Genomic DNA, 72,089 nt, shown 5'->3' with positions numbered 1-72,089 from the left:
GTTATTTTATTTTACTTATATATATTGGGCGGTGGTCAACACGCGATTAAAATTAATACGTCTAATATAAAATATCCTTTCAATAAAATGTTTTATACCATTGAATAAAAGTATAACACAATCTGACGTCTTATTTAACCAAAAAATACTTCAACAATGTACCAGACCAAAACGGAAGGTTAATCTTTGACTTTTGATAACACGTACCGTTAGTTGAATGCTATGACTGAATGTTAAAATGGTGATACAATTAAACGTTAAAGCCACACACTTTGCCTCTGATCTTGAAATGAAATACATGTATATTAATACATAAAGATGCAATTTAAAAGTGTGCAAAATTGTCATTAAATGTATAGCCTAGTTAGCAAGTAATTTACTATTTTTAAAACGGTACCGCTTTTAAAACCGAAAGTAGGATTTCTATACGTATATGTCCGTTTCGACAAACGCGATTATTTTTAAGTTTTAAGGCGCAAAAAGACGGATTACTACCTTGAAACCACCAGATATATTCGAATTGGCATAGATATTTTTTTCTTATTCATACTTAATTTTACTATGCCAAATAAGTTGTGTGGCTTTAACACGTTAAGAACCCAACGTACGTTGACGCAATGTATTCTTTACTAAGACAAGGTTATTAATATATGAAACAGTGCATAACTTAGTTATCTTTAAATACATAAATTACCATTAATGATTTAAATTGACAACAGCTGATCCATTAATACTCATGATAAAACTCTCGTAAATACTTATTAGGACAACTTTACTAGGTGCGTAAAGTTGGCACACCGCTCAGTAATCGACATCAGCTCAGCAAATTACGAATGCTGATCTGGCACAGAACCTGGCTCGACATTCCAGATCAGTATTCATGTTATAAGTATTACGGCGAATGCTAAGTAAGCTCAGAACTCCAGCGCGACATTCTAGGTCAGCATTCGTTTCAAAAGCGTTAAGTATTACGGCGAATGCTGAGCCAGCTCAGCACTGCAGCGCGACATTCTAGATCAGCATTCGTTTTGAAAGTGTTACTGCGAATGCCAAGCCAGATCAGCACTCCAGCGCGACATTCTAGATCAGCATTCGTTCTAAAAGTATTACGGCGAATGCTGAGCCAGCACAGCACTTCAAATGCGACATTCTAGATCAGCATTCGTTTTAAAAGTGTTAAGGCGAAAGCTGAGCCAGCTCAGCACTCAAGCGCGGCATTCTAGATCAGCATTCGTTTCAACAGCGTTGCGGCGAATGCTGAGCCAGCTCAGCACTCCAGCGCAACATTCCAGATCATCATTCGTTTTAAAAGTATTACGGCAAATGCTGAGCCAGCTAAGCACTCGTGCGCGACATTCTAGATCAGCATTCGTTATAAAGGCGTTAAGTTGAATGCTGAGCCAGCTCAGCACACCAGCGCGACACTCCAGATCAGCATTCGTCTTATAAGAGTTATGGCGAATGCCAAGCGAGATCAGCACTCCAGCGCGACATTCAAGATCAGCATTCGTTCCAAAAGTGTTAAGGCGAATGCTGAGCCAGCTCAGCACTCCAGTGCGACATTCCAGATCAGCATTCGTTTGAAAAGTATCACGGCGAATGCCAAGCCAGCTCAGAACTCCAGCGCGACATTCCAGATCTGCATTCGTTTGAAAAGTATCACGGCGAATGCCAAGCGAGATCAGCACTCCAGCGCGACATTCAAGATCAGCATTCGTTTCAAAAGTGTTAAGGCGAATGCTGAGCCAGCTCAGCACTCCAGTGCGACATTCCAGATCAGCATTCGTTTTCAAAGTATTACAGCCTTGCGCGACATTCCAGATCAACATTCGTCTTATAAGAGTTATGGCAAATGTCGAACCAGCTCAGCATTCTATCGCGACATTATAGATCAGCATTCGTTTTAAAAGTGTTGCGGCGAATGCTGAGCCAGCTCATCACTCCAGTGCGACATTCCAGATCAGCATTCGTTTCAAAAGCATTAAAGCGAATGCTGAGCCAGCTCAGCACCCCAGTGCGACATTCCAGATCAGCATTGGTTTGAAAAGTATTGCGGCGAATACTGAGCAAGCTTAGCACTTCAAATGCGACATTCATTCTAAATAACCATTCGTTTTAAAAGTATTACGGCGAACGCTGAGCCAGCTCAGCACTCCAGCGCAACATTCTAGATCAGCATTTGTTTTAAAGTATTACGGCGAACGCTGAGCCAGCTTAGCACTCCCGCGCGACATTCAAATCAGCATTCGTTTTAAAAGTGTTACTGCGAATGCTGAGCCAGCTCAGCACCCCAGCGCGACATTCTAGATCTACATTCGTTTAAAAGGCGTTAAGTTGAATCCTGAGCCAGCTCAACACTCCAGCGCGACATTCCAGATCAGCATTCGTTTTCAAAGTGTTAAAAAGCTTATGGCGAATGCATCAGTCGTCTGATAAATGTTACGGCGAATGCTTCGCCAGCTCAGCACTCAAGCGCGGCATGTTAATGATGATTATGATTATGATGATTATCATGATGATGATTATCATAATGGTTTATAATGATAATATTGATAATGATCGTGGTAATGCAGATATTGATAATGATAATAATGATAATTATTATAAGGTTGGTGATGATAATATTGATGGTAATGAAGATAATGCTAGAGATAATGATGATAATAATTATGATGATTATAATGATGATGATAACGATAATGATGATAATACTAATAATGATTATGATGATAATGTTTATGGTAATGCCGATGTTGATTATGATTATGATAATAATGATAACGGTGAAAATGGCAATGCTTGTGAATATTATGATGATAATGACGATGGTATTGAAGATAATGATATTCATTATAATGATAATGATGATAATGATAATGATGAGTATGAAAATGATTATTATAATAATGATGATGATAATAGAGATAATGTTGATGATAATGAAAATGCCGATGATGATGATAATGATGATAATAATAATGATTATAATGATAATGATGATGATACTAATGATAATGTTGATTATAATGGTGGTAATTATGTCGATAATGATATGGTGATGATAATAATGTTAATGTTGTTAATGGTAATGCTGTTGATGTTAATGATGATGATGATAATGATGATAATAATAATAATTATTATGATGATCATGCCGATTTTGATATGATAATAGTAATGATAATGACGATGATAAATAATTGTTAATGATGATAATGATGCTTATGATACTGATAATGATGATGATACTGATGATGATAATGATATGCATTGTGATGCTTGATAGTCCGTCTTTATACGACGGCAAACAGCATTAAATTATTTGAATACCTGTCGAAGATCTGGTGAAGAGCTGTTCATTATAATTTGAATGGAAACTGTTTTGTAACAGTTACGTCCAATGCTGAACAAGCTCATCAACCTAGCGCGCCATGTACATATCAACATTGGTTTTATAACAGCCACATCAGCTCTGCACTGCAGAATGAAATCAACATTTGGCAATATGTACTTGTCAGGCATTACACGCCGGGACAAAATATTGTTTTAGGAATTTTCTGATCTGAGTTATTTTGAATTTTATCCCGCGGATCAACGTTAAAGTGAGATTGTACGATTTGTGCATGCGTTAAATTGTAATATACTGATAAAAATATGCTAAAATAACAAAAAATAGGCTAGAACAATTATACATTGAAGACGAATGTCATAAAATGCAGCAAATACAAATTAGCGCCCCGAGCCGATTGTGAAGAAGATATTTCGTACATATTTTCCTACAATCACCGAAGCATTCGTTTTTTTATTAGGACAGGAGCTAGTGTTTGTGTGTCGTATGAGTAGATATCGTTGTAGGAAATTATCAAAGCGCTGAAGGCACTGAAGTTGTTTGCTATTGCATCATTTAAGACGCAACTCATTTTTCAAAATTAATCGCAAGGATGAAATGAACACACGCCATTCAAATTTATAAACAGTGTGTCATAACGCACGGGTCGAGATTTTGTGGACTTTTTATCATTCTTTTTTATTTCATACAGATAACTTAGACAAATTAACAACAACATGGCCCTTTTTGGACGTTCTGAAAGCATAGAAAGTATGATGAAAATGGTAATGAGAACTAAATATAAAGACAATTTGCAATCACCATCATATTATATGAATATTGTTGGAATATCGAATACCTATCTCACTAAGAATATAATTTCATGATAAAAATTCCCTATACAAAACTTTTTATTTTTGACACCATATATACAAATTCAAAATATACAAGATAATTGATGAAAATAAAAACAAAATAAATCTGCGAGCAATACTTTTTATTCACGAATTAGGTAGTCATAAAGACAGCCCTGTTGACCCGTACTTTGTTGGTTATGCATTACTTGTTACCGTAGCAGTTCACATGGTGTCAACAACTCTGATCTAAACATAGGTATAGAGCACTAATGCGCTTTTTCGCGTAGCTGTTTTACCCAGCTTTTCATTTTAAATGACTTTTACATAATGCCAGCAGACACGCATGAATATTTTCGAATATTTCATAGGCTGATTCGAGATAGAACCTCTGAACTTTGGCTACATCACTGTGTCTGTGCTCTGCGCAAAGGATGTAGCACTGTTCAGTGTAAGGAGTTCCGGACTACTCTCTGTTTGTTCAAACAACACAAATTGTGGCCAAGTTACAATTAAGCGTTAAAATCCATCTCGCAGAATTTCTGGGTCAGTACTCGTTCATAAAGTCGTCCGGGGAATATATAATTGACTATCGATAAACATAGTTTTGCTTTCAAGATGAGAAAACAAACATTACCGAAATAGTATAGTGTCACGATAAGAGGAAAATCGTTTAATTATCCAACCACAATTTTTTTTTGGCCGTACTCGGTCAGCACGTCTGGAAATCGTTCCTAAATGCCTGGATGGGCTGCCCTTATTTACAAGTTTGCTATTTTGAATTCAATTTGGTTCGAAAAGAAGTGTGCTAAAATGTGCCATTTACAATTCGCAATGAGATTTTTAATGACCCTCGTCATGCGAAAATGGGTCTTATTCCATATGCGCCTATCATATTTATAGCCCTCTCAGCCTGCGCATCTCTCAGTCTGGTCAGGAAATACATAATGAGACCATAACACATTGAGTGATTTTATAGCGAGCAGTTTTGCCTCCGACAAAACTGCGCAAATGCACAGGTTCGGTTTAAGATACGCCGGTCGAACGCATATGACCCATTTTCGCATGACGCGGCTATGCAAGTGTGATTTAAATGTGTCGAAAGAAAACTGCGTTTAAATCAAATAATAACATACGATATATTTCGATAGTGAAGAAATATACTCATAATAAGATATGTGAGGACACATAGTTTTATCTACTTACCCTAATGTGTGGTTTGACAATGATAACACACATTTCATGCGGTGAATATGCGACTTACAAGTGGAAAAAACTCCAATAGTTAAACTTTTGTTTTCAATCGATTTATTTAAAAACGTAAATTGCACATTTTATTTCAAATTCAGCTTTACGCCGACTACCTTTTTAAAAGATATATTTAGTTGTTTTTTTAAATCTTCGGTTTCAACGATTATAAAGCATTTTTGAGGTTGTCTATAGTATACCTGTAGTAATTGGTGAACTCATGTTCAACGTTTTATAAATTGAGAACTGTGAATATAAACAAGCTTAACCTTCTACTATTGCGTTGTTAGCACCCGTAAATACAAGAGATCGACGCTATCTGTTGAGAAGAAAATAACGTTTCCCAGAAATATCACATTTAACCCCGCTGTAGAAGCATGAACGAGGTTACGAAACAGCAGATAATTCTTGTTATTGGCGTCGCACTGGAGAGCGGCGACTAGTATGTAATGCGTGTTTTTCGCTTATGGGAGGAGAAGTTATTTTACGGATCAATGTATATATTTTTGTTTTAAATATATCTTGCATAGTGGTGATTTTTGTGTGTAAATTAGTGTAAATAAGTACTGCATTTGTGCCTATTACATTTATTACAACATTTTTTGCCAATAATACAAAGCTAATTGTTTTAAATAATAACTGATCACAGGGGAAATATCACAGGGACTGGGCAAATACGCGAAACTTTCTGGTTTTGTATAAAAACAAAACATAATAAAAAATATATCTATTTTGTGGTTTTCTAACAATAGCGCAGACTTTTGCTGTTTGAGTTTTAGTTAACACGTATTTTCTTCAATTTTACAAGACGACAGCGATAACACGGTTTATTCCTTTATTGATAACCGTTACACTACAGTCACTTATTAAGGCAGTAGGTGCCTAATGAGATCGGGAATAGTCGGTCGATATCGCCGTATTCGGAAAGCGTTTTGGCTATGAGCGATTTCTACGGTAAATCCCGGAAATTATACTAAATACACGAAATAAATTTGTATTTTTTATTTAAGAGTTAAATTTGCTTATCTCTTTAAGATTTAATAACTATACAATACAAATATAAGTTAAATTAATTCGTTTCATAAAATATTTGTGTTCATGACGTCACGGTTGTTGACATTTACTTAGGAAAATGAAAGTGCGAAATAAAAGCGAGCGATTTGCAAAATCAAAAAGAAGCAAACACAAATCGAAAACGTTGTGTTCGATAACAATTATTTATTTACCGAGCTCTGCGATGGCGAATTGTGTGAAAATGACTCACGTAAAAGCTAATCGCATTTGCTAAATGGCGTGAAAAGAGTAAGCAGAAGTGGGTGGGGGGATTGAAGAAGATTGATTGATTCGTTGAGCTGGAGGTTTTGCTAAACAGATAACAGTGTGGTCAGTTTTGTAATCTGTGTCCCATTCCTTTGAGAATATATAACATTGTTGGCAAACTATAAAATGGCCTCAGTGGTTATTTGTACGTTGTTTGTGAAAACCCTGACGGTAGAAAAGTCAACCGTGTTGCTTATGCAAAGCAGCACCATCTCAAGATCAGGGGAATGCCATGTTTTGACGTAAATACCAAGCTTGGAACGGGTGTGCATGTCTTCATTTTTCATCCTGCCATTTCTATCAATGTTTAATCATTGTACAATTGCCATTGATCTTTGGACTTCTTACACATTTTCAGACCCCTTAAAATTCTAAGTGCCATTTCCAGTGAATATTTGTTTATCGTGTAATATTTAAGGAAACATTCCGGTGTCCATCATATTCAGTTTTCAAATTTAGTTTCGCATTTGTGTTGTTAAATCCAATTGATTGCTCATTCATGTTATTTAATAATGTAATGATGATACGAATAGATTCTATGAAAATACATTGTGACGTCATTATTAAGTAACTACGGCCTTATTCCGTTTTCATGTTCTTATCATTTTCAATTCTCTTTTCAGCAATGAAAGTAAGTTTGGGCAGGCCGGTGAAGGTAAATAACTTCAAAACCACTCTAAACATAATGCTTATTGCAAATAGAAATCTTAAGAAGATGGAGGTTCGTGCTTGGGAGGCCATCAAGAAATTCTCAACTGCGTCGTCTAACAAGGCTGCCATTGATGCTTATGAGAAAGAAATCGAGTTAGTGTAAAAACTAACTTTTAATACAATGTTATTGACTATTCTGGTGCCAAATTTTAGTATTTTTTCTCATCAACTCTCTTCTTATTTCCTATTCCAGATGAACATGAAACATATTAATAATAATTGTATTATTAAAGGCACTGTGTTCATAGTTTGGTAATTTTTTTTTTTTTAAGATTTTGGGTTAGAACCCCAGGGCAGGCACATTATTAAAAATATGTGTGATTGTTATTATACATATTAAAAGCTATTCCAAATATTACAATTTTTTAAATAAATTGATTACTTTTAGAAATAAATCTTATGAAGGAGCATTGGTTTATTAAAATTCTGAGCTATTCATATAAATGGTGAATTCTTTTCACAAGCGATAATTTGAGTTCAACGACTTGTCAATATGTAATGTGCTTGTTGTGCTGACTATTGATTTTTCTCATAATCAACGATCATATAAGGCGTCAGAATGAAACTTACAGGAGAATTATATAATTCATGAAATAAGCATTGTGTGAATTTAATCTTGTATTTCAGTTCGAGGTACAGTAATGCCTGATATTAATCAGATTGCTGCTGTGTATTTGAAGACGGGTTTTAAGTTCTCGACATATGTGAAGACAACAGTGCTAATTTCTTCCGAAGCTCAGAAAATGATTGGCATCTCTGTTGATGATCATGGCATAATGCGTGTAAATGGTGGAAGTGTTGATAGTGTATCAATTAAAACTTCTCTACATGATTGTATGATGTGGCTTGCAAAGTTTCCCAGAGCCATTTTTGTTGGTCATAATGGGCGCAGGTTTGATTTTCCTGTTTTGGTTAGTGCATTGCTGAACACACACTGTTTTGAAACGTTTTGTAATTGTGTAAGCAGTGTTGTTGACTCTTTGCCGGTTTTCAAAAATCGTATCCTGGACAGTCACACAAACAGGAAGATCTAGTGAACGTGTTCTCCAGGCAACCTGCAACGCCCACAGTGCTCCTGATGATGTTGAGGCACTGGGATCTTTGCTTGAAGCATGTAAAATTACTGACAATATGGCCCACATTTGTACTGTTACTGCAATCCATAATTCAGTTTGTTTAAGTCATGAAAAGCCTTAAAGGCAAAGAACATTAGATTGTTAGACGTGCTGCTGCATAGAGAAACTCTAAAGCGACCAACAGCTGAAAACATTGCGGGATATGGACTGGCCTTGTGTCATTTGAAAGCCATATTTTCTAGTTCCGGAGAGGATGACTTAAGGGATACTTTCATTGCTAAAAACAATGAGGGACTATCAAAAGTCACAAACGTAAAAAAATATTTTATCTGAAGTGGTCCCTAAAATCGGTCAGTTTTTCAGTGACGAAAAGTGACGGAACGAGATAATATGTCTTTCAAATGACACGCGGACAGTCAAAATCATGCAATGGCTTTATACTGATACTAAATTATGTACATCTAGTTGTCACTAATCTGGCTGTTTTTATTAAAATATAAGTTGTATATTATTGTGCTACATGTTTAAAGAAACATGATAACTTATACATCTTTATGCTACGTGATATTGGGACAACTTTGACATTTTGTGGTGAACTGCGCCTGTATTCATATGTTGCCTTTTGACTTTAGGTGACCTTAAGATTGTATTATAAGCTCGGCTGTTTTCGGAGAAAACTCCGAGGAATTGTCATAGCCTCTTCGTCGTCCGCCGTCCGACGTCCGCCGTCGTGCTAAAACCTTTACATTTGCTCTAAAATTAAAGTGCTTCCACCTACAACTTTGAAACTTCATATGTACATGCACCTTGATGAGTTCTACACGCCCCACCCATATTTGGGTCACTAGGTCAAAGGTCAAGGTCACTGTGACCTCTTATATAAAACTTTAACTTTGCCTACAACATCATAGTGCTTCCACCTACAACTTTGAAACCTCATTTGTACATGCACCTTGAGTTCTACACGCCACACCCATTTTTGGTCACTAGGTCAAAGGTCAAGGTCACTGTGACCTCTTCTATAAAACTTTAACTTTGCATCTAACATCATAGTTCTTCCACCTACAACTTTGAAACTTCATATGTACATGCAACTTGATGAGTTTTACACGCCACTCCCAATTTTGGGTCACTAGGTCAAAGGTCAATGTCACTTTGACCTCTAATATAAAACTTTAACTTTGCCTCTAACATCATAGTGCTTTCACCTACAACTTTGAAACTTCATATGTACATGCACCTTGATGAGTTCTACACGCCACACCCATTGTTTGGTCACTAGGTCAAAGGTCAAGGTCAGTGTTACCTCTAATATAAAACTTTAACTTTGCCTCTAACATCACAGTACTTCCACCTACAACTTTGAAACTTCATATGTAGATGCACCTTGATTAGTTCTACACGCCACACCCATTTTGGGTCACTAGGTCAAAGGTGAAGGTCACGTGACCTCTAAACAATTAATTCTGACAAGCTTTCGCAGCCGAACGTGGCACCCGTTATGCGGTGCTCTTGATAATGTATTATTATATCAATATTAATTCAAAGTTAGCTAAATTTCTTCACATGTCATGGTTTATAACTGTAGCTTTTAATAAGCAACTAGAAACCCCCCCAAAAGAAGTGATATACACATTTATACTTAAATTCATTGCGTGAAAATGAATTGGGGTAGGCATACTCAAAGTAAAATTTCTTGAGATAGGAATGGTAAAACTTCCTGAAATTCATTCGGTGTGTAGAAAATATGTTGTGTTAAATAAATATGCACAATATATGCATTTCATTACACTACAAGTGACATAAAACGTAATTAAAGTTACTTGTCACTGAACCATTTGTTGTCGTTTTTGCCATTTTATCCAGATAAGTGCATATATTATTGGACATCAAATGCACAATTCTCTTTCAATGACACTTTTTTAAATTCTGTATCTACTAACAAAATCCAATCGAGTATGTTTATTACGTTAATTGTCAAAATATATGTATATCCCATTACAAAAAACTATATATTTTGAATATAGGGTGAATCATAGAAAACGCCAAACCGAGTCAATGGGTAGGTGTATTCAACAAGTAAAAAAAGTTAACCGGCTGGTAAAAAGTTTTAAAATTTTGCAATTAATTTTGATATACAATTTACAATGTGGAAATAATAACAAAGAATGATTCTGGAAAAGTACCCATAAGGCTCCCACTACCTTAATTTCTTAGTTAGAAGGTGATTTTGCAAGCGGTTTCGTAGTGTAGTGGTTACACGCTCGCTTCACATGTGAGAGGCCCAAGGTTCGAGCCCAAGTAGAATCAAATTATTTTATTTGTGTTCTGTTAACTTTTTGTTTTGATGTAGGAATTTTAGTTTAAAGAAATATGCTGTTTTATTGTAACCATTTTTTTAATGTCTATGAAATATATGCGTGAGAGGGTGTGTATGTGTGTGTGTCGGGGGGGGGGGGGGTTCGTAAACACATTAAAACTTTTACAATGTTTTCATATCAATGAGTACTCAACCCCTATCGTAAATGAGCAACGTAAGGATAAGTTCAGAATCATCTCCCCTTGAAGTTGAGAAAAGTATGAAATTACGCTTACAAGATGAAGCAGATTTTTTAAAACCTACACAGTTCTGTTCCATTAATGAAAACTGCACACGGATGCCAGTAAAAAAAGGAAACCAATGTAAATAAAATGAACTATGAAATATTTGGGGGTTACAACACAAAATCATGGATAATGGTTATTTGGGGGTTATAACACAACATCATAGATAATGGTTATTTGGGGGTTATAACACACAATCATAGATAATGGTTATACCAGTATCATTTTCTATTTTGTTAAAAATAATCGGCCAATATATTAATATTTACAGTAGAAAAACATCGTTCAATATAACTTCATTGAGTGCCTTTTACACTGAAATTCCCGACACCCTTTGATGTTTTGCATCAATACTTATCTTGTCTTTTATTATTTAATGCCCCGGATCGAAAGGTCGGGGGTATATTGTTTTTGGCCTGTCTGTCTGTCATTCAATGTTTGTGTGTGTCCCAAAAATTTAACCTTGGTTAAAGTTTGATAACTTTTGCAATATTGAAGATAGCAACTTCATATTTGGCATGCATGTGTTTGTGACAAACACATCTCTTGTTTATATTCGTTTTTAGCGAATATGAAGCATTTTTGTTGTTGACTACTGGTCCCCGAAGTTATTGTTGAACTTATTTTCAACGTTTTATAAATTATGAATACAGTCTACTTTATAAACAAGCGTAACATTATACTATCGCGTTGTTTTCCCGAATCTATTGATTCCCCAGATTATGAATGAACTGTACTTCACTACGCCATTAAGACGCAGCAGATAACGGACTATTGAAATCATTCATAAACAATCTCCTCCGCGACACGTATAATACAAACATTGTTTATTGATTCTTTTCTATTTAAGCTCCGTTACAAAATATTCCATTTAACACGATATTCACATAATGTTTCCATTTGTGAATGTATATAGTTGAAGAACTCTTGCATAAATGATACAACTCTTTCTCGCGCGGATACGGCAGATGCGGCAGATGTTGCGGGTAGTAGGCTTTCCGTAGATAACAGATTCAGAACTGAATTGAAATTTTCGGCAATGACATTAGCTACGCGAACAAGTAAAAATGATCCGTAAAACTAAATTTAGATTAACATCGTACATGCATGATATACATGCTGGCAAATTCGACTGTACAAACATTTTCGATTTCAGAATAAAATATCTGGCTTATTTCGCATGTTTGGACACATGTTCTTCTTAATTTTTATTTTTATTTATATTGAAATATATGTTTAATAAGTTTTTTGTTTACACATTTTATATAAATTCATAAATATTTGACAAAATCGTACAATCTCACTCCAACAGAAATAAGGTCGCGGTGGCCTAATGGATATGGTGATCGCCTAGCGACCGGGAGGTCACGGATTCATTTCCCACTGTGGGAGCGATCTTGAGATTTCCCCTAGTATTGGTTTTATTCCCAGAAAAAAAAGCAATTCAGTTAACAAAATGAAACTAGGTGGGCGCGAAATCGCGAGCACCCAAACATTTAGGTAAAATAAGGCATTCGTGATTGTGTGATAAACATTTTTAATATATATTTGTTTTAGAGTTTTTAATGAAAAACATACTTTTTACGGCGAACGATTTTTGTATCAACTAGTTAATTCCTGGATCATACTGAAATTGTGGTAACGGTGTTAACACATTTTTTTTCACGTACATAAGAACTCCAACCAATTGAAGAAGCAACACTTTATTAAAAACTGCACCTGACAATCTACGATTGGTTTTCGCCGATTGTAAGCTCAATATAAACATGTTCTCCCCGATACTCGTTTCTAATATTCGACTTTCGATAGGAGTTTTCTTCCGATATCGTCATCGTACAATCGCTCGAACAGGATTTAGAAAATTGATACAATTGTCTTTGGACGCTATCTCAAGTTAGCGTGAAATTGGTAATTATATGTTCCTTTTATCAGATGGTCAAGACGGATCTTTGTTCAATTTCATCCGTTTTCAATGCCCCAAATAGCACATCTAAATCAGATAAATCAGATATTTGTCAATGCACAATCAAGGACGTTAAGTTCATAACTATACTTAATCCTGTTTATGTAATAATGTGTTTCTAAAGTGAAATAAAAGTGTTGATTAAATTTAAACTTGAAATAAACGGATATATCTTTGATTTATACGATGAGATACAATGTTGGAACAAGGCGTGTTATAAGTTGCGACACCGGTATATCATTATGTTGTCAGAGATAACAATATATATATATATATATATATATATATATATATATATATATATATATATATATATATATATATATATATATATATATATAAATATTTGGGAATGTGGAGCACGGAAGGTCTACTATCTAAATAACCGTAGCAGATATAGGTTATTTAACTGATAAAACATGCGTTGGTATATGTTAGCATTATGCACGGTACATATTATAAATAATTATTGGCGCACATACATTATGGGTCATGGTGTGCGCATAATCTAGTTTTCGAGGAGTGTCGTTCATACGAACCGAATATCATGACTCCGAGAAGACACTTTACCAATCATCATTGTTTTGTTGTTGTTGTATATATAGGACCAATATTACATCAATGTTAATATCAACGTCGCTTGCATGTGCAAAAACGTAGTTTGTTCCAAATTCCGGAACAAATTTACATGAACCTTGCCTATTTGTACTAGGTATCAACATATAAAAATACTTCAATCACTACATTAAAGTAAGATCCTTAAAATTATAGATTCATTTGAATAACTTCCCCTTGGGAAGTTAAGTCATTAAATCGTAAACCGCGACAATAATATAACTGCAAAAAGACACATATGCTTCTTGAATCCGTGTTTATATACCCGTTCTTGCGCTAGGTCTATAAGTAATGTGTTTTGGTGTTTTGTTTTCTCGCAAGGTAGAATTTCTTGATAGGGATGTCATTTTAAACCGGAAATACCATTGTACACTATGATAGTAGGAAATGATGGCGCAGGAAACCGTGATGTAGTAACCAAGCAGTAAATTGCAGTATTGTCATTAATTTGTCTGGAATATCGCGCTAGAGTGCTGAGCTGGCTCAGAATTCTCCATAACTCTTATAAGACGAATGCTGATCTGGAATGTCGCGCTGGGGTGTTGAGCTGACTCAGCATTTGCCGTAACACTTTTAAAACGAATGCTGATATGAAATGTCACACTGTAGTGCTGAGCTGGCTCTGCATTCGCCTTTACGTTTTTGAAACGAATGTTGATCTAGAATGTCGCGCTGCAGTGCTTAACTGGCTCATCATTCGCCGCTACACTTTTAAAACGAATGATGAACTAGTGTCGCGCTAGAGTGCTGAGCTGGCTTAGCATTCGCAGTAACACTTCTTAACGAATGCTGATCTGGAATGTCGCGCTTGGTTGCTGAGCTTGCTCAGCGTTCGCAGTAACACTTTGAAAACGAATGCTGATCTAGAATGTCGCGCTGCAGTGCTGAGCTGGCTCAGGATTCGCCGTAACACTTTCAACATGAATACTAATCTGAAATGTCGAGCCAGGTGCTGTCCCAGATACGCATTCGTGACTTGCTGAGCTGATGTCGATTACTGAGCGGTGTGCCAACTTCACTCCCATAATTTAGTAACGTGCAATTTTGATAACGGACTGTATTGGTGGAACAACATGGTCAGTGATGATGTTGATTGGAAGTTACACAGTGGTACAACGCCGACAGACAACACAGGGCCTCCCCCTGACCGCACGTTTGGTAACATGACAGGTTGTCAAATGGTCAGTATTAACGTAATAAAAAATTATGCCTTAAAATGGTTATTTCAAAATAGTGTTCATAAGTGGTCTATAGTTTATATACTAGTTACAAATAGTTTGTACCGGGAATATTTATCGAATAAAAATGGAAGAACAAAAGCTAAAACCTTACAATTTGAAATGAGGTTAAAAACGTTACAAATAAAATGATGGTTGGTGCAGACTGTTCATCTTATAATTCCAAAAAGAAAAAAAAGGGCTTAATAACGTTCACCGGACTGACGTTAACTTTTTAAATGTTAGTTTCGAAAAGTACATTTTCTAGACTGTATTAGCTTCACGTCATTCATTATTTAGAAGGGGCATTTAAAGATTTATAGGTTACACACTCTACTTCAGTCTTTGTTCCCTTCTGAATTACATGTTATGAATACCAAATCCGAGAAAACAATGAACATAAACTACTGGTTCTTTGAGCAACAGTGCTTTTTTTTGTAGCAGGAGGGTACATGTACATAGAGACGCGTACATGTACATAAAGACGAGCACTCCTATGAAGTAAGGTGATAAGGCGTGGTTAATGAGTACAATGATCAAACCGACCGCCAAGTGCTTGACCTTCTGGTTCAACATGTACGGTGAAATTGTAGGCAGACTCAAAGCTAACGTCTCACAGCACGAAGATGTTCTGGAATCAAAAGTGTGGCAAATTATCGGTAACCATGGGCCCGACTAGAAACAGACCCGTGTTACCTTGAATTCAAGCATGGGGTTTTATGTGAGTAGTTTATGAGAAGGTTGTTTTTACTATAAAATACTTTTTTATACAAACTTTATACATTTTTTACCTAAATTTTATTTAAATATTCTGTTTTTTTTAGGGTGTTCCTATAAGCTGTATTTTTGTCTGATGTATTTGTTTGGTCATCGAGCCCGAATAAAGTCAGTAGTAGTCAAGTGCAAAATAAAATGACTTGAATAAAATTACAATTGAAATTAATTTCTACAAGCTCAGATTCAAGTATGTATACTTCCAGATATTTTTTGAGGCAACAGTTGGAGATGGTGACCGAGGCGAAATTGCGATTGACGATATTGTTATCAGTGGTGCAAAACTATGTGCTTCAGTAAAAATTGTTGATTGAACAGGACAAAGTTTTGACTGAGAGACTTTTGTGGTTATTTTGTGCTTATCATTTTAAAGCAAATTAAATGATTTATTTCCACAACGCGATGTGCGTGTTGCAAATAAATGCTTACGGATATATCAGCTGTGTTTTTGTTATTGATTTAGACAATGCTAGAAAATATGTAAAATAAATTACTCAAAATAAGTAATGGAATTACACTATGTAAATAGCATGTACTCGACATGGTTTATATTGATTTACGTGCCACCTACACAGCATGAAATGTTTCAATATGACGTGCCACCTATAACGCTTGAAATGTTGCAATATGACTTACCACCTACAAAGCTTAAAATGTTGCAATATGACTTACCACCTACAAAGCTTTAAATGTTGCAATATGACGTGCCACCTACAAAGCTTCAAATGTTGCGATATGACGTGCCACCTACAAAGCTTTAAATGTTGCAATATTACGTGCCACATACAAAGCTTGAAATGTTGCAATATGACGACACAAATTGGAGTTTCATAAATACACATATTTGTACGACAAGGAAGTAATGTTATCTGAGGTGTATACAGAAAAACCCATATAAGGTCATAGACATAAGATCAAATACAGGGCACTTTAATATAAAATATGAACGTGTACACGTACACTTCTTGTCTTATAAGTCATGTATTGTTTTATCATCTACGTTAACACAATTATCTATTGAATTACACTTCTCACCAGATATTTGCACATATTAAAGAGACTTTTACACTATTTTTCATGTATTGAAGTTTGTCATTAAATGCTTTATATTGATTAATGTAAACATTGTATCTAAAAAAAACTATTACAAAATAATTAAATACAAAAAGAAGTAACCCTCAACTGGGTTCGAACCACTGAACCATGGAGTATAAGTCTAATGCTTAGACCACTCGGCCATCAGTGCTCATACAACAAGTGATGAATTTTATACTTTATACACAAAATATAACGACAACAACAGAACCGCCCAAATTCATAATGGTTTCGCGTTGCAACGCTTTATAATTTTCAGGTTTATAAATCGTCAAAAGATGACTATAATGGCTATTTTAGAGCATGCTAAATGTTCGGTATTACTGTTGCCTCACAAAAAATTACAACGAAAATTTGCGAATCTGTAACATTTTTTTTTTCAATTTACCAAAACGCGAAAAGATCCCTTTAACATAAATATTTGTCCAGTTATTAAATGGCATGTATATTATCATCACTTCTGTACTCACATGTACATTGTCAATTAATTGGAAAAAATAAATTCCTGGTACAATTATCGCCATGTTTAACAAATGTAAGTATGGCCTCACCCTCTGGCATTGAATTTCAAATCGGCAAAATTGTTTAAATGATTAGTAAGCTCGATCATTGCATTAACATACGATGGTAATAACGCAAGAAGAGAACTCAAATTAAATGTGATACCGTTCGAAAAAGATGAGTGCTATTTTCAACTTTGTTTGAAGCCAAAACGCACTGATTCAGCCTGTAGTTTCTAATCTTAAACATGACATTGATTTAATAGAACATACCACAATGCGGGGAATCACGTGGTCAGATTTGAGAAAAAATGGCCGCCGATGCATCGATGCGATGGAGAAATTGCGTCTTCAAGCGGGTACATCTACCTTATTACTTAGTTGTTTTTAATCGGATGACGCCTATCATAGGGCCTGCCGGAAGCGTTTTCAGCGAGTATCAACCGTTTTCCTCTGGTTGGTCTAAGTGGGGAGATAACTCATGGATTATTTCGCGATTTCCTGAACCGTCAATTGACATTGAACACGGACAGACAATAATATCACTGTTTTCACACTAATTAGCACTTTTAAAGTACCAGTTGTTCATGTGGACGCATTTTGACAAAAAAATGGATAACTCGATTGCTCATGGCGATATTTTCAATTTAAAGTTGAGTTTCGATTGGTTTTGACGATTGATATTGAGCACGCACATAGCCCTTATACACGGACAACTTCTTGAACAAACTGATATTTAGCACGAACACGTCACGGAATACCGTTTTCTCCGCCCAATAAGTCTAAAACAACCTCGCATTGGCATGTTCTGGTACATGTAGCGATACATATCGAATGTAAAGGCACTGTACATGTTAGTTTCGTATACGAAATTGGCTATCTGGATCATTAAAATTGTATTTTCAATATGAATTTTATTGCTAGCCTGTGACAAATGGCGCACAACGTATTTGAATGGTGATTTCGAGCTTCAGTGACTAGCAAAATATAAATTGTGACCAGTGGAACAATGGATTATTGTAAGAATGCTCAGTTTTGACGACAGGGAAGTTTTAACCTACAACAGTGATTGCATAAACAGTGAATTTTGAAGTTATATGCAGGATAGTGAAATTTACACCTGGATTATATTTACAGGAGTGAATTTTTTCTAATGGATTATAGTACATGATTGTACATACAGTGGGAATTTAAATTTTCAAAGTGCTTGACACAGTGATATTTCAAAAGTGGACATCCAACTGATCATGGATATAAACGTTATATGAAAAGTTTCCAACGTTTCATTTCGTCAGCCGGAGAGGAGTCGATTAACTCGTCAGACGCATAGGTGGTTCAATATTTCATCTGCATCGAAAGTCCATTCCGAAACAAATACGATATACATGCCTGCTTTACTGCAAACTATGATGACCGCTGAAAATAGAAAAAATAGGTTTCGCAAAAACAAATGTAGGTGAGACTTGGTCATTGACAGGGGTGCATACATATAGTAGGGCTTTGGGTGGAAAGAAAGACTGAAAGTGCCAGATGCCTATATGTTAGAAAACACTAAAAGCTATTTAATTAGGTCAATACCAAGGGTAAGGGAAGAAGGGCAGCACAGATCAATATAGGCTTTAGGTGTGGCTAGTACTTCCATGTGATACACCAGTTCGCGCAGGATACTGAACGCATGCAATATTATTGCGCATACTCCTATTTCGATGCAAAAAACAAACAACAAAGGTATGAATTGACATGAAGCCCCTAAATGTGTACAGCATGGTTGACATTAGGAAACACTTGGTAACTGAAAATGCAGACAATATGGCAAAAAATGCCTCTGTGGTCAATGTTGAAGGGGACAGTTGTTACAACAATCCGATTTTCAAGTAAAACGCGACACGCTATTAAGCCGAAACCATTGCTGGTACCTTCATGTGTGAAAATAATACTAAAACATACACATTTTGGGGGGAACATAAACTTTGCATAGCTGCTGCTTCAGTGCTTAGAAATAAGGGAAAACCACTTAAGTGCCCCAAAAGAAGGGGGCATTGTTCGGCAAATGGTTTTGAAAGTGAACAAGAAGGGGATGAAGGGAAATGTAATAAGTAGCTAGGTAACCAGATATCTCATTTCAGAATATGAAAATAGCAAAGTTCACCTATGAATGTGGCAGCAGAGCTTTCCAATAAGCAGCCCTTAGAGCCACAAAGTAGGCCATCTAAAGGATCTCAGGCAATAAGGCAACTCCCTGAAGAGAGAAATCAACACAGTTCCATTCTCTTAGGACATGTTTCTGTGGCATACAAAGTCAAATGTTAGTAAGCGGCCTGCGCTATCTGTGAAAACTAGATGAATGGTCGAGTTTAAAGTTGCTCAAATAAATATCAGGGTAAAATTTAGGCTTTGAAAAGGGTAATGCCAGAGGTCATAACAACAATTGTATTGTGCTTCAGGGGATACTGTGAAGTTAGTGGGCTAAGTACAGTTATGTCTGTTAAGGCAAAAAATGGCAAGCAAAACTTTATTCCAGCAAATGTTAATGTTAAAACGGTGGCCGGTGACCAAGAAGTACTCCAAAAGTGTATTGAAATGGTGTTAGATCTTTGCTCTCAAAGAACAATTTTCTGACCACAGCACAGAAATGTGAAGCTGTTAATAGATCCTATTAAGCTGTGAACCCCAGAAATATGACTTGTTCACGTACCTGTGAGGTTCGAATACATGCGCAGGTGCACAAACTGAACCTCGGCTATACGGACGCTGTGCTTGCAAAGACCAGCAAGCTTAAAGCTAGCCTGACACCGGAAAAAGAGAATTGAACATTAGCGTATGAGGAAAGCAGCATCCGTAACAGAAAACGGTTGTCAAAAATCGACAAAGCACATGATTTACGAGCCAGTACAAGGAATCGACGATACAAACTGCATATGAAAATGCACTTTTGCAGAGTAATTAGTGATCCAAACAATTATTAAAACGGCATCCAACATTTTAAGCATCATAAATATGATTTAAGAGAATGTATTGTTAAATTCTTCCCTGCTCATTGACTGCTGACTGTTGCGCGACAGATTTTACGATTTCCGTCCTCACAGCGCCTGAACTAATAATAATTATGCAATAAACATAATGAAGCATGTTAAAATTAGAACATATATAATTATGTTTACATGAGCTTAGTGCATATAGGCTTTATGTTGAATAAATATGTATATAATATTGCTTGTTTTATTGATTAATGTATTTGACTGTTTAGTCAGGATCCAGGCCATGCCCGTTGCATTTTTGTAATAAGTCGCACGTCTTTTGATCCATATTGGCAGACAGTTGCTCAATGGTCAACTGACTCGAATTAATGCACACACTATTACCACACAGGTGACTGACCAAATCATTCGGGCACAGTTCTACCCGAAGATAACACACAAGGGCTGTTATGTGCACCAAGTATGACCTCCCCTTTTTAGACTGTTTTTTTTTACCGAATAAACAGTCGGGATCCAGACAACGTCCGTTGTATTTTTCTAATTGGAAGCACGTCTTTCATTGACATTGGTGGACAGTTGCTCAATCGGCAAATGACTCACAGGTGACACATAAGGGCTATTCTTTGCACAAAGTATGACCGCCCCTTTTCAACAGATGGCATTTAAACCCATATTCTTCCGTAATTAGGCCGGGGCCCTTGGTCGTACAACCTGTCCACACTAAACAGTCAAGATCTGAGCTTTTTTGGCACTTTTTATTTTATATATCGTGTAAGTGTTCCCCAAAACTATGTTTGTCTGCTATTTTTACTTTTACAGACGACACACTTATTTACCCCTAAGTGAGTTTAGGTCACAATATACTAAATATTTTCCTTATATAATTCATTTTAAAAGCGAAAACTTTCAGCAAAAATAAATGCAACAGTTTGCATATACAGACCCCAAAACCATCCTTGTTCTTTGTGCTGGAAGAGAATTCTAAACTGAATTGATTTTAACAACCAAAAAGGTATGCCATGTACAAATCAAGAATGAATTTTCAGAAATCATAATGGACTGTGTTCTCACCTTTTTTTATCGGCTACTCTCCAGAAAAGAGATATCCTCAAAACCGTACTGTTTCATAATGTTGTCTCAAATGACATTGATTTAATAGTACATACCAATGCCTTACCTAATAGTTAAAAGAAATGATACAAAAGACCACAAACACAAGTGTTTAAACCAAAACAACATATCTTCAATCGATGCACTTTGATTGTTTTAGGGAGTACAGCCCTACATGAATATTTTGTTTAGTATAATGTTACCTTAAGGAGTAGTACAAGCCCAATTTCCATGCAGAGTTGTCGTTCCTTGCTCTCAAATACATGTGAATGTATAAATGTAATGTAACTGTCGTGCAAGAGATTAATACAAGCCAAGTGGGCGACTATTACACACGAGATATATATGGCGGAGGATTCCGGAGATAGTCGATGTATCAGAGTGACTAATTTGGGTATGTCTTTCTCAAAATGGCGTTGAATAATACGCATTGAAATTGGTTTGTTTGAGACTTTCTTTTGAAGAAATATTAAACCAGTTGTGACGATGGTATCTACAATTGAAAGATCATATAATCAGGTAAGAATTTTATTGAATTTGACAATTGTTGGTTTACGATTCTTTGGGAAAATATTGTATATTTAAATGCCAATTTCAACTATGTCCACACAATTTTGATATATTTTTTGAATATTACAAACTTGAAAACGAAGAGGTACGCGCAAGCAGGAAGGGTAAAACGTAGAAACATTCTGTATTGTACATTTTAGAAAAAAAAAAGAAGAACAATATGGTAATTATTTCTACCAAATATGTTTTTTACTTGTATATGTTTGTGTCCATTAGTGTTTCATTTTCCTTCATTTTTTATGATTCATTTTCATCGTCATCATTATTTTTGTATCACCTTTACCATCCATAATCCATTATTTCATTTGTGGTAATAAGTATTTACAGTTTATCTTAGCGTTTTATGTACTTACATGTTTAACATATCAATATATATTATAGCGGTTATTGAAATGTCTGAAAATAACAATTTATTGATTTAGCGAGTATCGAAAAAACAGTGATTTTATCCGGATATTAAATGCTTTGTTACGAAAACTATGTTGTTCGTTACGCAGCCGAATTCAAAAATAAAAAAGGACCTAGAAGTTAAATATTTATGTTTCATAAATTACTTTAATAATTTTGACCTCCACCCTGTCATAATAGTGTAGTTTCTGAGTGTCTCAGGTATGCGCCTTATTACCCATGGTCCTCTTGTTTTCGCGTTGCATTTACTAGTATTACTCATTTCACGTAGTACTCTATTAGTGACATTTACAATAATCTTCACGAAACTTGGTCAGATAATATGTTCTATTGATATCTCGGCTTAATTCCCACAAATGCAGCGGTTCAAAGAAATAACTTGACCGTCGTGAAAGGGGGGGTGGGGCGCAGTTGTTTTCTAATATGGCTATAGTGAAACCTTGTAAAAGCAATAATTGCCACATTAAGGCTTAAAATTGAATGAATATGAATGAATATTACTGTCTTCCCTTTCATTCAAACACGGGCCCTCTGAAATTAAAAGTAAGTACCATAACACCTATCCATGCTGACCATCGAGTTATAAAATCTATGTAAGTGCTACACGTAGTTTCCAAATAATCGAGAAACCGCCTTATTAACGCTTTATTATTTCGAAAGATCATTATCCATTAATTAACCAATATGTTAAAAACATTCAGTAATACGTGTTATTTTGCTTGTTTAAACGTAATGTATATATTCCTTTTAGCTAACACGAGCAAAGAGTTATCTTGGTGAGCTTTTGTGAATGCCCTTTGTTCTTCGTGCATCGTCCATTTATGGTCGTGCGTCGCAAACAGCTACCTTGTTACCACTCTAGATTCTATAGTCCAATCTTCATGAAACTTGGTCAGACTATTTGCACCTTAGCTGAATTCGAAACTGGGTCACGTGAGGTCAAAACGTAGGTCGCTAGGTCATATTCAAGAAAAAGTTTGTTAACACTCAAGAAGTCACATTTATACTCGAATTTTTATAAAACATGGTCACTTGTCAGAACAATTGTCTTTATGATATCTCAGCTTAGCTCGAAAATGGTTCTGGTCCACTGACAATCATAGTTGGAATCTATGGCAATTTTGACTATCAACTTGTCCCTTTCACATCGATTTTATGCGATAATGTATGCAGAGTGTATTCAGAGGGAAAATAAAACGCAAATAGAATGCTGTGCATTTAACGCATTCAGACAATTCATACTTTCTTCTCTTGGTTTGCGTATAGTACGGACGGCTGCATACGTGTTGAGAATTGTATTTACCTAAAGAGCACATATCAGATCCTAATATGGCAGGCGACGCTTGACGAGATGAGTTCAATAAGCAGAAGGAAAGAAGGAAAAGGCGAGTCTGCTTTATCGTATTCAATTTGCCACTTAATGAAAAAATGTTGATGATAGATATGTATTTAACATTACCAATACGAAATATTTCTGAATACATTCTAAAACAATAATAATAAGTCTATAAACATAAAAATAAAGTGAGACCAGGTTGTTTGTCTTAAAGGGACATTTTCACAGATTTTGGCATGTATTGAAGTTTTTCATTAAAAGCTTTATATTGATAAATGCAAACATTGGATCTAAAAAAAACTCCAGTAAAAAAACAAGAATAACATTAAAGAAAGAATAAAACATCAGCTGGGCTCGAACCTCTGACCAGTGAAAATCCATAGCTTAGACTTCTCGGCCATCTGTGCTTATACTAAAAATGCTGTATTTTATACTTTATATAAGCAATGCTCGTAGTATCACAACATATAACTAGAAGTGGCGCGGCAGAGGCCGACGCGTATTCCCACGCCGCATAGATGTTATATTGAAAGTCAATTTTGGGTGGGCAAGGCCTATGTTGGAGGGGTCCCGGTATGGGTAATGTGGACATGGATGGTCGAGATAGACCGTGTTGTCATAAAAGATGGTCAGTAATAATGTGAAGTCAATTGGTGAATAAACGAAGAAGTTATGTTAAAACAAAATTTTGCTTGGGCGTGGTCTATGTGGGCGGGGACCCCAGGGTTGGTAAGGGTGCCATGCATAGTTGAGATTGACCGTATTGTCATAAGAGAAGTTCAGTATCAATTAGAAGTGAATCGGTTTAGAAATGAAGAAGTTATAGTAAAAGGCAATTTTGAGTGGGTGTGGCCGATGTGGGCGGGGCCCTGGGGTGGGTAATTTGGACATTGATTGTCGAGATAGACCGTGTTGTCATAAGAGATGTTCAGTATTAATTTGAAGTCAATTGGGGAATAAATGAAGAATTTATGTTAAAACAAAATTTTGAGTGGGCGAGGTCTATGTGGACTGGGCGCCCCAGGGTTGGTAATGGGGTCATGCATAGTTGAGATTGACCGTATTGTCATAAGAGATGTTCAGTATCAATTTGAGGTAAATCGGTGTAGAAATGAAGAAGTTAATGTAAAATAACCTTAAAAAATGAATGAAAATCTCTGACCCGGTCCCATCCCAACTCCCATAACGTTTTACCCAGTGGTCAGATCAAAATTCCAAATAGTGCACTGTCGCACATAAGCTCATAGCTACCATGTGTTTAATCCCCTAATCGGAGCGTGGGAATAATACATGACAAATAAGAATAAAAGTTCTGACAGTACTGTGTGACGATGCTTTTGAAGAGGATGGATACATAAGCATCACTTTAAGTTTATCTATATCACCAAAATTGTGTATGTGGGTACGAAAATATTAAATACGAAAAACTTATTTGAGTACGAAAAGTTTGGGTACGAAACAATAATGCCAAAAAAAATTGGGTACGAAGACAAATTTGTGTACGAAAAATAATTGGGTAAGAAGAAAAAATTGAGAAATACGAAAAAAATGTGGGTAGAACAAACAATTGGAGTACCAAAATAATTGGTTAAGAAAAATTATTTGGGTACGAAAAAAAATTGGGTACGAACAAAAATTTGGGTACGAACACAAATTTAGGTACGAAAAAACTTTGGTACGAAAAAAAATAAGTTTGGACCAAAAAGAAATTGGGTTCGAAAAAATGTGGCCTCGAAAAAAATGTGGGTACGAACAAATCTGGATATGAAAAAAATTGGGTACGAAAAACAATTTGGGTACGACAAACAATTTGGGTTCGAAAAAAAAATAATTGGGTAACAAAAAATTTTGGTACGAAAATTTTTTGGGTGTACGGGGAAATTGAGGCATTAAAAAAAATTTGGGTTGGAAAAAAAATTAATTGGGTACGAAAAAAAATTTTGGAACGAAAAAAATGTTCGGGATACGGGGAAGAAGTACTCGTGGACCTATCGATAAATTTGAAAGAGAACGTAAACCAAGCATCCTTTACATTAATCAATGGCCCTGCGGTGGGTAATGTGGATATGGATGGTCGAAATAGACCGTGTTATCAAAAGAGATGTTCAGTATTAATGTGAAGTCAATTGGTGAATAAATGAAGAAGTTATGTTAAAACAAAATTTTGGGTGGAAGGTGTCGGCCACTATCTCCTCCTACACTATTAGCTTTAGAACCTTGAAACTTACACACATGATAGCTATGAGCATGTGTGCGACGGTGCACTATTTGGAATTTTGATCTGACCCCTGGATCAAAAGTTATTATAATGTGCGTCGCATGTTGTTAGTAAAATGTGTTTTTTTAAACACATTTTACCCATTTATTTACCCAAAACTTATGACCCAGGGGTCAGATCAAAATTCCAAATAGTGATAGTGCACGGTAGCACATATGCTCATATCTACCATGTGTGTAAATTTTAAGACTCTAGTGCTAATAGTGTAGGAAGAGATAGTGGCCAGGACAGACGGACAGACAGCGGAGATCAATACAATATCCCCACCCTTTTAAAAGCCTGTGGATAATAACAACAAAAACAACAACATAACTCTCCAAATTATTCAATCGTTTCGCGTTGCAACGGTTTTTAATTTTCAGGGTTTTAAATCGTCAAAAGATTCATATAATAGATATTTTAGAGCATGGTAAATGTTCAGTATTACTCTCCCTCACAAATATCAAGAGTACAACGAAAATTTCCGAGTCTTAAACATTTGTTGTCATGTTGTCCATTTACCAAAACGTGAAAAGGCCCCTTTAAGATTCAGCAAAATAAAAACATAACTCGTGCATTTATTACCCGAATATATGACAGCGGTTACCGCGTCGTGGGATTGACATAAATAAAAGCATATTTGACACTTGTGCCACCGTACGTCCGTGAAGTAATGTGAGTTTGCATTGATTGTAGAGATCTAATAAGATATAAAATGAAATTTAATTGATCATTTGAAACATAATTATTGCGATTTGTATCGGTGGTATGACGTACTTACAAGCTATGACGCACATATATTGAGTCAGTTTTGGAATTTAAGTGTTGCCAGCAACATGAACACACATTCGTGTTGTACAACAAGTTGTACAACAACACTTTGTTCCTAACAAAGCAAATATAACATCCCAAAAAGGACAAGCACTTTATTTATCCAGATGGATTATCTTGTGGATATAATTGTAAGACTTAAAATGTATGTATTTAAACATTCACATTATTATTGATAGTAAATTGTTTAAATGCAATCGGCGAAATAAAATTTCATTTTTTACAAAGATGTTTTATAATTCTTAATCATGAAAGTTGATTGTTTGTACTATTAAATTGATGATTCGCTCAAAAAACTGTTGAACTCATCTCTATCTATATCGAGTGAATGGGAATGTTTTTAACGACCTTCCTGAAATAAATGTGTAGACACTAGCTCTATTTGGCTGGTGTGTTGTATTTTTTTTGTACGTCAAATTATGATTGCATTATTTAAAATTAAATTATGAAAACAATAACCTTTAAAAAATGTACGCGACAGCAATTTCATTTCAGTACATGTTTATTTCGCTTTTCTTTAGCCATGTGTTAATATTTGCTGATTAAAGTCCCTTCGTACGCGTCTAAAAACGTGTTTTTATAAGGGTGCGAAGTTGTTGCTGTCTAGTCCAGGCCACTTAAAGAAATTACCTAAAACAAAAGAAATGAAACAACGTTCATCGCATAGATATATGCAATATAACCTTGTATTAAAATTCGCCATCATGCCTCCGTGCGGTTTTTCAGATATCTGCGATATACCGTCCGGTTTTAACTATAATTTTGTTTGGTATGTTTTAGCTTCCATAGCCTATTATTTCCTGACAATGTTTATACCGGAAGTTGCAACTATTCTAGAACAAAATGCCGAGACTCGTAACTTTCGACGCTGTTTGGTCTTAAAAGGTGAGTTATATTTTATTTAAACCTAAAATGATACAAAGGCATATTCATGAATAAAGGACAAATGCATTCCTCTATATAAAAACCCGATTTATCTGTGTCTGTGCTTTAAATAGATTGAAATTGACCGCTGGAAAACATGTCATGACGTCATAGTCTTTGTAAATATTGTTTACCAATTTTGGTTATTTCTGTGTTCTTTATAGTGATAATCATGTATAAAAGATATTTAAAATCATGTATAACAAATATTAAGAATCACGTTTGATAAAAAATAACAAAAAATAACTCATTTTCAAAGGGAGACGTGCGCTCGACAAAAAAAAACTACGGAAGACCATTCGTGTCAAAATTCAATTTACGAGTTTTTCATTTTAAAGTTCGTTTTAGCCAATGTTTAATGTATTGGTGTGCATTTTTGTTTGGTTTTTCATAAATTATTCAGATAGATCTATAATCTATATAATGAATCTGATGCAAATCATGAATAATGTCATAACATGGATCTAGTTCTACATGTGCTATATTAATTAGATGTTTTGAAAGCAGCACGCACAAAGTGCTTATAAAAAACACAGCTAGTAATTGTATCTATTAGTTTACTATATGTCTAGTTAGTAAAAGAAAGATGTCATGTAAAAATTGTGTAATATCCCAAATAGTTTATCTTACAGAGTAATTTATCCGTATTAATCTATGAAAACAGGAACTTCGTATCAGTGTTTTAATTACTTTCATTTAATTACCAGGGTCATACCATGAGCTGCTGTATATTCTGCACAAAGGAGCTTGGCGATGGCCAACCCACCACACAGCTCAGAGAAAAGGGGTGTGTAACGATTAACACACTCGCAAGTTCCCTGGGTTTGAGCGTCATTGTAACAACTGGACAACGTGTTCACAAAGACTGCCGTCGTGATTTCTGTCGACCGAGGGAAGCAAGGCAATTAGGAAACCGTGGTGCAGGCTTTTCAGACGTCTTCGGTCAAATGGCGGTTTCAACTTTGGTCAGCATTGCTTTTTTGTGGCAAAGCTGCCAAACTTAAGGGCAGCAAAAGAGGACATGATGTGTATCCTGTGCGAACGTTTGATTTTCAAGCAACAATCAGGGAAGTGTGTGAAGGTAGAAAGGATGAGTGGGGTTATCAGGTGTTGGCAAGACTGGAATTTGCACAAGATTTGCATGCAGCAGATGCAATATATCATCAGACATGCAATGTCAATTTTAGAACTGCACGACAATTACCTTCTAGTAAACAGACTGTCCCGGAAGCTACAGTAAAATCTCCAAGAGGCAGACCAGAAAATCTAGAGCAAAATGCTGCATTTGTATCTGTTATGCATTTCTATGAAGAAAATGACAATGAACAGACCAGTGTTCATGACTTAGTTTTAAAAATGGAAGAATTGATTCCAGGATGTGCGTACAGTGCCGTGTACATAAAGAAAAGGTTGAAGGAACAGTATAAAGATCGAGTGGTAATTACTGAACTAAATGGTGTTTCCAATATTGTAACATTCAAAGAAACCGCCTCGTCAATATTGAATGACTTTTACAACCAACCGAAGAATATGGACACAGCAGAACAGAAGGCGTCAATCATCAAAGCAGCAGCAAAGCTCATACAAAGTGAGATTAAAGAAATGCCTGTTAATAAAGACACATACTCGTCCCCAGTTGCACTTTCTTCCCTGAAAGACCAGACAGATTTCTTACCTGGCTCGTTAAGCGCATTTCTGTCCACACTTTTTCCGAAAAACACTAATGGTGTCAAGAAGGCGTCAATATGACAAGCTATAATACAAACTGCCAGGCCGCATATGTTGCTTTCGCCTCTGCAACTAGGACTTGCTGTGCAACTCCACAATCAATTTTCTTCACGATTTCGTATTGATGTACTAAATATAATGGGATTTTGTTCAAGTTACAAAGAAGTGATGAGATTTGAAACCAGCGCTTCTGCTACAAATGGAGTGCACATTCCAGGAGTGACGTCGTCATCTTCCTTGCAGTTCGTGGCCGATAATGTAGACCACAATATATGTACTTTGGACGGGTATGGCACTTTCCATGGCATGGGTGTTATTGCAGCAGTTACCCCAGGTGTCACAGAAGACGTCAGCATACCTCGAATAAAGGTTTCCAATGCCGATATAGTCTCAGCAGGACGGATCAATGTACACTTCTACCTGCCTAAACAAGAGCGCTCAAGTGTTATACTGAAAGATTTGAAATCCAGGAATGTTCAAAACCCAACAGCGTATCTAGATGTCGTCGTAATAGTCGCCAGGCCACTGAAGTTGTCAAACTCTGGTTGGTCGGAATTTATGCAATCTGTTGACATTGGACAGTTTCCAGGAAAGTCAGCTGTGACATTTCTTCCAATGATTGACCTTAATCCAAGTGACATGTCATGTGTTTACTCTACACTGAAATTTGTGTGTGAACAAGAGGTTATTTGTAATAGCACACCGATCGTGACATTTGACCAGCCACTGTACTGGAAAGCAGCAACAATAGTACAAAACGAAAACGCTGACAGCCCACTGAGGAGGATCGTTCTCAGATTAGGTGGATTTCATATGCAAATGAGCTTTCTTGGAACCATAGAAAGTCTCATGCATGCGACTGGGCTTCAGGACGTCTTAGAAACCATCTACACACCGAATGCGGTAGACGACATGATAAGTGGGAAAGCAGTGTCAAGAGCAGTACGTGGGCATCTCCTTGTCGATGCAGCACTGTGTGCGATGGTTACCGCTGAAATTTACGGAACTACACCGCAACAAACGGCTACATGTGAGCGCACTGACAATGACCAGGCTAATTCGATACAAACTACTTATCCACAAAACGAACCGCCGCCAGACGTTCCGTTTGAAACAGACGAGCATCGTGTTCAAGAGAACGAGCTTGACGTAGGGATACGTAATGATGATGCAAATGACCTGGATACGACTTCTGCCATATGCGATCAAGTACTTAGAAAGCAGATATCACCTGAAAGTGTGCTGACACACCCAGTTATAGAAAAGGTCAAAAGCATATTCGACAGAAAACTGCAAGAGCTAAAGTAGTACCCCACATCATGTTTGTGGGTACAATATATGGAAATGATCGACATACTCCGAAGATTCATCAAAGCAGAGAGAACGGGATATTGGGAATTGCATCTACAAACAGTGAAGGAAATGCTTCCCTATCTGGCAGCGACGGGTCACAACTTGTATCTTAAGTCAGCCTATCTGTATCTTCAAGAGATGGATGATCTACAAGATGCTCACCCCGACGTGCATGATAAGTTTGTACACGGCCATCATGTTGTACGCCGAAGTGCCCGGTACTGGGCTGGACTCTCAACTGATTTGACTATAGAATCAACACTTATGCGTACTCTTAAGTCAACAGGGGGAATGACAAGAGGAAATGGCATGACGGAAGTACAAAGGGCCCAGTGGCTTCTTTCAATGCCAATGTGTGCTGCTGTTAACTCAGCCATCCAAGATTTAACACAAACAGGTTACCAGACAAGCGAGCAACACAAAGAATGTTATTCCTCAAGGCAAGAGCGAGATTGCAAAGATTTGCACACAGTCATGGCTTTCTTGGAAGAAAGGAAGCCCTTTGCACCGACAATCTCCTTGAGAAACATTGAGACTGGAGTTACATCTACTGGCACCGTAAATGCACACAAAGCCAAGGAGATCGGTAGCAAAATTGTAGACAATCTGAAGGGCCAAGATGTGATGGAAGTGTCATTCAAAAAAGGGAACCAGGTAGTTACAATGAATTCGCAGTCCACACTGCAAATTGGCAGTGAGGTATTGAAGGTTAGCCCACAGCTTCTCTTTCAGCGTTTACTGGTAGCCGCCAGTGGGAAAACTGAAGATATGAGTACCGTGTTTACACACGAACTTTGTCCGGTTCCAGCTTCTTTATTTGATGACCCAGGCTGCATGAGAGAAGCACAAAAAGCAACACTTGCAGACACAATATGGGCACAGGGTGATTGTGCTGCAAGTGCTGAGGTGGACGGACAAATGGCATACGTGTTGGATGGCGGCTCACTGCTTCATAGAATCCCATGGCCAAAAGGATACACATTCCAGGGAATTTGTCAGATATATGCTGATTTTGTATCCAACAGGTATGGTACGCCTACAGTAGTCTTTGATGGATATTCAGACGAGCCCTCAACCAAAGACGCTACACATCAACGTAGGAGCAAGGGCGTAATGGGTACACATGTTGTGTTCACAAAAGAATACCATTTCGCTCAAGGAAGGACCATTTCATGGCAAACAAGGCAAACAAACAGGCCTTCATCAATCTTTTGACTGAAATACTTCAAAATATTGGATGCACAATGGTACAAGCTAGTGCAGATGCAGATGTTACTATTGTAAAAACAGCCATCGAATCTGCCTCTACACAGCTTACGACACTTATTGGCAAAGACACAGACCTGTTGGTACTTCTTTGCTACCATGCCAACATACAAACGCATGACATCGTCTTTATGTCAGACAAGAACTCAGGAACTACTCGAAAGCCGAAAATTTGGAGTGTACATAAAACGAAAACAGTTCTCGGTACGCAGTTGTGTCATATACTTCCTGCCTTGCATGCACACAGGGTGCGATACCAATTCGCGTATTTTCGGAATTGGAAAGGGTATCGCATTCAAAAAAGCCAAGTCGAGTCAAGTTCTGCAGGATGATTTCACAGAATTTCAAGAAGGGACGACACAGGAGCAAGTGACAGAAGCAGGTGAGAGAATCATTGTGGCCCTCTACGGCGGATCGAGCTTCTCTGATTTGAATAGCCTGCGTTTACATCTCTTCACTGAGAAAACCATCAATGGCATTAACAGTGTACAGATACATACCCTTCCACCAACATCCGCTGCAGCAAAATTCCACTCTCTTCGCTCATCTTCAGGCTCGAGAATGGACTCAGACTTCCGATTTGGAGCCAACTATATGGGGCTGGAGGTTGGAAAACGGACAAGTCGTCGGTCAAGATTCACGCATAAAAAGCAGTTGCTATAGCTAAATATAGACGTGCAGTCAGTTCATGTAGTATTTTATGATGCAAATTTTTAATCGGAATAAATGCAAACGATGCTAAAGTATTGACCCATTGAAACATGTGAAAGTAAAGGAGTTACACGGTAATGTCAGTACATCAAAATAAATAAAAATGAAAGTTATATACAATAAATGAAGTATTTAATTTCAGGCGAAAAATATTTAATACTTTTAAATATGGTTTGATTGAGAATTTATTACTATGCTCGTTGATACCAATACATTTTTAAGTATAATTATGTTGTTGTTCCACAACAACAGCAACTCACAATTTCTTTTTTGATAATTGGACTCATAAATGGTGTTTCTGAGAATCCTGTGTACAATTAAGAGAGATTGTAAATACATGTTATTTTCCTTCTTCTTTGTGTTGATGTTTTTTCAAACATTCACCACTGTAGACAATTAAAAATAAATTTAATTGGTGTTTTTATTTTTCGTGGCCGTTCGATTGGCGTACGTTAAAAAGTCGGACGTCATGTCCTGTGACTATAAGTTATATTAAATACAGAAATGCCGGTCCGTCTGGTGGCCGTCAGACGGTGCCAACATCACAAATTCCCTACTGAGTAAAGAAAATAAAGACTGCATAAATTAAATATCGTTTTTATTTACATAAATCATTTCTTAAGTTTCATATATGATGGTATTCATTATCTAACCTTAAAAGAAAAATCTAGTCATCTAACCTCGTTATCCATTCTTTTTCACTATTGAGTGCCAAACGGAACTGAAACCAAACGACAGTTTGGCCCTATTTATACTCGTAGTATGATGAATTAATGAATAATATGCATAGAACTTATCAGTATATTATTATATTGATTATGATCGTATAACATTTAATAATTATATAATAAACAATGAATTATTCGTGACATTGACATTCGTACTATGTGTACATCGTAACCGACTATTTAAAAGTAATAATAGGCTTTGACATAGGTCATAGCGATACGTTCAAAGATCCAACAATTTGAGTGCCTTCAGCGCTTTGATTAACTGAAGCTTCTATACACCGTCAATTCATTTTTATCATTAACACGAAGCAGTAACATGATACATTTCTAACTTGAGTTAAGCCTATCTTATCAGTAACTGATCACGTGGTGATGTCACGTGGTTTGGAGCGCACTGCGCATTTGATGTGTGACTAACCAGTGTGGAGGTCGTTTTAGAGTATTATTTATTATTCGGGCGATATACAGTATTATTCCTGATAATCGTTTTATGTAAGTACAATATTATATGTTAATGCATGTAAATATAAAATTTGCTAAATAAAATAATATTGAAATTTTAGTTGCATAAATTGTATTAACCAGTAAACCATTGTAAATAAAACTGAAGTCGTTTCAGGAATTTCTGTAAACGACAGAAGGCTTTTTTCAGCCATTTAATGAAATTCTTGAAGCTATCAGTTTTTTGTGAAGTTCCGACTCTCTCTCTCTCTCTCTCTCTCTCTCTCTCTCTCTCTCTCTCTCTCTCTCTCTCTCTCTCTCTCTGTCTCTCTGTCTCTCTGTCTCTGTCTCTGTCTCTGTCTCTGTCTCTCTCTCTCTCTCTCTCTCTCTCTCTCTCTCTCTCTCTCTCTCTCTCTCTCTCTCTCTCTCTCTCTCTCTCTCTCTCTCTCTCTCTCTCTCTCTCTCTGTCTCTCTCGCTCCCTCCCTCCCTCCCTACCTCCCTCCTTATATGGCAATAGTGAAACCTTGTAACAGCAATAATTTTAGTCTTTACTCATCACAACATTAAAGTGATATTATGCGCGAATTTTCACTGTTGAATTGAGCTGAAAAGAACAGGTAAAAAGAGTGAGTTAAATGTGGTAACTGATCAATTATCTGCAACTCATCTTGCTTCCATTTTTGTCATAATATATATATATATATATATATATATATATTTATATATATATATATATATATATATATATATATATATATATATATATATATATATATATATATATTTATATATATATTATATTCAATATTTTACATGACTGTCCCAGTCCTCTAAGCCGAGCGGAACTGTCTTTTTATTAGGATCGTTGTTAGTGTTCGTGTGTCGTATGAATAGATATCATTGTAGGACATTAAAATGATCCGTAAAACAAAATTGTATCTTTGTGTCGTATGAACGAATCTGCACTTTAACTAAATTTAGATTCACATTGTCTATTCTTCATGAAACTTGGACAGATCATTTTCCCCTTAGCTGAATTCGAAACTAGGTCACGTGAGGTCAAAAAAAGGTCATAGTAAATAAAAAACTAATTAACACTGGCAGTCTCTCTGACAGGGGTCGGCCGAGAGGGCGACTCGAGCGAGAATTTCGCCGAATGTCGGCTTATGTCGCTTTATTTTATGAGCTGGGAGAAATCCGTTTCGCCCTAATGTTCGAATCAAAACAACCTTCTATTTAAATTCCAGCAAACATTATTTATTTCTTCACACCCGTTTAACATGCAAATATTTTCCTGCATTGAACTGTCCTGTAGGTTACACAAATCCTATCCTCTAAGAAGCCAATTCATTCAAAAATATGCTCTATCCGACAAATAGTGCATGTATCCGGTAATTCATTACTGAATAATAACCTTATGCCTTTTGAAAATAACACCTGTTGATGTGTTACAAGCTTACAGCTGTAACTCTCTATAAACTGGCCCCATCTCGGCATTCACGGGCCTTTGATTTTGACCGACAACCATTGACATGCGTGAATAAAAGCTTGCAGACTTTTTGAGGCATAGGTTTTAATGACGTCATTCCATAACAGTGTTTTGATTGTCAAAGACTTGTTTATTTATTGATGTTATTGTTGTTTCAACTAGAAATATGAGGTAATGTAGTGTTATTGTTTTTTGTAGATTGTTAAAGATAACTATTAATTATTAATATAAATTCCTCCCCCCCCCCAAAAAAAAAAATTTGATTGTGGGGTGGGTTGGTTGTGGACAGAGGGCCAGATAAGATGCGTGTTTGCGTAAAATACGCATGCAAAAAAAAAATTACGCATGACTTAAAATTGTGTTGAGTAAAATTACTCAAAGCTAAATTCGGATTACGCATCGTATGCAATTTCAATGCGTATTAGCCGTTTATACATGCATATAAAGTCATACAAGATAAGTATTGATGCAAAGCAAAGCAAAGGGCGGAATTTCAGTGTAAAAGGCACTCAATGAAGTTACATGGAAAGATTTTTTTTCTACCGTAAATATTAATATATTGGCCGATTATTTTAAACAAAATATAAAAAGATACTGCTATAACCATTACCTATGATTTTGTGTTAGAACACCCAAATAACCATTATCTATGATGTTACAATAAAACAGCAAAACAAAAAGTTAACATAGAACACAAATAAAATAATTTGATTCTTCTGGGGCTCGAACATTGGGCCTCTCACATGTGAAGCGAGCGTGTAACCACTTCACTACGGAACCGCTTGAAAAATCATCTTCTAACTAAGATATTAATAAGCTATTAATAGTCGGTTTAAATGTAAACCCGGAAGTTTAAACGCTGGATAGTGAGCGGGGATAAAGGTCCATACCAAAGGGTCCATACCACTGGCAAGATACGGGTCAGGCCTGCGGCCTTCTATATGCGGTTCTTATAGAAAAACCTGTAGGAGGACTTGATAGTAATGAGCCTGGGGTGCTGTGATGGTGCTCCTCATTGATAAGCGGCTGCTTCCTTTATCAAGACTCAATATTACAATTAATAATACGTGTCGCGCTTCGCGCTCTATAGCGCCTTTATTAGTAACTAGGTGGTTGCTAGGATAGTGGAACAAAGAAGTTTTGTTTTTATACAAAACCAGAAAGTTTCACCGGTTCGCGTATTTGCCCAGTCCCTGTGATCTTTTATTATTGCCAAGTCCCTGTGATCAGTTATTATTAAAACAATTAGCTTTGCATTATTGGCAATAAATGTTGTAGTAAATTTAACAGGCACAAATGCAGTACTTATTTACACTAATTTACACAAACAATCACCACTTTGCAAGATATTCTGACAACAAAAATATATACATTGATCCGTAAAATAACTTCTCCTCCCATAAGCGAAACAAAAACGTATTACATACTAGTCGCCGCACTTCAGTGCGACGCCAATAAACACGACTGGTTTCCGTAATTATGTCCACACCGGTAAACACGTAGTGGCAAGACCATCTTTGTATAGAATGTGGTTCCCGACCTAATTTACTCCTCAGTCAGAATGGTATCATTTCATTTTGGCCCACGATAAAGGCCGATGTTGACACAACGGGCTCCCCGCTGCATTGTTGAGAATTGATATACGCTTATGGTGAAAACATTTGATATCACATTCGATAAAACCCGAATCGACCAACTTTAAGCATAACATTTTTGCTATCAGTTCATATTTGGGTGGCATTATGGAACACAAGAAAAACCGTTTTCCTTCAAGCACTTATAAAATGGCAGCCGAAATACATATATTATAAACGAGTTTTACGGAAACCATCCGCTTACCATTCAGATAACGTGACTAAGCATATGTTTAACCTGTTATATATATTAAAAATGATTAATGGTTGCTTAAAAGTCAAGGGCTAAAAATCAGAACAACTGTTAAATAAAACAAAGTGATTGCTTTATTGCGTACAAGACTGCTTGTTATAGCGAGTTAACACTACATGTTCACTAAATTAATTAATTATGATCCTTTGAACATAAATACTCATTAAAATTATCGGATTTCGATTTTTACTCATCAATTAAAAATTTCATGAGTGAAATACCCCGCGGCTCAAAAAATTATCTGGAGCTCTGGTTGTGGATATAAATAATATACGCACTTTCATGCACACTTGAATGCTTTAAGTAAGTTGTCTATATAGCGTTTTTTTTACTTGATTGTTATTTCAATGAATAATTAAATTAAATGAAAGAGCATGATTTATAATTTATATTTTGTATTAAATGATTTCAAATGGTAAAATAACGCAACTTATTACAAGATAGATAAGATATAACCAAAAAACATGACTTCTTTTTTCTTTCTGCTCACTTCTCCTTAAATGCCAGTCAAGAGAGAAGCGACTTCTTCCTAAAATTTGACCCTGATATTATGTTTAAATATGAATCAAATAATAATATTCTGGCCCTTTTTCAGTAAATAATTTGACAGGTTATTTATTGAATTTGTAAGAACTACTTAGCTTATTCTATTTTATTCTTCGGATCAGTGTGTCCAGTGTGACATGAAAATCAATCCAAAGATTGCATACACAATAATATTAACTGCTTATCAGACAAATATTTTCAAACTGTATTTGTTTTTTCACATGTTAGGGCAAAGTACAAATAGTTTAATCATCCGATGTTCTATAAATGGAAAAACCAATAGATAAAGTCAGATAATATGTCCATTATCTTACATTTGCTTCACTTACATGAATGGTATCATGTCATAAAAACACCTGACATGAATAAACAGGTAAAATGTTAGAACGTCCATAGGAAATTTTGGGTTATCAACATAATTTATTGTCGAAACATCTTAGGCCAGATAGTTTGAACATTTATCTCAAACTAAGAGAGATACAATATGGGATTGAATTTATCAGCTTGGTTACAATGAAAAGTCTGTGATTTTGCATACTCTGATTTAAATGTGGTGGGTATGTCACCAGTACTAAGTAAGTAAGTTTATTGTAAACAAAGGCCTCCGGTCCATAATACATCATGTTTACAAAATATATATATACAGATAATACAGAGAGTTGTCCCTACCTATATATATATATATATATATATATATATATATATATATATATATATATATATATATATATACACAATATCATTGAATGGAGAAAACAAACAAAAAACAAATACGAACAAACATCCACTTCCACTACAAGTATTACGTTCCATATGAAGAACGTATTAAATGGTAAACATAAAAGGCTATTTTTTTAAAAACAAACTCATTTTCATTTCTTAACAGATCAAAGAAATTTGAAACAGTTTGCCTGCCATGATACCAATTATACAAACAGATTTGCCTAATGTCAGCATATTTAGAGCATTAAAAAAATACATGATATTCATCCTCTGTTTTTACAGATTCATTTTCTAATTGACAATGTGCACATATTCTAAGATTTCTTGGTATTCCTAATTGTCTACCTAACTCTATTTGAAACCTATGGCTTGAACAACGAAATCTCGCTAACGCTCCGTGTTTAATAAACTTTTAAATTGTCTGTAAGTATCGCATCTTGAAGAGTCATTTATATTTTCGTGCCAGATTTGAGTTGCACAATCAGTAAGGCGTTGTTTAAAACGGAGCATGAATAAATCAATATCACCAACATCCTGTGAGAGCCAAATAAAGCCGAACCCATGTTTAAAAAGAAGCTCCTTTACATCCGTAGCCCAATTTCGCCCTCCAATATCATCTATTGACTTTAACATTTTATAACAGTTTTTTGGATATCTTTTATCAGGCATCTGGAGAAGTTTACACCAGTATTTTATACATTTTGAGTGATAAATGACGTACATTGGTAAACGACCACATTCTCCTAAAGCTACACAGTTATTGACCGTAGTTTTTACGCCCAGAAAGTACTTGCAAGCTTCAATTTGTGCACGCTCTATTGAATCACTATATGTGAATCCCCAGATTTCTGATCCGAATGTGAGTATGGGTGTTACCATGGCATACTTTTACATGGGCAATAAAGGACCAGTACATGTTATGATAAAATATTTCATAATATATTAACAACACTTACTAATGGTTTTCAGCTCTATTTGGGCACTTGATCACTTATCTAGAAAAATATTTAAAAAACCAGTTTGATAAAACTTTCAGTGACCTAGAACTGATTTAAGATGTGAAAAGAAAACCATTAATTGTTCATAATTGTTCAGATCACAATCAATAGAGTATATAATGCAGACTGATGCTTGCTGACAAGGAGTTCAACGTTTGTACCAACAGGCTCTTATGTGCCCAAAGACTGAGAATTCTCAGATGTAGACATTCAAGGGGTCAAACGATTCCATACACATGTATAAACCAGCAATGTTATGAGGTATAATTACCTCTGAAATGCTACTTTTATACTGAGTTTACCACATACAAGGCTCAATATGACAAAAAGACTTTCTTCCAGTGTTCTAAACACTCTGTTTAAGGATATGTGTAACGCCACAGAGAATAGTTTTCACTTTTGGTATTGTTTTGCAAATAATTGCTTTTTGAAAAGAAAAATCTCTGATTAAATCTAATCACCTGAGTTGTTCAAAGAGGTACCCTTGAAAATGTTTTTAGGCTAAATTCTTGTAGTGAAATGCAATTGTATATGATGTTTTTATTCTTATTTTCCCCCATGAATATATGTACTAGGGTCATAGTACTTAGTGTTCTTCCTTGAAACAAATTATTTGTATAGGAATGAGTTGTAATTATTCAGATTCAAAAGGTAAGTGTTCTCTTAAAGATTACAGATTCTCAAGCAAGAAGTCCTGACACAAAGGTTACATGCTGTCAGTTTGATAATAAGTACCCATGGAACGTTAAAACTACAGTTTAAATAATGTGCGTTGGTGTACATTAATACCATTTACAAATGTATAAATGTAAGATAATAAATGTTATAACTACTTTCTTTTCACTTCATCGTTACACTTGTTTCTAACCTTACATCTGTTGGGTAAATAAATTTTTCTTCTTAAAATGGCAGCGTTCATTTCACTGAATACCAGTCTGTAATTTCTAAGATTAATATGTTGAGTTCTTATGCATAATATACATGTTGAGCTTACCGGCAAAAAAACAAATCACATGTTGAGCTTTTATGATCCCCCTTAGTATGTATTGCGCTGTTTGTCTACAATTTGCCATTAAAACTAAGTACAGGGCACATTTTTTTATAATCCTCATGCAAATTTGTATGAAAATGTTTTCCAATGAAATCTCGATCGAGTTCGAAAGCGGTAACGGGCTGTTAAAAAACATAGCCCCCAAGGGAGTTGAGCAGTTTCTCTTATATGGTTAAATTGAAACATTGTAATGTTACATACAATGCCCAATTTTAATGAACCTTTTTTCAAAATGTTTGTCTCAAGGTTTTCTCTGCCCATGTTTGTGTTTGGTTCCAGTTTATTGAACTACTTGGCCACCAGGGGGGCGTGACAGTTTTCTTGGTATGCCTAAAGTGAAACCTTCTGAACACTTAATAATTGTATTGCCAATCATTATGAAACTTGATTTCAACATTTAGTCTCGACTGAGTACAAATGTGTATGGTCCATTGAAAATTGCAGTATTTTTTATAATACATCTTAGTAAAACTTGTGAACACTATCTACAAACTGTATCGCCTTATATTAAAATGTAGTTCAGAAAATCAAATTAAAGAGAAAGCTATTGGAAACTCTAGAGGTCACATGTTTTTTTCCTATCTTTATGGAACTTGGTCGAATAAGTATCCTAGCGATATATTGCTTAAAACCCCCAATGCTTTGCATTGACCGTTCCAAGGCGGTGACCCCAGCTTTATTCATATTTTGTGTTTATGTTGGTTTGTATTTTGCTGTATTGTGCTGTTTTGTACTGTTTGGGCAATCGGTCACTTGCCTTAAATAAAGGACCAACTAATTGTTTTAATGAGAATTCAAAACTGCTCCAGCAGCTGGAGTTTCACTTCTTTATATTGCATTGCACAACAGTTTGATGTGTGCTGCGTGGATGCAGTTGCGTGTATCCCCGTACATATCTTCGATGTTGTTATATTTTCAGCCTTCAGAGGCTGGTGGCGGTATTGTGTTTTTATTATTATTTTAAGAAACCTTCTTTAAGACCTTTCTTATACTTAGATTCTTATACATTCTCTGTACTTATAAAGTAAAGGTGTATGTTCATAAATTTAGAGTTCTGCAGGTTATACTGATTTTTTACAGACCATTATCTGACAAGCTGCCTCTTACTCTTTTATGTATGTTGACTAGGCAATGTGTATTAATGTAATTATAAGATTGGTGGTTTCGCCAAATAAATAACCTATGGAAAGATTGATTACAAAAAACCCGAAAGTTGTTCTCTCACCATTGAGAATTCCGATTACACGTAGTATTCATTTGCCGTTAAATTATAGACAATTACTTTTTTCTAAACCTACAGTCAAATTAAGTTTACTTCGAACATCTTTCATTGGAGGTACAATGCGGCTGGGTTCTAGTTCGCAGCGTTATCAAGCTCCGTGTAATCGGTATCCTACAATAAATAAGTGCAACTCCAGGAAGTGTTTATGTTGCAAGTTTTTAAATATGTCCTCTTTTATTCTTTCATCTCTTAATAACCGCAAATTTTCAGTTAATATTAAATCCGATGTCTCATGAAATTCTATGCATGTGGTTTATGTTATTACTTGAAATGTACCCTGTTGTGGTGCGCAATACGTTGGGCAGACTGGTAGATCACTTAAAACACGTTTTGGAGAACATTTTTTTTTAAATTAAAAATAACAATAAATTTTATAACTTCATTTACCAGCACTTTAATAAAACGGGTCATAGCGTAACAAATATTTCAATTCAACCTGTAGAGCAACTTTTTTTTAATAATAGTACTTCAAATCAGTGCCAATTAAAAGCAAGGTGCATGTCAGAATTTGAATGGATTAAACGTTTGCAATCAGCTTACCCACTTGGATTAAATGATAATATTCTAAATGTTGGAACAATTTCTAAAAATAAATCGATTAATTCATTTTCTCTGTTTAGTAAACGTCTAAGAAATAAACGTTCACATGGCATAAGGAAAAATGGTAACTTAAGGCGTAAATTTAAACGTCTGCTTTCTTTAAATGACTGCTACACATAATTACAAAATGGGGGTAAACATTAATTACTAAGTGCACTTTGCTCTCTTTCTGTTTCTTCGTTGGCGCATATTGATAAGGAATGTAAACTTATTTTACTTCAATCTGACCCTCTATATGAATGTGCTTGTATTATGGAATCTTTCACTGACTACTATCTTAAACCTTTTATTGAAAATGTACTTAACAAAACTAGAAATCGTTTTGTAACACAGGTCTTGATTTAATTGACCTTCCTAAAATATTCAATGATAAAAATGTACGTCGGTTGATTCCCCCTTATTTCCGCAATACTGAATCACCACTTATTTGCTACAAATATAGTAAACTGTAAGAAGTATCGTTTTTAATTATAATTCTATTTCCACAGATATAAATGTAATAAGAAAGTGTCCTACATTATGTGACTGTACTAGTTCTAAATATATATATGGTCCAGTAGGACATGTTATTACTGGGGACCTTAATTTCATTCAAAATAAAAACCTTAGAAATTTACTACGCAGAGGCCCTAAGTACAGACTGCCTATTCCTGTTGATTTTGATGACTGCATTAAGAATATCGTAACATCCTTACATGATTATTGCACTAAATGGTACAGGAAGGAAAATGCTGAAATTACTGCACTCAATGATTGGAAAACAAAAATATTTAGTATGGCCATGAATAAAATATGTTTTTATGATACAAATCCTTTGGCCCTACCACATTCACCTAAACTTAATAAACAAAATCTCTGTAAATTGCTTGAAGACTTAGAATCTAAATTCGTCTTAGTTCCTGCTGATAAGGCTGCTAATAATGTTATAATAATATGACGAGTATTTTATGTTCAAACTATTTCACAGGAACTTTCACAAACTACATATTGTGAGTACAATAAGCAACCTAATGAAATTATTACCGACCATATTGCCCAATGCATAAAATTAAATGTAATAGTCAATATTACTGACAAGAAATTGCCATCACTTTACTGGATACCTAAATTACATAAGACGCAATATAAAAGTCGTTTTATCGCTAATTCAGTGTCTTGTACCACCAAACAATTATCAGTGTATCTTACATCTGCATTGTGTGCTATTAGATATCATTTAGCTAAATTTTGTAATAAAGTTTATGAAAATAGTAATATTAATTTATTTTGGTCAATAAAAACACCTTAGAAGTTATTGATAAAATTGAAAATAAAAAATATAAGGTGTCACAGGTAGGTACTTATGATTTTTCTACACTATATACAACGCTTCCTCACGCTTTAATAAAATCCAAACTTGTTTCTTTGATTGAAAAAACTTTTGCTAGAGAGAAATGTTTGTATCTAGCTTTAAACACTAAAACAGCTTTTTTTACTAATCAGATATTAGATAATTACATCATTTGGACTGGTCTTGACTTTTGTGCAGCACTTACTTTTCTTCTGGATAACTTGTTTGTTGAATTTAATGGTAAAATATTTAAACAAATTATTGGCGTTCCTATGGGTACTAATTGTGCGCCACTTATAGCTGACCTTTTTTATATTGTTATGAAAGCGAATTTATGTTAGAATTATCTAAAACTAAGCAAGTAGATTTGATTAATTGTTTTAACCTTACTAGTAGGTACATTGATGACATACTTAATTTAGATAATCCATTATTTAAACAATATATGCACAAAATCTACCCAAAAGAACTAGTCTTAAATAGATCGTGTATATCCAATACAGACGCTGCGTATTTAGACTTACATTTAACTATTAATAATAATTTGATCAAAACTAGTTTATACGACAAACGGGACGATTTTAACTTTGAAATTGTAAATTTTCCATTCCTAGATGGCAACATCCCTAAAGGACCTTCCTATGGTATTTACATTTCGCAGTTGGTACGTTATGCCAGAGCATGTTCATGTATTAAAGATTTTAATGATCGTAATCTAATATTAACAAAAAAAATGCTAAAGCAAGGCTTTTTGTATCATAACCTCAGAAGTAAATTTGCTAAATTTTACTCTAAGTATGGTGATTTAATTTCAAAATATAATGTTTCTTTAAAATGGCATTTAAATAATGGAATCTCCCATCCATCATTTTACGGAGATGTTTTGAAGCGTGTCCGCAAATTAAAATATGTTAAACAAAATGTTCTTATTAAACTTTTCAATTTAATTAACTTGTTTTTATCAAAATGATACGATGCTTATGTACTAAAAAACACGTGTTTGATGGTTTCCGATTCACTATATCTTTCTTCTCTTAAAATTTGGAATCATTAGTGATATTATAGGCATTTTTCACTGTTGAACAAAATTGTGTCTTTGTGTCGTATGAACAAATCTGCATGAACACTACATTTGGACTCAAATCGTACATCAAATCATTTCTGTCGTCAGTTGTCAAAACACCTATATACTGTTTATTCCAATAATGTCGCTTTAATGGAATTGCTATTTTTATATATTTGATTCTTAATATTTAATCAACTAAACTTGTTTTATTAGTATTACAATTTTGCAGTAGCCCCGCATTAATAGTTTTATTATTACTTTACAGTTCTGCCCCTGGATTTTTTCGCGTCATTGTGTCTTCGCCTGTCATTTACGTCATAACTCTTTCTCTGTTCCTGTGTACATGTATTTTTTGACGTCATACGATCAACTTTCCAGTTGTAAGCTACATGCATAGGTCATTGGGTTTATAACGTTCAATTTTATTTATATTTTTTCTCTCTGATAGGCGTTTCTTTTTTTATTTAATTATTATTAATTTAATTGTTTAGAAGTCACATAAACAACCAAGCAATGTAATATGGAATTTTTACACCCATTATTGCTGCTTCTTCCTGTATTTGCGCGATGATTATCTGAAATATTAACTTAATGACGCTATATTCTTAAATCTTTTACTATAAAGAAGGAATATAGTTGACACTTGTTTGTAGTACCATTTTATCGTTCGTCAAAAAGTTGTAACTCTGTTGCTCTGGTATCTTCAATACCATTGATTAATTAAATTGTAATTAAATTAAATGCGTTTTAATGCCCTTTTATTATTGTTTGATTTGAGTTACAATGCTATGACGTTAAATTTTATTTACACTTAAATGTATTATGAATATTGCTGTGCCAAGTGTGAGGTTGAGCGCTCTATAACCGGTTTAAACCTCCAATGCTTTGCATTGACCGTTCCAAGGCGGTGACCCCAGCTTTATTCATATTTTGTGTTTATGTTGGTTTGTATTGTGCTGTATTGTGCTGTTTTGTACTGTTTGGGATATCGGTCACTTGCCTTAAATAAAGGACCAACTAATTGTTTTTAATAGGAATTCAATACTGCTCCAGCAGCTGGAGTTTCACTTCTTTATATTGAGTGTTAAACTGAGTCACAAAGGCTAAAATACTAGGTAACTTCATACTGCAAGTAAAACTTGTATACAGTCTAGTGGCCTCATTTATTTCCAACCTTCATTAAACTTGGCAGCGATTTGTTTCCTTCTGTATAAAGTTCCGGAAAACAGCACTTTCCCAGTTGTGAAAAAAAATGCAAATTTCCCAACCGGTGTCCAAATAATTCCCAATTGCAGGTTTAAAGTTTTTTTCAAATAAAATGCAAAATTTAGTTATTTTTCCTATGCAGTCCTATGGCTTGAACCTACGTAAATATAATATTGGCAACTTGACAACACTAAGTTATAAATTGAAAAGTTTTTAGGAAAAAAAAATCAAATACACACAAGTCCCAATCCGAAGACTTTACGATGCAGGATTTCCCAATTTCAGTTTTATTCACACATTTTCCCAAATTAGGCTGGGTCTGGTACTTTCCAAATTGGGCAAAAAATGCACTGCTTGGCAGGGGTCGGCCGACCGGGCGACTTAAGAAAAACAAATTCACCCACGGTGAGCAAACTTCGCTTTTTTAATACTGAAGGTGAAACCGGAGGGACTTATGGTTTGCTGGTTTGCGCTCTGTCTGTCAGTCAGTCTGTCTGTCACACTTTTCTGGATCCTGCGATAACTTTAAAAGTTCTTCATATTTGTTCATGAAACTTGAAACATGGATATATGGCAATACGGAGATTATGCCCGTCATTTAATTTTGTTCCTACGTCAAGAATTCTGGTTGCTATTGCAACAAATAAAAAAATTCTGACAATGGTGGAGTTTCACCGGTAGGGGACCATATTGCTTGGCAATCCCTTATTTTATTTTTATTCATTTGATAAACAAGAGCTGTGTTTGTGAAACACAATGCCCCCTACTGCGCGTTGAAGCCACACGGCAGCTATTTTAGAAACAAGGTTATACTAAGAATGTAAAGGTCATTGTGACCTTGACCTTTGACCTAATTACCTCAAACCATGTTTGATTGTAACTCTCAATGAGATGCATGCACATGTGAAGTTTAAAGAACATAGACCCAAGAGTTATCATTTTATGAGCAAAATTAAACTTTAGGGACAGACACACATACAATGACAGACATACAGACAGACTGGCCAAAAACAATATACCCCCGATCATTCAATCCGGTGGCATAAAAAATCAACATATGAAGTACTTCTTGAAGGCATGCATATAACATAGTTTGAATCTATGGCAATTATTTTGACTATTAACTAGTCCCTTGAACATCGACTTTATGCTATAATGTATTCAGAGGGCTAATAAAACGCCAATAGAATGCTGAACATTTAACACATTCAGACAATGCACACTTTCTGCTTTTGGTCTGCGTATAGCTATAATGGTTACACCGTTAGTAACTGATGGTGTATGGGATATACACCCTCAGTAATTTCAAACCATACGGGAGCGAAGCTCGAGTATGGTATTAAATTACTTAGGGTGTATATCCCATACACAGTACGTTGCTTACGGTGTGACGATTATATCTCAACCGATTACTCGATTACTCCGTGCGTATGGAAATTACTCGGGGTGTATGGAAAATACTCCATGGGCACGTGACCGCTCTAAGCCAATCGGTTTAGGTCATTTTTGTAGGAGATGATATATTAATGGTTGCATAATGTTGAGAATTTTATTTACTTTAAGATCATATTTCATATTCTATTATGGTAGGCGACTCTTGATATCATGTGACGAGATGAGTTCAATGAGGAGAAGGAAAATAGGAAAAGGCTAGTCTGCTATATCTTTTTTCACTTTGCCACTAATTGAAAAAAAATGTTGATTGTAGATATGTATCGAACATTCTATTACGAAATATTTCTGAATTAATTCTGAAACAATAATAATAAGCCAATAAACATAAAATTGTGAGACCAGGTTGTTTGTCTTAAAGGAACCTTTTCACAGATTTTGGCATGTATTGAAGTTTTTCATTAAATGATTTATATTGATAAATGTAAAAAAATAGATATAAAAAGCTCCATTAAAATAAAACAAGATTAAAGAATAACATTAAAGAAAAAAAAGTAACCATCAACTGGGCTCGAACATCTGAACCCTGGAGTAAAAGTCCATAACTTAGACCACTCGGCCATCCGTGCTCATACTATGAATGCTGTATTTTATACTTCAAATAAGCAATCCGCGTAGTATCACAAAATATAACGACAACAACAAACTCTCCGAATTATTCAATCGTTTAGCGTTGCAACCCCTTATAATTATCAGGTTTTTGAATCGTCAAAAGATTCATTTGATGGATATTAAAGAGCATAAAAAATGTTCAGTATTACTGTTTCCTTACAAATATCAAAACTACAATGAACTTTTTTTATTTTATCAATTTACCAAAATTTGAAAAAGCCCGTTTAAGCTTAAACAAAATAAATACATAACTCATTTATATATTAAAACACGAATATAAGACAGCGATTGCATTACATTCGTTTATGTGTGAGATTGGAACAGACTGAGATTTAAAGAAGACAGCCTTATATTCTAGAAATAACAAACACGAGTTACTTAGACGGGATATCGAGTTACCAAGTCGTGGGATTGACATAAATGAAAACTCATTTGACATCTGTGGCACCGTATGTCCGTGAAGTGGTGTGAGTTTGCATTTATTGTAGAGATCTAATGCGATATAACATGAAATGAAATTTCTCATTTGATACATTATTATTGCGATTTGTATCGGTGGCATGACGTACCAACAAGTTATGATGTACTTGCATTGTGTCATTTTGGGAATTTGAGTGCTGCAAGCAATATGGAAACACATTCGTGTTGTACAACAAGTTGCTTTTCTTTGTTCCTAACAAAGCAAAAATTACAACCAAAAAATGATTGATTAGTTTGTGGATATAAACGTAAGACTTTAAATGTGTGTATTTAAACAATCACATTATTATCGATAGTAAATTGTTAGAATGCAATTGGCAAAATAAAATTTCATTTTACATTGACGATTGATAATTCTTTATTATGAACGTTAATTGTTTGTACTATTAATTTGATGATTTGCACGCCCAACTGTTGATCTCCATCTATATCGAGTGACTGAGAACACTTTTAACGACCTTCCTTAAATAAATTTGTAGACACTAGCTCTATTTGGCTCGTTTGTTTTAGTTTTTTTGTACGTCAACTTATGATGGCATTATTTAAAATTGCATAGATATTCATGATAAATGTATGTAAAGCTATGTGAAATCCATGGCATTGTTTTTTCGCTTAATTACAAATCCTAAGGCTAGTTAAACAGCTTTGTGCTATTATACTAGTAGTAGTAGTAGTTGTAGTAGTAGTAGTCGTAGTAGTAGTGGTAGCAGTAGTGGTAGTAGTAGTAGTAGTAGTAGTAGTAGTAGTAGTAGTAGAAGTAGTAGTAGTAGTAGTAGTAGTAGTAGTAGTAGTAGTAGTAGTAGTAGTAGTAGTGGTAGTAGTAGTAAAGAATTAGTAGTATTAGTAGTAGTATTAGAAGTAGTAGTATAGTAGAAGTAGTAGTGGGTTATAGTAGTAGTAATAGTAGTTGTAGAAGTAGGGGATAATAGTAGTAGTAATAGTAGTAGTAGCAGTAGTAGTAGTGGGTAGTAGTAGAAGTAGTAGTAGTAGTAGTAGTAGTAGTAGTAGTAGTAGTAGTAGTAGTAGTAGTAGTAGTAGTAGTAGTAGTAGTAGTAATAGTAGTAGTAGTAGTTGTTGTTGTTGTTGTAACAGCAGCAGCAGCAGTAATTAATAGTAGTTTTAGTAGTAGAAGCAATGTTGCTTGTATTACTTATTAACAAAATAATAATGATCTTTATAATTTCAGGCTGACATCGGAGTTTTATATCATTGATATGGGAAGATAATTGGAACGCCCCTCATGGAAAATATGGATTTCAATGTAACCGTGATGTGCCATGTCATGGATACGTATGTGACACACATATTTATTCCTTTTGTTTATGCGCGTTATTAGGTATTGTTACATATCTTGCTCACAGATTTTTCCAGAAACGTTTTACATCACAAAATCTAGAAATAGTACACACAGATCACGATATAAACATAGCTCAGACATAGCGAAGAGATGCTACTATTAAAGATATTCCTGCTGAACTAAAACCAATGATTAATCAGAGCACTGAAACCGCAAGTCTTTCAAGCATCATTGCTGACGTTAACGTGAGTGGCTGTTTTGAAGAAACGACGATTTATAACAGACAGAGAGTCGAAGATACCGAAATAGCATTACATGTACAAGAAAATTAACAGGATTCATCTTCTGAAATTGCGTCAGCAATTGAGACATATGCATTTCTGAGTAGCGAAATCAAGACGTCTGGGGCCAATCTTGCTGCGCAGATTGAGAAATCTGAAATAGTTACACGACGTACAATCGAGGCCACAGAAACGGCATTGCAAGAAAATCAACAAGATTGTACAGTTGAAATTGTGTCACAAATAGTGAAACAGGCATCATATCTGAGTAGCGAATTTAAATCGTCTGATACCAACGTTTATGTGCAAATTGAGAAATCCGCAATAAATACCCGACGTGCAATGGAAGACACAGAAATAGCATTGGAAGAAAATCAACAAGATTGTACTACGGAAATTATGTCCCAAATTGGAAAACATACCTCCGATCTGAGTAGCGCAATTAATTCGTCTGAAAACAATCTGTCTACGCAAATGGAGAAATCCGCAATAGATACACGACGTTCAATTGAGGACACACAAATTGCATTAAAAGAAAATCAACAAGATTGTACTACGGAAATTGTGTCACAAATAGGGAAACAGGCATCATATCTGAATAGCGAATTGAAATCGTCTGAAACCAACGTTTCTACGCATATTGAGAAATCCTCAATAGATACCCGACGTGCAATCAAAGACACGGAAATTGCATTGGAAGAAAATCAACAAGATTGTACTACGGAAAGTATGTCTCAATTTGGAAAACATACATCCGATCTGAGTAGCGCAATGCATTCGGCTGAAAACAATCTGTCTACGCAAATTGAGAAATCCGCTATGGATACACGACGTTCAATCGAGGACACATTAATGGCAGTAAAAGAAAATCAACAAGATTGTACTAGGGGAAATTATATCACAAATAGGGAAACAGACATCATATCTAAGTAACGAATTGAAATCTTCGATTGAGAAACTCGTGAGAAAAGACATCGAGAATAGAACATCGCCGAGCCAAGACGAGTACCTAGCAAAATGCCAGGGTAAGTACTTTTAAATACAGTTTTAACTTTTGAATCATACACAGGTAAAAGTGAGGCCATTTATTGATCTTTATGTACATATAAGTCATACATACGGTATAATCTAATCTTAAAGGGACTTGTTAGTATATTTTCGTTTTTCGGAAGAATGGCATTATATGTGATTACTAACAAATCTTTATTAAAAAAAAAATAATAAACTAGTTATAATAGCGTATTTTAAACAAAAGTACTGTCGTCCCCGGATTCGAATGCGGGACCTCTGGAAGCATAGGTAATGCGCTTTCACTGCGCCACGCGGGCTATCCACATTGCTAACGAAACATCAACAATAGCGTATTTTAAATTAAAAGTACTGTCGTCCCCGGATTTGAATACGGGACCTCTAGAAGCATAGGTAATGCGCTTCAACTGCACCACGCGGGCTAAACACATTTCTAACGAAACATCAACAATTGCGTTTTTTAAAAAAAAGTACTGTCGTCCCCGGATTTGAATGCGGGACTTCTAGAAACATAGTTAATGCGCTTCAACTGCGCCACGCGGGCTAAACACATTGCTAACGAAACATCAAAAACATATTAGTACTCAGCGTATTTTCTAATTGATCGATGGAAAGCGTTAAACATGCTTTTTATTTTACCGATTTCGAATGATGATCATCCATTAATGAACCAGTATTTTTAGCATGAGTCGTAGTTAGGAGTGTTATTTTGCTTTCTTATACACAATGCGTACACCTATTTTTGAATTTATCACAGCTGTGTTGAAAAATATCATTTTACAAACCTATGAACAAGTCCCCTTTACAAATCAGTCTATGCGCTTGTTTCTAAATATATATCATGTGAGTTTTGTGGTTGCGTTTACTAATGTTAAGTAATTTTTTTTTTTGATGTGTGCATCGTTGTGATCAATATGTTGTGCGTGTGGGGAATCAATATTGTGATGATGACTGTAGATATTTATATAAAAACAAACCATTTTTGAGTAGGCAAAATACACACCACATTTTTTTAATGTAAATATGTAATTTATGAACGTAGAAATACTGATATATAATGTAAGTGACATTTTTCGTGTTGTATGAGAATTATAATTGTTTTTGTTATTTTTTATTTTGATTAATAAAAAAATATGTAAATTACAAAAAACATTCATTATTTTTTTTATAATTTAGGTTTTACATTCGGGAAATCGTATGCAATTCATAAATCGATTTGTTTGACTAATGTGTTCTATTGATCTTAGCAAAAATTAATACGCGTATTGTGTTTTTATCACATTGCATATAAAGCTGAACATTTTGTCTCACATCATTTTATGAACCATGTTAGAACGACAACTATGTTTGTCAAGTATATTATTTGTATGAACTGGATGTAAGGCCAAAGCAAAATAATGTTGTGGTTACGGTTCCCCGACCGAGCCTATTATTTTGCTGCGACCCTACAACATTTTAAAATAATTATTTAAAATTTAAAGCCAATAGAAAAAAATCGCGGTCAAATTAAAACTGTGCCCCAGGAACGGTTTTAGCCTCGCCGACTTTTTAACGGAGTGCGATTTTCACGAGCGACCGTTAGCCTCATCGTCAATGCGCTTTACATATTAAACGCATACAGCGTCTAAGACGCAAGCAGTGACTTTTTTGCCCCAAATTACTACCGATATTCGGCTGATTCCCACTTCCAAAATTCGACGTTTTTTCCCAAAAATCTTACAAAACTTTCCTATAAAAAGACAGAATTTCCCAATATACCCAACAAGATTACACTGTAATTTAGTGTTAATGTCTTAAAACGAGTTCCGATCGAGCTTGTCAAGTCTTCTCCGAACAACAACTGACTTACGTTTTGGTTCGCGAATGTAGCCGAATATATACGATTTTACGTTGCTATCCAGTTTCCACGCATCTCTCTCTATATTGCGGAGGGTACCGACGATAGTTTCCCGATTGAGCACGCCTGTTTTTACTCACGTCCAAGATGGCGGCAAGCAGAAGAGAAAATGCGATGAACGGCAAAAATGATAAAAAGCATTCAAATTAACAACATATATAATATGGTTATTAGGGAATAATTTAATGCGTGTGGCGATTAACGCAAAATACTACGTTTGTGATAAAAAAACAACTAATATTTATAACAATTCTGCACAGTGAATGTGCGCCAAGGAAAAGAGTGTTGGAAAATTGAAGTCCAGTCTACTCACAAACTTATAGCAATTAAGATGAGTATCGTTCGGAAAGAGACAAACATGATTCGATTCATATGTTAGTGGATCTGTTTATACTTAGATTCATGTGCATATTCTGATTTATTATGTTTGTAACGCTGTACAGTCTACTGAAATAGCACTAAGGTTGTCAAGTGCAAGATATTGGAAGGTAAACAAATTAAATATATTATTTTAACTCCACGTAATGCATCATTAACACAACAAGAGCACTAAAGTGTGTTTCTTAATATGCGTTAATGTTTTCCTCATATGATATTAAATCTTTAAAAAATTCTGCATTAAACTAATTCTCTTGAAGAGGATATGAATAAATGATCATTAGATTATTGCACGTTTAATATGCATGTGGAAGGATATTACCTATACATAATCTTCATTGTAAGAAGACATTAAAGCAGCACTTTATTATATAAAAATGCTGCCAAACATGAACCTAAAAGCAATTTTAATTCTGTTACATAAAATCATATCTATAATGCTTAATGTTTCCCAATTTCATGGTTTATCGCGCTAGTTTTCCCAATTTCATGGTTTATCGCGCTAATTTTTCCAATCCGAATGGCACTGGCTGTAAGTAATAAAAGGAAAAAAAACAAATCACTGGCCAATGAAGAAATCATCTTCTTCGTCCATTTTATTTCAAGTATAAAGTAAACAGTGCGACCATGCTCCGGCTTTTAAAGCCTTCAGTTCTAAGACGACTTTCACCAAAATCTAGTTTTAATACGTATGTATGTAATTTTATTTCAAATATCAATTGCCAGAAGTACTGCTGAAGAGAGGGCTTGTTCTAGTTACATTTGTTATTTCTGTTGATAAGGGTTTTACTATCAAACATTGTTAGCCAAAGTAAACAAGCCATGTTTTTCAAAGTATTTTTGAGTTTTTATCCATCTACATTTACAGTATTTTTCTCGTTATAAACACGTTTTCTAAAGATTTTTTTTTGATATGGATAAAAAGTCAAAGAATGGCTACAGCCAAGTTGAAGCTATGAATTGACCATTCATCCTAATCAGCAGTTGAGTGGTTTTTGTGATAGATTGCCTATGCATGTATTGGAAAAAAAAACGTTAAACAAGATGAAATAAAAAAATAAAATAAAATGTTTTTCCTGCCTACCTACCCTAATTATGTTTGGCCTGTAACCCGAACTACACCATTATTTTGTTTTGGCCTTATAAGTAAATTCGTTATAAAGTGGAAACACAAAGGCCCCGGAATTCGTGCTCTGATTTACTATAACATACAAACTCGTCGTTTGAAAGAGTCGGTTTACCGAGGTGATTTGTACTTCCGGATCATCAAGGCCCAGGATAGTTCCTGAAACTGGGCGTCGCCGAATACTCGCCCCCACCCCTCTAACAAAACATAAGTGTTCTAGATGCGAAGGCTTTACCGGAGATTCTCGTGCAGGCTATGTGTTGGAGAGACTTCTTGAGATAATACGAACGTGTTTTCAGTATAAATGTAAGAATTGTATTGCAACAGTTTATTCGAATATAGATTATATTAACAAACATGGTTAAAAAATCGTTCGAAAGAAGACACTCGTTTGTGTAGATCTATATCAAACAACTGTTGTGTTTTTTTTTAATTTCATGTATGCAGATGTATTTAAAAATGACCATGGTTAAACATTCTTTGAGAAAGGCTTTTACTGAACACGCGTTTCCTTTCTTTGAGTTCGTATGTTCTACTGTGAGCTGTTTCCCTTGAAGAAGCTTGTGGATTGCTCTAAATACGCTTTATTTTATTTAAAATATATAACACGATAATTTGACACAAATTTTAATGATAATGATATAAAACACGTAATTGATTACTTCTTTTAGTGCCGAATGGCAGTTTTCAAAATGTAACTCAAATGCATATCTCAAAAGACACATGTTTTGTTTTGAACAAGCAAAATACCACACAAAGATAATACTTTAAATCGTTCACACCATTATTTTAAAGTATTGAGTGGTTAAAACAATTTCCTATGAAATAATATCTAGACGATTTTTTTCGTTATAAACAATGCTTTTCTTTTTTGTTTCGATATTCAATGACATTTGCTAAAATAGCAAAAGTAAAATCAAGGCTGTTGCAAATTCATTATTGTATAAACAGTGTTTCGCAAACAAATGTTCCGATTACTTTTTGAGGTTTAAGTCTCGAACATACACTATGTAATATGGGCCACAGCAATGTTTCAATATTTTGGCGAAGAATCGCGAACAATGCATGCTAAGATATTTTCTTGGCGTTTTATGCCCATTTAATTACATTTTAAGCAAACGTTCTTTAGCAGGTACGATTGTTGATGCCAAAAAGATGAAATAAAGAATTGTGACAAGGGGAAAAAATCAAAATGTGAAGTGAACAACAACAACAAAAAGAATGCAAAAGGCAGGATTAGCAAAGTGTTAAATAAAATACTTTATAGTTAATCAAGATAATAGAAACTTAAGCGTCAGTCTCAATAATTCGGAAAACAGATGCCTGCATTTCGGGACGCTTCAGTGTATGTTATTAATATGTTTCATTCTCGGCCGTTCTTAGAAATGTTTTGAGAATTATGATGACAACTTAACTGTTTTATGTAATATAATAATATTAATTGCATATACTTTATTAAGTATATTGTTCGCACATGCATTGATTTACTTTTATATAAAGCAACTAATCGTGAAGTAATCGTTGTTATCGAATGTTTTTTTTCAAGCACACATGTAGGAAAAGTAAAATAAGCTGATGGAGTTGTATTTAGTAAGAAAAACATTCATAACAACTCTTGAAACGGACACTAAAAAGCGTACATTGGTGTGACGTACTTGTAGCTTAATATGTACAATATATAATATCCATACTTAAAACAAATCAATAAAATCACAACCTAATGATGCCGATGGGTTGTTGATTACCGCGGATTTAGCGTCAATATACCGATATTCATGATAAATGGCGAGTGTTTTACCGAAGTGCATAGATTTGACGGCGGAATTTATATACTGCGGTTACTTGCTTAAATGTAGCGGTGGTTTTACTGAAATGAATGAAACAAATTTGCTTACCAATCATGTGGTTTTATTACACAAATTGATGTCTTGGAATTTAGAGGGACCACGAATAACGAAAGAAGAGAAGTTCTGAAATACCGTATTTTTTACAAGCATTAGTTTATATTGATTAAAATATCACGACTGGTATATTACATTACTTGAAAAAAGTTGTTAAGTTTTCATATTTTCAGTATATTTTCGGCAATAAATATTAATGGGCACAGGTACCAGGTAACTACCAGTTAACAATAAATAACGCCAGTAGATTTGATCATCATCGTCACGTGGTAAACCCAGGAATGCAAATTGTGCATGCGTTGTGAAAAGTATATATTTAATATATAAAGTGATCAATCTTCTTGCGTTATTTATAGTGTTGATATCGTTATGTCACCTTTTTTCGATGAACTTTCTATTTCACATCGCGAAATTGTATTACAAAATATACTGCAAATATGAACGTTGTTCAAGTAATGTAATATACCAGTCGTGATATGTTAATCAATATGAACTAATAATTTCAAAAAATAAGGTATTTGAGAACTTTTCTTTTTTCATCATTCGTGGTTGACGGTCTTTTTAAAAATAATAAAATACCTGTTATTATTTACGGTTAATTTTTCGATGGTGCCATACTTTTGATCTAAGGTTATTTATAATTTTAGATATTCGTGAAAGGTTAATACAGTTCTATACGACGACGAAGAAAACTGTGTCTGTTTCACCACTAAGTGAGGGTCGTGACAAACCCATCTGGGATGTTTTTGTGCAACCGAAAATGAGCCAGGTAACAATAGAGAAAGATGGATCTCGAAAGAAAACGGGAAACCCGGTCAACCAATACAAAGCCTTATTTTATAAAGATGAAAAGCTCAGTAGTCGTGTATTTGTTCAAGGAGAACCGGGGATGGGGAAAACTGCATTCCTCACTAAACTGGCTCTCGACTGGTGTGATGCAGTGTCTGAGCACAATCCTGATTACAAGGCTACATTTAGTGATGTCGATACATTGAAGGAGTTCCAGTTTCTCTTTCAAATATCACTAAGAGATGCAATGGACCAGCGGGAGGTTATAGAGATGATCAAAACACAAATAATCGACATGATTTACACTGGAAATAAACGTAAACAGACCGTTAAGCTTTTACCTTATATCCTTGAAAGAGAGAAATACATCGTAACAATGGATGGGCTTAATGAATGGGTTGATCGTTTAAATAAATGCGTTTTACCTTTACATCCACAATTTCATACAGAGTGCGTTTCTGTTATTACATCACGGCCATGGAAAATGGCGGATGAACGAATTAAAGATTCCGAAATTAATATTTTAATAGAAATTGAAGGAATAATTGATTCAGAAGACCTAACAAAGAAACTAATTAATAGTCTTCAAACTGGTGATGTAAAAATGCACGCTGAATTCATTATGTACGTAAACGAACGTCAGTTGATGAATTTGTTGACGTCACCCTGGCTGCAAACTCTGTTAGTCAATTTATGGTTGAACAAGATGAAATTTAGTGGTTCGTTGTGTGAAATAAATGGTATTTTACTAGACATACTTTTCAAGAATGCACATGGGAAAAAGGGATATTTTCAAAAAGGGAATTCATTTCGGTGTTTATCCAATACACGTTTTATTCAGCGTCAGATCGATATTATCGATGCGCTTGCGAATGCTGCGTTTAACTTTACGTTTTCATCGAGTAAATCCCTGGTGTTCACCGAACGGGAATTATTAAATTTCCTGTCAGAAGATCAGTTGGAGTTTTGCCTCCATGCAGGTGTTTTAACGAAAAGATACAGCTTCAAGATAGCAGATCAGGATGCACAGTTTTTATTTCTACACGAAACAGTACAGGAATTTATGGCTGCCCTTCATATCGCAAATTCCAAGCAAGACCTAATAAAACAGTTCCGAACCGGATCTAGATATAATGTTTTAGAGATGAGCCAGACAATAATTTATCTATGTGGACTCGACTGTAAAATAGCTGATAAGCTGATTAATTGTCTGGTTGACGACGAGTTCCTACAAGTCATAAGCCACGGACTGAGCGGGTACATAAAGGGGTTTTATAAGCAGGAACACTTATTAGCATATCAGGAAGACAGTTGCGCACAGAAAAACGTTTTAAAATCAAAACATAATCAAATGGATTACAACACACGTTGCCTCGCACTATCAGTCTTGTTCCAGCGCATGATCATTGCTGGATGCATAGAAGCAAGGGCCAGCGGTGAAAAGGAAATTTGCCTGAATTGCAGGGACTTCACATTTAATACTAATCTTACTGAGTCCGATTCAAATGCATTAAAACTGCTTTTATTGTACAACTGTGCAGATGTCCGGTCACTTATTTTAGAAAGTAATTGTCTACAAATAAGTGAAATATTGACCGTCCTAAACCAATCCAAACATTGTCTTACACGTGTAAAGATGACATTGACACCGGAAATAAGTAAAGCATTACATAATACGAACATTCAGGAGTTGCACTGTATCGGACAATTGGACGTATCATCATGTTCCTTTGTTTTTCCGTCCCTGCCTCAATTGACATATGTACACATAGAACACACGAGATTAACGCAAGACATAGTCCTTCTTGACACAATACAAGAAATTGATTTCTTGAAATGTGAAAGCTCCTCTGAGTTGCTGTGCGCCTCGTTGATCACGCTCTCGTTACTCGATCATCCTGTCAAGTGTGTGCTGTGGGATGTTGTTTTGCAGCCATTTGAAAAAAGCCGTGGAGACGATTCACATACACATATACCGGAGTTGCGATCTGAAATGCTGTCAAATGACATGTCAAATATTAAGATATCAGTGGACAATGGCAGCAAAGAACTGTTTGATCTAATACGTGATACAAGTATAGGGATCCTAGACATGAGAACGGCTAAGTGTGCCACATTAGCCTCCGAGATTCTTCACACGCTGAATAAGCTAACTGATCTCCATTTGTGTGGGACCTACACGGGTCGATGTGATATCAAGCTGCCTGCTTCATTGCAGTGTATACGTCTACTGGAAGGCGGATGTTCATCTGAGTGGCTGTGCAGCTTGTTGATCACGATTTCTTCATTAGATCATCCTGTCGAGTGTCAGCTGTTGAATGTTGTATTACAGTCAAGTGAAGAAATCCGTGCAGACGAAGCGCACACACATATATTGGACTTGCGATCTGAAATACTGTCGCATGACCTGTCCAATATTGAATTATTTGTGAAAAATGGAAGTGCGGAACTGTTTGAACTATTACGTGATACAAGTATTGGGATCCTAGGGATGATGACGGCTGATTGTGCCTCATTAGCATCAGAGATTATTCTCACGCTCAACAAGCTAACCAAGCTCTATTTGTTGGGGACCTATACGGGTCGATGTGATCTCAAGCTGCCTGCTTCATTGGAGTATATAAGTCTTCCGGATGGCGGATGTTCATCTGAGTGGCTGTGCAGCTTGTTAATCACGCTCTCTTCATTAGATCATCCTGTCGAGTGTAAGCTGTGGAATGTTATATTGCAGTCAAGTGAAGTCACCCGTGGAGACGAAGCGCATACACATATATCGGACTTGCGATCTGAAATACTGTCACATGACTTGTCCAATATTGAGATATTAGTGAAAAATGGAAGTGCGGAACTGTTTGAACTATTACGTGATACAAGTATTGGGATCCTAAGCCTGATGACGGCCGAATGTACCTCATTAGCGTCTCAGATTCTTCACACGCTCAACAAGCTAACTAAGATCTATTTGCAGGGAACCTATACGGGTCGATGTGAAATCAAGCTGCCTGCATCATTACAGTGTATAAGTCTCCAGGAAGGCGAATGTTCATCTGAGTGGCTGTGCAGCTTGTTGATCACGCTTTCTTCATTAGATTATCCTGTTGAGTGTAAGCTGTGGAATTTTGTATTGCAGTCAAGTGAAGAAATCCGTGAAGACGAAGCGCATACACATATATCGGACTTGCGATCTGAAATACAGTCACATGACCTGTCTAACATTGAGATATCAGTGAAAAATGGCAGTGAGGAACTGTTTGAACTATTACGTGATACAAGTTTAGGAATCCTAGGCCTGATGACGGCTTATTGTACCTCCTTAGCGTCCGAGATTCTTCACACGCTCAACAGACTAACTAAGCTCTATTTGATGGGGACCTACACGGATCGATGTGATCTCAAGCTGCCTGCGTCATTGCAGTGTATATGTCTCCACAAAGGCCGATTTTCATCCGAGTGGCTTTGCAGCTTGGTGATCACGCTTTTTTCATTTGATCATCCTGTCGAGTGTGAGCTGGAGGATGTTGTATTGGAGTCAGGTTTAAGCGCCTCTAATTACAAACTCGATTGGCAAAGGGCGTTATATTTTAAAAAAATTAAAAGCGGTATAACCAGAAAAAGTGAAGCGCATACACATATATTGAACATACGATCTCAAATGCTCACACACGACCTGTCTAATATTAAGATATTAGTGAAAAATGGCAGTGCGGAACTATTTGAACTATTACGTGATACAAGTATTAATATCCTGACCTGAGAACAGCAAAGTGTGCCTCATTAGCATCAGAGATTCTTCACACGCTTAACAAGCTAACAAAGCTCTATATGTGTGGGACCTATACCGGGCGGTGTGATCTCAAGCTTCCTGCGTCATTACAGTGTATAAGTCTCCAGGAAGGCGGATGTTCATCTGAGTGGCTGTGCAGCTTGTTGATCACGCTTTCTTCATTAGATCATTCTGTCCAGTGTAAGCTGTGGGATTTTGTATTGCAGTCAAGTGAAGAAACCCGTGGAGACGAAGCGCATACACATATATCGGACTTGATATCTGAAAAACTGTCACATGACCTGTCTAACATTAAGATGTTCGTAAAAAATGGCAATACGGAACTGTTTGAACTATTACGTGATACAAGTATAGGGATCATAGGCCTGATGACGGCTTATTGTGCCTCATTAGCATCCGAGATTCTTCACACGCTCAACAGGCTAACTAAGCTATATTTGTGGGGCACTTTTACGGGTCGATGTGATCTCAAGCTGCCTTCTTCATTACAATGTATAAGTCTCCAGGAAGGCGAATGTTCATCAGAGTGGCTGTGCAGCTTGTTGATCACGCTTTCTTCATTAGATCATCCTGTCAAGTGTGAACTGTGGGATTATGTATTGCAGTCAAGTGAAGAAATCCTTGGAGTCGAAGCGCATACACATATATCGGACTTGCGTTCTGAAATACTGTCACATGACCTGTCCAATATTGAGATATTCATGGAGAATGGCAGTAAAAAACTGTTTAAATTATTACGTGATACAAGTATTGGGATCCTAGATCTGAGGACGGCTAATTATGCCTCATAAGCATCCGAGATTCTTCACACGCTCAACAGGCTAACTTTGCTTTATTTGTCGGGAACCTATACTGGTCGGTGTGATCTCAGACTGCCTGTGTCATTGCAGTGTATACGTCTGCCGGAAGGCGAGTGTTCATCAGAGTGGCCGTGCAGCTTGTTGATGGTCGTCCGCGCTGGTTATACCTTCAGCAGCGCACACAACGGTCTAAATCACGAGTGATACCGTCAGCAACGCACACCATGATCGTAATCATGGGTCATACCGTCAGCTGCGCAAACAATGGTCATCATCGCTGGTTATACTGTCAGCAGCGCACACAATGGTCATCATCGCGGGTTATACCGTAAGCAGCGCAAACAATGGTCATCATCATGGGTTATACCGTTAGCAGCGCGTATAATGGTCATCATTGCGGATTATACCGTCAGCAGCGCACAGAATGGTCATCATCATGGGTTATACCGTCAGCAGCGAACACAATGGTCATCAGCGCGGGTTATACCGTCAGCAGCGCACACCATGGTCGTCATCATTGGATATACCGTCAGCAGCGTACACCATCGTCGTCATCATAGGTTATACCGTCAGCAGCGCAAACAACGTTCATCGTCACAAGTTATACCGTCAGCGGCGCACCTAATGTTCATCATCGCGGGTTATACCGTCAGCAGCGCACACAATGGTCATCATCATGGGTTATACCGTCAGCAGCGGATACCTTGGTCGTAATCGTGGGTTATACCGTCAGCAGCTCAAACAATGATCATCATCACAAGTTATACCGTCAGCAGCGCACACAATGGTCATCATCACGGGTTATACCGTCAGCAACGCACACGATGGTCATCATCACTGGTTCTACCGTCAGCAGCGCACACAATGGTCATCATCGCGGATTATACCTTCAGCAGCAAACCATGGTCGTCATCATGCTTTATACCGTCTGCAGCGGACACAATGGTCGTCATCGTGGGTTATACCGTCAGCAGCGCACACTATGGTCGTCATCACGGGTTATACCGTCAGAAGCGAACACCCTGGTCGTAATCTTGGGTTATACCGTCAGCAGCGGACATCCTGGTCGTCGTCTCGGGTTATACCGTCAGCAGCGCACACAATGGTCATCATCATGTGTTATACCGTCAGCAGCGCACTCAATGGTCATCATCGCGGGTTATACTGTCAGCAGCGCACACCGTGGTCGTTATCATGGATTATACCGTCAGTATCGCAAACAATATTCATCATTGCGGGTAAAACGTCAGCAGCGCAAACAATGGTCATCATCATGGGTTATATCGTCAACAGCGCGAACAATGTTCGTCATCGCTTGTTATACCGTCAGCAGCTGAAACAATGGTAATAATCGCGGGTTAAGCCGTCAGCGGCGATAACCAAGGTTCGCGGGTTATACTTTCAGCAGCGCACACATTGGTCGTCAACGCGGGTTTTACTGTCAGCATCGCATACCATGTTCGTCATCTTGGGCTATACCGTCGGCTACGCACACCATGGTCGTCATCGATGGTTATATCGTCAGCAGCGCACAACTTTGTCGTAATCATTGTTTATACCGTTAGCAGCGCACACCATGGTCGTCATCGCGTGTTATACCGTCAGCAGCGCGCACCATGGTCGTCATCGCGGGTGATATCGTCAGCATCGCACGCCATGGTCGTCATTGAGGGTTATACCGTCAGCACCGCATACCTTGTTCGTCATCGCTAGTTATACCGTCAGCAGCGTGCACCTTGGTCGTCGTCATAAGTGATACCGTCAGCAGCATACAGCATGGTCGTCATCGCGGCTTTTACCGTCAGCAGCGCAGATAATGCTCATCACCATGGGTTTTACCTGCAGCGAAAACACTTGTCGTCATCACGGGTTAAACCATCAGCCGCGCAAACAAAGGTCGTAATCGCGGGTTATACCGTCATCAGCATTCATCTTGGTCGTCCACGCGGGTTAAACAGTCAGCAGCTTAAACACTTGTCATCATCGCAGGTTATTCCTACAGCACCAAAAACAATGGTCGTAATCGCGGGCTAAACCGTCAGCAGCTCAAACAATTGTTATAATCGCGGGTTATACCGTCAGTACCGCACACCATGGTCGTCATCGATGATTATACCGTCAGAAGCGCACAGCATGGTCGTCATCATGGTTTAAACCGTCAGAAGCTCAAACATTGGTAATCGTCATCGCGGGTTTAACTGTCAGCAGCTCACACAATGGTCATCATAGCCATTGTGACTGTATAACCAGCTAATCATAGCTGGTTATACCGTCAGCAGCGCAAACAATGGTCATCATCATGGGTTATACCGTTAACAGCGCACACAAAGGTCATCATCGCGGATTTTACGTCAGCAACGCACGCAATGGACATAATCATGGGTTATACCGTCAGCAGCGCACACAATGGTCATCATCATCGGTTATACCGTCAGCAGCGCAAACAAGTGTCATCATCATGGTTTAAACCGTCAGAAGCTCAAACAATGGTAATCAAAATCGCGGTTTATACTGTCAGCAGCGCACCTAATGGTCATCATCATGGGTCATACCTTCAGCAGCGCAAACAATTTTCATCATCATTGGTTATACCGTCGGCAGCGCACACAATGGTCGTCATCGAGGGTTATACCTTCAGCAGCGCACACCATGGTCGTTATCATGTGTTATACCGTCAGCAGCGGACACCATGGTCGTCATCGAGGGTTATACCGACAGCAGCGCACACTATGGTCGTCATCATGGGTTATACCGTAAGCAGCGCACACCATGGTCGTCATCGAGGGTTATACCGTCAGCAGCGCACACAATGGTCATCATCGCGGGTTATACCTTCAGCAGCGCACACAATGGTCTTCATCACGTCTTATACCATCAGCTGCGCAAACAATGGTCATCATCATGGGTTATACCGTCAGCAGCGCACACAATGGTCTTCATCACGTCTTATACCATCAGCTGCGCACAAAATGGTCATCATCGCGGGTTATTCTGTCAGCAGCGCACACCGTGGTCGTAATCATGGATTATACAGTCAGTATCGCAAACAATATTCATCATTGCGGGTAAACCGTCAGCAGCGCAAACAATGGTCATCATCATAAGTTATATCGTCATTAATGCAAACAATGTTCGTCATCGCTGGCTATACCGTCAGCAAGTGAAACAATGGTCATAATCGCGGGTTAAGCCGTCAGCGGCGATAACCATGGTTATCTTCGCGGGTTATACTTTCAGCAGCGCACACATTGGTCGTCAACTCGGGTGTAACTGTCAGCATCGCATATAATGTTCGTCACCATGGGCTATACCGTCGGCACCGCACACCATGGTCGTCATCGATGGTTATATCGTCAGCAGCGCACAACTTTGTCGTAATCATTGTTTATACCGTCACCAGCGCACACCATGGTCTTCATCGCGTGTTATACCGTCAGCAGCGCGAACCATGGTCTTCATCGCGGGTTATATCGTCAGCACCGCACAACATGGTCGTCATCGAGGGTTATACCGTCAGCACCGAACACCTTGCTCGTCATCGCTAGTTATACCGTCAGCAGCGTGCACCTTGGTCGTCATCCTAAGTTAAACCGTCAGCAGAATGCAGCATGGTCGTCATCGCGGGTTTAACTGTCAGCAGCGCAGATAATGCTCATCACCATGGGTTTTACCTGCAGCGAAAACACTGGTCGTCATCACGGGTTAAACCATCAGCTGCGCAAACAAAGGTCGTAATCGCGGGTTATACCGTCATCAGCATTCACCATGGTCGTCCACGCTGGTTAAACAGTCAGTCATCGTCGCAGGTTACTAATATTCCTACTGCACCGAAAACAATGGTCGTAACCAGGGCTAAATCGTCATCAGCTCTGAGCTAAACAATTGTTATAATCGCGGGTTATAACGTCAGTACCGCACACCATGATCGCCATCGATGGTTATACCGTCAGAAGCGCACAGCATGGTCGTCATCATGGTTTAAACCGTCAGAAGCTCAAACAATGGTAATCATCATCGCGGGTTATACAGTCAGCAGCGCACACAATGGTCATCATAGCGGGTTATACCGTCAGCAGCGCAAACAATGGTCATCATCATGGGTTATACCGTTAGCAGCGCACACAACGTTCATCATCACAAGTTATACCGTCAGCAGCGCACCTAATGGTCATCATCGCGGGTTATACCGTCAGCAGCGCACACATTGGTCATCATCATGGGTTGTAACGTTAGCAGCGCACACAATGGTCATCATCGCGGATTATACCGTCAGCAGCGCACTCAATTGGCATCATCATGGGTTACACCTTCAGCAGCGATTACGATAGTCATCATCGCGGGTTATACCGTCAGCACCGCACACCATGGTCGTCATCATAGGTTATACCCTCAGCAGCGCAAACAATGTTCGTCATCACAAGTTAAACCGTCAGCAGCGCACACACTGGTCATTTTCGCGGGTTATACCGTCAGCAACGCACACAATAGACATCACCGCGGGTTAAACCTTCAGCAGCGCACACCATGGTCGTCATCATGTGTTATACCGTCAGCAGCGGACACCCTGGTCATCATCGCGGATTATACCGTCAGCAGTGCACACAATGGTCATCATCGCGAGATATACTGTCAGCAGCGCACACCGTTGTCGTAATCATGGATTATACCGTCAGTATCGCAAACAATAGTCATCATTGCGGGTAAACCGTCAGCAGCGCAAACAATGGTCATCATCATGGGTTATATCGTAAGCAGCGCAAACAATGTTCGTCATCGCTGGTTATACCGTCAGCAGGTCAAACAATGGTCATAATTACGGGTTAAGCCGTCAGCGGCGCACACAATGGTCATCATCGCGGGTTATACTTTTAGCAGCGCACACATTGGTCGTCAACGCGGATTTTACTGTCAGCATCGCATACCATGTTCGTCATCATAGGCTATACCGTCGGCACCGCGCACCAGGGTCGTCATCGAGGGTTATACCGTCAGCAGCGCACACATTTGTCGTAATCATTGTTTATACCGTCAGCAGCGCACACCATGGTCGTCAGCGCGTGTTATACCGTCAGCAGCGCACACCATGTTCGTCATCGCGGCTTATACCGTCAGCACCGCACACCATGGTCGTCCTCGAGGGTCATACCGTCAGCAGCGTGCACCTTGGTCGTCATCATAAGTTATACCGTCAGCAGCATGCAGCATGGTCGTCATCGCGGGTTTAACCGTCAGCAGCGCAGATAATGCTCATCACCATGGGTTTTACTTGCAGCAAAAACACTGGTCGTCATCACGGGTTATACAATCAGCAGCATTCATCTTGGGCGTCCACGCGGGTTAAACAGTCAGCAGCTTAAACAATAGTCATTATCGCCGGTTATTCCAACAGCACCGAAAACAATGGTCGTAATCGCGGGCTACACCGTCAGCAGCTCAAACAATTGTTATCATCGCGGGTTATACCGTCAGTACCGCACACCATGGTCGTCATCGATGGTTATACCGTCAGAAGCGCACAGCATGGTCGTCATCATGGTTTAAACCGTCAGAAGTTCAAACAATTTTAATCAGCATGCGTTATACTGTCTGCAGCGCAAACAACGTTCGTCGTCGCGGATTATACCGTCAGCAGCTAAATCAATGTTCATCATCGGACAGCACCGAAAACAATGGGCGTAATCGCGGGCGCAGTTATGGTCCACGTCCCGGGTTAAAAAGTCAGTTGCACAAACTTGGTCAATGCGAGGTTACCAAGTCAGCGCTGCTCGATTGCTAAAATGTATTTTGGACATTACAATTTGCGCAAACAATGGTCGTCGTTGCGAGTTATACCGTCAGCAACTCAAATCTCGGTCATCATTGCGGTTATTACCGTCAGAACGGCTAACCATAGTATGTATGGTAACGAGGTATTACAGCGATGAAGAAGAAGCCGTCTCTGCTTTACATCCTAGTGAAAGTTTAAGCAACAGATACTATATGTCCAGATAGTTAAACACTGTCTTCGATGACTTGATTCAAAGACAATACATTCTTTTGATGAAGCGTTCATTGAACTTGGTGATTGTTCTTTTATAGTTTTGCTGGGAATTATTGACGCTTGATTTTATGCCTTCATTATTTATGTACAGTATGACATTTTAACTGTTCTTCGTAATGTTGATAAACACATATATCACCCCTTAGCATTCGACAAAAATGTGTTTATTCAACTTTATATATTTAAATAAATGTAAATAAAAGGTTTTATTTTTACTTCACTATTGAATCGTTGTTCAACATGGACCATGTAGCATTGTTTTGCGATTTTAAATATTTTTAAACATGCACGTTTTTTTCTTAAATAATTGCTATCTGTAAACGTTAAGGTGTAAATAGCACTAGAAATTATGGATAACCGAAGGGTCAATTCTTTAATCATTTGACTTTTTCACGTTTATATAAATGGTATTATCTTTTTGCAACTCATTGAAGTGAAATTTTACTTACGTTTTAAATTGAAGAGATTCCGCAATGCAATATATACAATTGGGGACTTTTCTAACGCATCACTTTTCAAACTTGAATATCTCAGTCATGAGTGAAGGTATTGATTTAAAATTTTGCATTCGATCATTTGACTACATTCTCTGCAAGCTTACGATAAAATCATTCATCCGTGACGATTTGGACACTTCAGCACGTGGGGTAGGTGTAGTTCCATATTTTTGCACGTGAAAATGATGAAACGCGATGTAATTCTAGTTTTATTTTATTTTAATTATTTAAGGTGGTTTTTCACGCAGGGAAAACATAAAATTAATTAACAAAAACAATAAAGCTCTTATGAATATTCAGGACCCCAATCGCGCCAAACCTTCCCTACTTGCTAAAGCGTCCGATCGTCACGGATTAATTATTTTATCTATAGCTTGCACATAATGTAGTCAAATGATCACATGTGAAATTCTAAATATTTTTTTTTACTCATTATACTGAGAAATATACGTTTCAAAAGTATTGCGTTAGAAAAATCACAAAGTGTAGCAAAACGCGATATACATGGTATTTCATATTAATTCAAGTCCATCATGAGTTTTTATACAAGAAAAACATAACATTAATTAAAAAAAAAAAGCTCGTATTAATATTCAGTAGTGCAACGGCTCAATAGGCATGTTGCAAGCCGGTCAGTTATTTAGACGTGTAAGTTTATGCGTTTTTCTTTTCAGATTGTTATTATTTAACGTTTTACGAGTGTGCAACTTTGTCTTTTGAAGGGACGTTTTTAATTTGTTGAGTTTAATATTTTGTTGTTTTTCAATTTCAATTAAATTTTTAGGAATTATCAGATATGTGTTGAATTATTCTGGGTCCAAATTTAAGCACAATCCTTTCAAAAAAGCGAGCTATATTGATATGATTAAGTGATGCGTTAGAAAAGTCTCCAAGTGTAAATATATATAATTATGCACGTACACAGTGGTATAGCTGCATTTGTCAAAGGATTTTTTTGCACGAGTGTGTATTTGTCTTTTTAAAATGATTTTCAGCTGTTAAGGCAAATTTGTGCTTTTTTCTAAGTTGCCGTCGTGATTAATGTTTTAATGTTGTATAGTTCAAATGTCACCATGTACTTCGTGTATTGATGTAAATTGCAAGAAAGCCGTTATTTCGAATGTTCGTGTAAATACTTTGTACACATAATGAAAAAAATGCTCATATAATGTAAATGCCTTCATTTATTTACATTGTTGTTCATACATAATTTTATTTACCTGTATTTAATTGTATTCATTCCACATGTAATTACAACGTTACTATTGTTAGTCGATTACTGCAAACATTAGGATCTATTTAAGCGTGTATATACCGTCCTGAATATTGTAAAAAATACCATTAGCTCCGAGTAATGATTTTATAACAATCAATTCATTTATGCAGAAATGGTTAATTTTATATTATTTATACGCAAAACATAATAATACTTTAAATGCCTTAAAGGGATCTTTTCACGGTTTGGTAAATTGACAAAATTGAAAAAAGTTGTTTCAGATTCGCAAATTTTCGGTTTAGTTATGATTTTTGTGAGGAAACAGTATTACTGAACATTTACCATGGTCTAATATAGCCATTATATGCATCTTTTGACGACTTAAAAACCTAAAAATTAGAAAGCGTTGCAACGCGAAACGATTGAATAATTTGGAGAATTCTGTTGTTGTCGTTTAATTTTGTGAAACTACGAAGATTGCTTATATATAGTATAAAATACTTCATGCATGTATACTTGGCAGAATAGCCGAGCGGGCTAATGCGTGTTTACTCCAGGACTCCGGGGGTCACAGGTTTCGAGCCCTGCTGCGGGCTACTTTTTTTTCCTTTTTTTGTTTTTATTCTTGATTTTTTTACTGGAGCTTTTAAGATCCAATGTTTACATTTATCAATATAAAGCATTTAATGACTAACTTCAAAACATGCCAAAATATGTGAAAAGGCCCCTTTAACCAACATATAACTGTGACCCAAATGTTTTTTTTGTATATGTATTGGTAACGCGTTACAATGAAAATCAAGCATAATGTTAAATACATTTAGTTTAAGGTTAACGTCCATTTTAAGCGAAATTTGTATTGGTCAAGCATTTTAGATTTATTTAATGTTTTGTAAAAGCTACATTTTTTAATGTACATGTATTTTGTTGCTCAATGTATTGCTATTACACCGATGAAGGCTAAAAGCTACTATAAAATATATATTGTCTCCTAATATCAAAAACGTAGAGGTAATAGTATATTATCTTTTGAATGTGTTTTTTTGTGTTAATAGTATTGTTGTGATGCTTGATTGTATATAATTTGCAATATGAGAGTTGATCAGTTACGATATGATGGTATGATGTATGATGACACATGCACAGCTTCTATTGACCGAAAATACAAAATAGTACTATCGCTCTATTGTAAGTTAGTCAAAGAAGCTCTGTAAGGAATTATGCAGTTGTATCATAGTTATATTGTTGTTTCGTTTAAGATTAGATTTTTTTTATTTTATTTCTGCAACTCTAAAGAATGTCAAATATCGTTTCGGATAGTGTTGTTATACATTTTCCATTGCGCCATGTTGATGTATTTACCGAAAGTTTCATTGACGTTATAATTATATATGCATGTATGTGGAACTTATCTTTTGCGGAAATCGCGTTAGTTTAAAACTATGATGTATTGATATTATTTTAATGTCAATGAATATTGATTGTTATATGTGTTTATTATTGCAAACATGTTATCAATGTATTAAATATGGAATTGCTAAAAGAAAACTAGGCGACTAATCGGGCGAGTTTTTTTTATACTTCCAATTGTCTTATGCTGCAAAGATAAATAGCAAACAAGTGAATCTGTTGGAATATGTGAAAAAAATATTCATCCATATTTGCGGAATTAATATCTAATAATTGCGTAAAACCTTGAAAAACTAAATTCGAAATGTTCAGTTTCAAGAATTTACTTGCATACGAATGCATAAGTACAGTCATATAGATTTCAGAATTTCACTATGTAATATAAAATCAGTAGTCAACGGCTGGGAAAGCTGACAAAAATACGTCAGTGGGCTTCGTATATTCTAACACGATTATTTTACAATAAGTATGGGCGGTGTTAATTGTTTTGAACATAGTACTGAATAATTTCTAAAAATTGAACAGTGCAATGCAAGTGCTAAAACGTGCCCTATCACATCGTTACAACTTTACCGTTTCTGCGCAACGTTATGTAACAAACGCATTATATGCTGTGAAAAAAATCGTAATATATATTTATAACAGTTTTAAAATTAGTGACGTTTATGTCAACTGTGCTTGTTTTTATGTTGCATCATCTATAGTATCGATATGAGGTCGGCATGGCGTTGAGGGGATGGTTTCCGCCTAACGGGCGGAAGGTCACGGGTTAGATCCCAACTTTGGAACCGTTCTTTAGATCTCCCCCAAAGATACCAAGTACTGGTTCTCCACAGGAAAATGGCTTGAGAGCGTTTCAATATGCCTAAGGCTTTCGATGCGATCGAGCTTAATAAAGATATGTTTACACTTAATCTAGTATCAATTTATATGAACTATTATAGGTAATTTGATTGTCATTAGCTCAATTGT

At 36.4% G+C, this 72,089-nt stretch overlaps 1 protein-coding gene across 1 annotated transcript; it reads left to right on the top strand.

Moving 5' to 3' along the window:
• The first annotated feature begins 33,918 nt into the window (after positions 1-33,918).
• LOC127838960 (uncharacterized) lies at positions 33,919-71,194 on the top strand. Its single transcript, XM_052367094.1, has 3 exons — positions 33,919-34,000; positions 49,859-51,275; positions 57,229-71,194. Exon 3 carries the CDS (start codon positions 57,342-57,344, stop codon positions 61,122-61,124), a length of 3,783 nt encoding a protein of 1,260 aa, XP_052223054.1. The 5' UTR covers positions 33,919-34,000; positions 49,859-51,275; positions 57,229-57,341; the 3' UTR covers positions 61,125-71,194.
• The last annotated feature ends 895 nt before the right edge of the window (positions 71,195-72,089 follow it).

Source organism: Dreissena polymorpha, chromosome 7, assembly GCF_020536995.1.
Source record: "Dreissena polymorpha isolate Duluth1 chromosome 7, UMN_Dpol_1.0, whole genome shotgun sequence".
NCBI lineage: Eukaryota > Metazoa > Mollusca > Bivalvia > Myida > Dreissenidae > Dreissena > Dreissena polymorpha.
The sequence above is the reverse complement of the archived record's forward strand: the minus strand, read 5'-3'. Positions and strand labels throughout refer to the sequence as shown.

Coding starts and splice junctions, on each gene's coding strand:
- LOC127838960 (XM_052367094.1), top strand. CDS start 57,342: ATGAGCCAGGTAACAATAGAGAAAGATGGATCTCGAAAGAAAACGGGA.